Source organism: Cololabis saira, chromosome 8, assembly GCF_033807715.1.
Source record: "Cololabis saira isolate AMF1-May2022 chromosome 8, fColSai1.1, whole genome shotgun sequence".
Lineage (NCBI taxonomy): Eukaryota > Metazoa > Chordata > Actinopteri > Beloniformes > Belonidae > Cololabis > Cololabis saira.
The window spans coordinates 19,348,937-19,420,220 of NC_084594.1; the positions used below are offsets into that span (position 1 = coordinate 19,348,937).

Sequence of the window (71,284 nt, forward strand, 5' to 3'; positions counted from 1 at the left end):
AAATCAGGGGGAAATTTTGCCATGACAAAACCTTTATATGAGTGGCATGTATACGTTTTTATGTAAGCTGCTTCCATCAGTTCTATAATTTGCAACACAGTCCATTAATTGACTTAAAATATAATGCTAGCATCATAAATAGTCCTGAATTACTGCCGTTTTTGCTTTGGACTACATTAGTTTTAGCCAAGAAAACTCACTAAAACAACATCTGACTGAAGCAGTGTATTACAGATTGAAAAATATTTAATTCAGTTGGCAAAAAAAATAATATTAAGCTACTTAAATCACTTCATGTTACATACAAGAAGAAAGAAAAGATAATCAATCCATGTAGATCCATATATAGCATAGAATAAAATAAGCTTAATTTGCCAAGTATGACCATGCCAGACAGGGAATTTGTTTTAATTTTTTTTTACTCACTGAACCCAGATTTAAATAGTTACAAACAGTAATAGACAAATGGCTCTTATTAACATATATACCATTTAAAAGTGAAAGGTGCAGCAGTATGAGGCAGTCATGGTGCATGACATGGTGCATTGTTACAGCATATGATTGATTGTGGTTATTATTATTATTATTATTATTGCACAGTGGTTGATTACTCTGAGACTCTATGAGTGATGAGAGTTTATCAGAGCAACCGCTTGGAAGAAACTGTCTCTGAGTCTGGAGGTTTTGGTGTACAGTGCTAAAACCTCTAGGTTTGCGGTTGTGGAGATCTATATTTACTAAGGTATTTTTAAAAATACGTTTTTTAAAGAATAAATCCAAGTAAAATCCGTTTTGAAATGGGATTAGGTTATGTCTATGGTTACAACCATGGATGTATTATTTATAACATTATTATTTATATTATTATATATTATTATTATTTATATTATTATAGTATTATTTATAACATATTTGTAACCTATGGTTACAACCAGAGGTTACAACGTTCGCGCATACAAATCTCGCGGTCTTCTCGTTCTCTGCCGTTTACAGTCTAAACTGTCTTCGCTTTTTTCGTGCCTCCGTCTCTTTTGTCCCTCCGCGGCTCCAGTACAGAATCCTCCCACGAAGCAGACGTGTGTTAGCAGCTGTTAGCATTTTTGTGAAGGTCGTGAGTCAAACTCGTGAGTATCTTCAAAACTGAAAGTGTTTAATCTCGTGCAATGAATTATTTGAAGTATTATTGATTTCTTGAACTCGTAACAATGTTTTAATTTTCAGAACTTAACATCGTTTTTGTAATTTTATTCGATTCCGGCTAGTTAACAGTTAGCTTTTAGCAACTTAGCACGTCTTGGCTCAACCCGAAATCCGCTATTAATTAATTAAAAGCTTAAACATTTAGACACTGGACATTTCTTCCTAAAACCTGGCTAACATTTTCCATTCGTGAAATAACAAGAGCAGTTTTGTGTGTAGTGTTGCTTGTCCTGGTGCCACTGTGACCCTGCACTTTGTGGCGTTAAAAACTATATTTATATTAAAAATAACATGTTATATATTAAATTGGTTATATATTAAAATGCATATACATGGTTTAGATTTTTACCAAACTTGTTATTAACCATTAATATATATGCAGACCAAAAACAAAAACCTTAACTATATATTGTTAGTTTTGACTATAAACGTGTCTTAGGTTTTCTTGTCAGTGCATTTCTGTTCTGCACGTCTCTCAGTTAACAAAGGCGTGTTTATGATAAAGCTATGTATATGCCAGAGTCACAGAAAGGTCACACTTGACTGGTGCTGGCCTGACTTGGCAAACGTTCGTCATGGCGATGTCCTGTAATGATTTAGTTTTTAGCCTTTAATGAATACTCTAGTCATGATTGGCTGCTGTAAACATGCCAAATAAATGTATAAAATACTTTTGTATGTGGAGGCTCATGTCGATGATACTGGAGTTAACATACCTGAAGGTGTCACGTTAAACTCTGTGACCCATCAGACTGCCCGCACTTGACTTTGACTGCTTTTTTGTATCAATTGTTTATCAGTTTTCTTTCTTTTTCAATTTGTAAATCAAGTTTGTTTTTTTTCCCCCTCATCTTTAATATAGCATTTTGGGTCTTGATGTAGCATTACATTATTGGTGCTGCACATGTTTTATTTTTACTTCAGTCTTAATGTTAGTTATCAGCAGATTCACTTTAACAAAACTTGGAGGTGATTGTTAAGTGTTTAATTGCAGAGTTCCCTTTTTATAATTTTTGCACCTCGTGGACACCTTTTGCTGAGCTACCATGGAGCAATGACAAAATATAATTTCCTATAATTTTCCAGATAGATAGATGATGACTTTATTCATCCCCAAGGGGAACTGTTGTTGTCATAGCAGTCCGGTATAAATACAATAGAAACATTTTTGTTTTTCATGCCAGCAAATGTGGAATTGAACATTATAAATCCCGAATAAGACATGTTGTCATTGAACATTGCTGTGAAAGGCTTACTGTTGTGTTTAACTGCACTATAGTTGATGTGGCAAATACTTAACCTGCACTACTAAACCTGTTTTTTTTTTTTTTAAGAAAGTAAAATGGTTGTATTGAGGCTAAAACCTATGCGAGTGCATTTTCTTCTTCATTGTACCTCAGTCTGGAATTGATAAAGAACTTGATCAATAACCATCATTGATAATGGCATCAGTAGCAATAAAATCAATTCCCAACCATTCTCCTCTGAAGCATTCTAGTGTAGTTTTTACACCTAGTACAACACTACTGAACACAGCTTTGCCTCAAACCAATATAGCCTTCTCTATTACATCCGTCATTACCCACTGAATCGTTTTACCTGAATATAAAGTGACTTTGCTTCACTTGAATTGCAGTGGTAAACAAAGCAAATATGTAATGATAACCAGATATCCTCACCCCCTAGATTTAACTAAGCAAATAGGTTAGTCTCCCATTGGATAATTACTTCATGGGTGATTATGTTTCAGCTGGCAAGTTATTTAACCCTAACTGATGAACCACCATCCTCCAGGAGGAAATGTGGTCAGAAAAAATTGACTGAGTATGATTGTTGATCACTAAAATGTTTAAAATCAAACTGTAAATTAAAAAACAGTAGAACTTACAGCTATGTTTAATAGTGTTAATAAGAGCTTTTTCAAACACTCAATAAAGGTAACTCAAGGTATTGGGATTAAAAACAGTTATGTAGCCTTAAGAAAACCACTTATCTCCCAGTAATGGAAGAAAGGCAGATAAAGTGATGCTCCCGTCATGCCTAGTGCCTACCCTACAGGCCTTTGGGGGTACTGCTATGCTCTGGGGTTGCTGCGTGTCCAGGTTCGGCCACGTTATGAGGTCAGTTGGCAACCTGAAGCCACCGAATGACCAGATTATTCGATCAGTGGATTTATTTTTCTTCCCTGATGGCACGGCCATATTCCAAGATGACAGTGCCAGGATTCATCAGGCTCAAATTGTGAGAGTGGTTCAGGAAGCAAGATACATCATTTTCACACATGGATTGGCCACCACAGAGTCCAGACCTTAACCATATTGAGAATCTTTGAAACGTGCTGGAGAAAGCTTAACACGTCGCTCTGACTCTCCCATCATTAGTACAAGATCTTAGTTAAAAAAATGAAAAAAACTCTGGGCTGAAATAAATGTTGTGACATTGCAGAACCTTATCGGAACGATGTCACAGCAAATGCATGATGTAATCGAAGCTAAAGGCAGTCTAACGGAACATCATACTGCAACTTTTTCTTTTTTGTTTGACATTTTGTCAATGTCAGATTAGAAGTGTCCAAAATTGAATGTAATTTTTGCTTCCATGGCAACGTGCAGTCCAACTGGGACATTAGGGCCATAAACGTGCTGTCTTTATTGGGCCGTGGTGTGTCGTAATGGGTTACTGTGAGTTACGTACTATCAGGAAACGAAGTTACAATTTCTTGTTTCTTTTTTTTTTTTCTTCATTAAAATAGTGTTTGCGTCAGTGAGAAAACACTTGTTCTACTCTCCTTACAGGTGGTCCACCATGTCTCTGCCCAAGCCAGTGATGAGGGGATTGTTGGCAAAGCGCCTGAGGTTTCACCTGCCCATTGCTTTCGCCCTGTCTCTAGTATCTGCAGTCGCATTCAAGGTGAAGTCCAGAATCCCAGCTTTAATGCATAGTCATCACATATTTGGCATAATGGTTCCTCAAATTTTTGCTGAGCTGCTGTTTAATTTTATTCTTTATTCTTAGAGCACTTTACAAGCTGAAATGCAGCCTGAAGTGACAAATAAAAAGGTGTAAATAAAACTAAATGCAAAACAGAAATGGCAGTAAAAGCACTAGTGCAAATGAAAACAAAAGCTTTGAAAATAAAGATGAGCCATATTAGTATAAGCTTCTTCTAAAAGACATGATTGATACTATCTTAACAGCAGGAAGGCTGTTAGTACTTTTTGTACCTGAGCTGAGAACTGATTCCTCAGGAAAAATGAGCAGCTCTGCCTCCAAATCTACGCCTGCGAAATTTTGGAAGCAATAGAGTTTCTCATAAGGTTCATGGGAACTTTTTCTATTATACAGGCTGCACAGAGCCAAGCCACTAAATGCTTTTCAAATTACTTAGGTGGGCTTGAATGAAACTCTTGTGAATCTTCTGGTCTTACTTGCAGCAGCTCAGGTTGGAGAAAAAGGGAGGATTTCTGATGGAGAGCTCAGGATGAGAGAGAAAACACACTTTACACCATGGATATATAAAAACTTAAAAAGGGAAAGCTTTTCCGTGCATTTCATATATCAGACATGAAATGGTTAAAAGTGGTGTTTTCATGTTTGCTATTTGAAGTAGAAGCCTTTTTTTTGAAGAAGAAGAAGAATTTACATTTTAAATTGACTACCGTTCTTGTTCTTCCAGCTGGTTTTAAATCCTGAAGTCAAAAACAAGTTTTTCACCCTACAATCAAATCCCTCTGTTCTCTCTCTGCTCTTAGTCTTATTTTTATTTTTAGCACACAGTGAAAAACAGTGAAAAACAACTAAAAAAGGAATACGCAGTTTTTTATTATCTGGCAGCAAATTAGAAGAAAAAGACAATATTTAAAAGTAAGTAAAGAAGGACAGCAGTAATAAATATCGAAGGAGCAAAGATCAGCATTTTCAAGCTTAGATCTAAAGTTTTGTCTTACAGCTGTCAGGCTCTTCTTTTAAAGTTTCCGTTGAAAACGTGACCCCAAAAAAGAAAAAAACCTGACATGCTCTTTTTCTTTCAGTACGGGGTGACGGAGCCCAGGAAACAGGCCTATGCTGATTTCTACAAACATTACGACTCGGTCAAAGAGTTCAACGCCATGAAAGAAGCAGGCATCTTTGAGAGTGTGCGTCCCTCCGGAGAGTAAAGTGAGTCTTTGAATGTACCACAGTAAAATAAACCTTCATACAACCTGAAAAATTTGGAGCAAAACTATATGTTACTAGAACAACAGAGCCCGATTGAAAACTGATGGATGCTTGTTTTATTTCCTCCAGCTCGGCCCACCTGCTGTTCATTCCAGGTCTCAAGATGGTTCCTTCTCGCCCCGTTGATGTTTACTGATCAGATGTGAACATCACCCTGCTGTTTGTTCTTCTAAATAAAATATTCTATTAAAGCGACACTACGTAACTTTTCCACCTTAATATCATATTTCCAGAGTCATTGTGATGGTACATCAACTTCCAACAGGTTTAATGACACCTCCGTCATGGTCTGAGGGGTCTGTATCACCTTCACTGGCACTATGTAACTTTGAGGAGCATGGTAGGAACCCTGCCACACTAAAAAACTACAAATCGTTACGACTTTGACTGCTTTACGGCATACGTCACTTCCCCCTCCTTCCCGATTCGCAGTCGAGACGAAAATGGGCGGGTCTTGGAGCTCAGAGCTCCGCAGAAGCTGTTGCTGCGTTGCTGCTGCAGCAGCTCCACATAACAGACGTGGGGAAAAGACCCTAATGGTTTAACTTTTCAACGGTTTCCTGCTCGGAGGCAGAACCACGCAGGCCAAGTATCTGATATAACAAAGTAAAAGAGTGAAAGAGCCGTCGGCCCGCTTTGGATCGCGGCTGTAACGACCAAACACACAGTAAAGCATGATTTATGGTTCTGCGTTAAATCGACGCAGGCCCACGGCGTAGGGTACGTGGCGATGCGCAACGTACGGTGCGTGTCGCCGCGTACCCTACGCCGTAGGCTCTGCGTCGATTTAACGCAGAACCATAAACAGCCTTAAACCACAAACACTCACACAGACGGGCGTCGGATCAAAACTCGGGTTTTATTCCCCACTTCGCCAGCTAAACGCAGTTGCTGGCCAGCTCTCTGCGGTGCAATTTACCCCAATCTTCAGATAAAACTAGTTTGTTGAGGAAAAAATATTAACTCTATTTGTAGCTGCAGAGGAAAAAAATAATCTCACGAGGAAAACAAAAATATTGCTCACGCCTCTTCAACATAATATAGCAGTCAAAAAAAAAGAAAAGAGAAGTAAGAGGGATACAAAACATGTACTGTATGTTGTACTATTATACAAATTTATTGAAACACATGGCTCTTCAGGGATTCAGGGATCTCTTAGGGATTTCATATGGATCCAGACCGTTAATAATCATTATTTTCTCCATATACTGCTCCCTGGCTTCCTTGTTTAAGGTATCCCGGTAAATTCCAGTTCCTTTCCAGCAGTTTAACATCTTTTTTTGCGTTCCTTCTGTTCACTTGGTGAAACAGAAAAGCGTCCTGTCTTCCGGGTTTTCCGGCAGTACGCGCTGGTGCTCATGGGAAACGTAGTGTTCTTTCTGGTAAAACACTACCGATTTTGTCCACAAGATGCCGCCAAACTCAGAAAAGCTGAAAGTTACGTTGTGCTGCTTTAATGTGAGCCATATGTTTGGTGTCTGATGTGTTCGTAAAGAGAACGGTGATGAAAATCTAGTCTGGGCCTGAATCTGCATAAGCAGAGGAACGATCTGATGGTGGATTGGAAGTCTAATTAATAACGTTTTTATTTCAATTAGGAACGAAGTGTTAGTGGGTGATTTTAGAAATAAAATTTGCTCAGTAGCACCCGCTTATGCAACAGTCTCCCTGACCTAAATGAGGCCTTTGGTCTGAGTGGGTTAAGAAGACTATTTTGTATCACTTAACACTAAAACAAACTTTCATTTTAGATCCAGCAGTTAACCTTCTGTAATATAAAAATATCTTGAATGTGAATTTTAGAAACATATTTGCCATCTTTACGTGTGAAGGAAGTAATGAGTTGTTGACGGCTTTAATGCTGCCTGCATGTTTTAGATGTTGCCCTGCATCATCACACCTGATTCTAATTAATGGTCATTAGCTTCTCATCCAGGTCTGCACAGGTGTGTTAATGACACAGTCCTTTGTATCAGGGTGTGCTGAAGCAGCGAAGCATCTAAAACATGCAGGACAGGGGGTCCTGAGGACCAGGTTGAAGACCACTGATCTGAAACACAAACTTCAGATTCAGACGACTTTATTAATCTCTTTGGGAGGTTCCCTCAGGGAAATTGACATCAACATCTCTCACACAAATAAAAACACCCATATAAATATAAAAATAAAAAGTGCAGTGGCTATTAGTAAGGGACTGATAGCCACTGCACTTTTTATTTGCTCTTCTTCCTGGTAGGAAGAAGAGCATAAATATGAACGTTTTCCATGGCAGATGCGGATAAAAGAAGTTGGGACCTTCTGCAACTACGCTACAGAGTCATCGGGTCCAAAACCAACAGACTGAAAAACAGCTTTTTCCCCAAAGCCATAATCACCCTGAGCAATATGTGAATGTCTTCATTAATGTTTTTTACCGTGCAATACTTTTTCCCGGCCTATCTGTGCAATATTCCACCACGTGTAGTTATATGTTATCTGTACATAGGATCTAAGATCTGTTTGCACTGTCTTGCACTGGAGAGGCGATGCTGCTTTTAATCTCACTGTAGTGTACCCATGTATAATGACAATAAAAGTATTCTATTCTCATGGGTGCAGATCCCGGGGGGGGACACGGGGGACATGTCCCCCCCAATATCTGAAAAACATGAATTGTCCCCCACAATAAAAATACCCTAAATTATTCAAAATTTAACAAATGTATTTTCAGACTTAAAGGTTGAATATGTAGAATATTTATTAAAAATATATTTCTAAAAAAATAATACATCCACGGTGTGTTTTGAGGTGTACAGAATGAAAGCAATGGGTCCTTTTTTTTTTTTTTTTTTTTTAGAACTGTTTACCACCATAACTATGTTAAAACATGATCAGTTAGTTTAAACAAGTTGTTTAGGACTCCATATTTCATTCATATATCAATTGATTGTGCATGAAGTAGTACCATAGGATAAAAGGAAGATGGCGAGAAGAATTTGAGATGAGTACATGCCCAAAACCATTAAAATTATGATTTACGAATATTAAGTAAGCAGCGACACACACTGTTGGCTGTTTAGGACAAATAAACAAGAAAGGTAAGCACAATAAATGATTCCCTGTGCAGTATTTTTTGGCGAGCCTTTACCAATTTATGGCATGGTATGAGTTGCATATTGCATAACAAAAAATTAAAAATTAAAATCACGTTGGTGTCCCCCCCAATCCTGACATCGGATCTGCACCCCTGTCCCCCTACATGCATGTGCGGTATGTGGCGCCCCCTGCCGTCTGTGTGCGGTACTGCAGCCTTTGTTTGCGCCGCCTTCCTGCCTCCCCGCACTTCCTGGTTCTCTCAGGTGGATGTCAGACCAGCAGTCAGACAGACCCGCTACCAGACCCGCTACTAGACCCGATACCCGCCTCTACAGTCCCCTGGACGCGGCAGGAGGATCCGACCCGACGGACGGAGCTTGATCTCGGCGTAAACGTGACCAGGCACGATGTTGGACGTGGAGGGTGTTATTAACAGCGGCGTGGATGGTTAGCCGCTGGTTAGCCGCTGGTTAGCCGCTGGTTAGCCCACTAGTTAGCCGCTGGTTAGCCCACTAGTTAGCCCACTTCGTGCACACCTGACCTGCTCCAAGTTGACCTCCCAGCCCGACTCAGGACAGACATGGACAACAAGGAGAAAGTCCAGCTGAGGCATCACCCTCGCAGGTAAAACCAAGAACCAAAACAAGGTTCACATAAAATCAGGGATTTTTGTTTTTTAATCTTTCTAAGATTAGGTGCCAAATAGTAGCATTAAAGTAGTAAAATACATGACATTACTCCTAATTAATGCATTAATTTCACATTTCTGTTGCAGTTTAACCACTTGTTTAAGGCATGGCAAGTTTATTTGTATAGCACAATTCAACGCAAGGTAATTCAAAGTGCTTTACATCAACATTAAAAGCAGCAAGACACAATTAAACAGTAAATAACAAAAAAATGAAAAGGTAAAGTAATAAAAAGCACAAGTTGTTAGTAAGGGCAGTAGAGTAGAGCAGGTAAGTATTTAATTTAGGAGTACGCTTCAGTAAACAGTAATGTTTTTATCCTGATTTAAAGGATCTACAGTTGGAGCAGACCTCAGGTCTACAGGAAGTTTGTTCCACCGGTGAGGAGCAGAATAACTGAACGCTGCCTCACCTTGCTTGGTTCTGGTTCTTGGGAACCACAACAAACCAGATCCAGATGAACCTCAGGGGTCTGGGAGCTTCATAGGAACTAACAGATCAAGCATGTATTTTGGTCCAAGACCATTCAGGTCTTTGTAGACCAGCAGTAAGATTTTAAACTCTATCCTTTGACTCACTAGAAGCCGGTGTAGCGATTTCATGACCGGTGTAATGTGGTCCAGTTTTCTTGTAAGGACTCTGGCGGCAGCGTTCTGGATCAGCTGCAGCTGCCTGATAGATTTCTTGTTAAGGCCTGTAAAGATGCCATTGCAATAATCCAACCTACTGAAAATGAATGCATGAATACGTTTTTCCATGTCTTGTTTAGACAGAAACCCCTTAATTCTAGCAATGTTTTTCAGGTGGTAATAGGCGGATTTAGTGATAAACTTTAGATGGCTGTTGAAGTTCAGGTCTGAGTCAATAATTACATCAAGATTTCTGCCTTGATTTGTAGCTGTCAATGTCATGGAGCCAAGGTGAACGCTGATCTTTTCCCTTCCCACCGCTGTCTTTTCTGCATTTAGCTGGAGAAAATTCTGGAACACCCACTCATTGATTTGATGAATAAAGTTACTCAATGAGATTAGGGGACTGTAGTCATGTGATGACACTGAAATATAGAGTTGTTTGTCATCGGCATAAGTATGGTAGGAAATGTTGTGAGAGACCTTTCTGATGACCTTTCTGTACGGAACTAGTCCCGACCCATCATTGCAGTTGCTGCAGGTGGAAACAACTTTACTGATTATTATATTTATTCATTTTTCTGTCAGAACAAGCATTTGTCTAAAAATTTAAATATTAGATCTTAAATGCTTTACTTGTTTCCACAAATCATCCATTCAAAATGTATCACTGTCAAATATACACAAAGTAAAGTTGCATTTTTCATTTTACTGTTTTATGACTCAGTCATTGTATATCTTAGTGTAATGGCTGAGGGCTTTGCTTGTTTTGTTGTGTCGATTACCAGGGATTGTCGCTATCAAAGGCCCAGTGATCCGGTTTAATCCCTTGATCCTGCACGCAGATCTGGGTTTAGCTGCTTTAATCTAAACTGCTTTAACTAAACTGACTCTGAGCAGATGGGGACACATTCATTAATTGATTCATTCAGTCATTCTGACACAAGCGCAGGGTTTCTTCAGCATGACTGTCCACTGGAGAGTAAAGGAGCATGTTTTCAACAGTCAGCCTGCTTTCTCAACATTAGTCAATATTGGTTCATCAAAAACAATTTAACACTTCAAACTAAATCATCTTGTTATGACAGCTGACAGAGTGTCTGTACAAGGCTTATTCATATAGATACGTGTGATACATTTTTATTCACAGAAGACAGAAAAAAGTATGTGAAACACTTTTTGGCATGAATTTGTCATAAAATGTCTTTTTTTCTTTAAGTCTCAGTAATGAACGAACACCATGTACTTTAACTGATGACACGAATAATCAGAGTGTCTTGTGCCTTTTATTGAACACGCTCGATAAGTTTTCACACTGTTTGAGTAAAAAAGTGTTCAATAAAGACATCAACATCTATGTAGTTCAAATACAAAATGTCTTTACTAATCAAAACTTGCAGGAACGTGCTCATTGGACCTAATATAAGTTGTCCTCAAGTCGAGTTAACATTGTTTCCTGCTGCACGCTGCCATTGCATTGGAGCAGAGAAACTAATATAAATGACCTCAAAATGCAGCCGAGACTCTGATCTTAAATGAAATGAGAGCAAACTAGAAAACCAAAGGTGGTTTTATTTTTTTTAATAAATGGCATACCACCAACACTCACGCACACAGCTGATGAGCCAATAACTTTTCATTTAAGCTTGTGAGGTTTGCTCAAAATTTACTGCCATAGTAATATTTTTGCAAGTCCATTTGTGATATTTCTATGTGATATTTCTAGGATTTATTTTATGCAAGAAAACAATCGGTTGTATTGAAACTCTTCAGTATGAGAAATAAAGTAGGAGTGTAGAAAGTTTCTTAGTGGTTGTTCCTGGTTGAGAGTAGGAACTAGTTTTAGAGCCCATGTCTGTTTGTTTGACATCAGGAACTGACGAGTTCCTTTTCTTTCCAGCTATCAGGATGATTTCTCCAAAATGGGTTATCATTTAAACGCAGTCACAAACTGTTTCCTCACTGAGTGGATGTAAGAGTGGAGTTAATTTTATCTAACGTTGCGTTTTGTGCATCGTCTTAAAGTTGAAAAACCCGTCAGATGTAAATAAGTTGATGTGATGGAGTTACTCGGGTTTCGTTTGATTTGGGATTCAAATAATTTATTTGTGATTATGGTTCATTTATCTTTAGTTGGCTTTGGTTCTCCACTGAAGCAGACCACCAACTCATTTTTATTAATTTAACTAAGTAAGTTAAGTTTCTCGAGTGCGCTGCTCTTCTGAAGTCCAGAAAAGATGTTCGTTCAAGACTTTTAATCCCAAATTCATACTCGTGTATAATGAGCTTATGAAAAATACGTTTCTGGTTCAAATCGTACTATTGCTGTACTTCTATTTGATCAGAAAGTCTCTTTCAATGGCAGATTGACAGCGAATAGATGATTTTATAGATTTTTGATCAATTTGGGGCATCTTCAAACTGGTTTAAAAGCATATTTTTTTAGTTTACAGTTGGTCTGGGGAAATCAGTTTTTTTTTTTGATGATTTTAGTCGGTAAAATAGAAAAACTAAGTGGTTTTCTTTTCCTTTTTTTGGAAAAGAAAGCCCAGGGAAAACCATTTAACCTTCAGTAACATAAACAACTGATGTGCCCAGCAACTATTTCACCAGAAGCATTTCACCAGAAGTTCACTGGGTGGACGTGGAAGGCAGATTATAGTTGGTGGATCATTATTTCAGGACTCTGCTCTCTCCTCTGTTGCTTTTGGCTTCAGTTGAAACGCAGCTTCAAGTACGAGCTGTGGGTTCAGAAAGCAGGAGACCTACTGAGAAATTGTCTGTTTTGTTTGTTTTGTTTAAACACACTTTGATAACAGAGTTTTAAAGTTTTAATTATTTTATTGGGATATAATCATTAACTTTTATAAAAGGGTAAAAATATTTTAAAACATCACTAATCACATGGATGGATTCATGTCAGATTTCATTTAGTTGGTGTTCACTTTCATCCATCATTTAATGTGTCTGCACTAATGTGCTCGTTCTTTCACACAATTATAAACAAACGATAAAAAAAGATACACTTTTCCCTCCGTATTTGGTTGTAATGCTGTTTCAGGTTGGTCGTAATGGCCATGGCACCAAAACAGGCTCCCGTTCGTTTTCCTCGTATTTCACATAAAAAGAGATATCATAAGTTAGGATTTGTCCATCCCACACTTGTGCTAATGCTACTCCACTTCTCTTTTAAAATTAATTCCCTGAATTTTCCCTGCATTGGTTAAATAACACTAGGAGACGCCTCACTATCATGTGCACGGTTGGTCGTATTGACTGTACTTGTGTGCACATCTGACGGTTTGCCAGGGGAGCTCCTCTTTGGTCACGATGCCCCACGTCTGAGTTTCGCCACCAAAAATAGTTTGTAATTTTATGTGGTGATGCAATTTGCTTCAAACTTAATTTGATATTTCTGCCAGCCTTCCTGCAGCACGCCAGGAGTGACTTAGTCTGCATCCGAGGCTTGTTTAGATCTATTTTTATCTGTTTGCTGGAGATATTTCTGTGTCTCGACTTCAAATATCGAGAGCTTTTCTTTATTTCTGTTTTGTTTTATTTTGTCATGAGGAAGATAAAGTTCTGATTCCTGAAGTCAGTACGTCCTGATAACACTGACGAGGATGAAAATGTTCTTCCTCTGAACTTAAGAACCCTTTTTTAAAAATATATATTATCTTGTATACTTTATCTAAAGTCCAGAAGAAAAGAAACCCAGACAAATATCGTTTGAGCTTTGAGATGCTGTTTTCAGTCCTCTTTTTTCATACTTTCCAGCCACTTTATTATTCACAGATCTCACCAGGAACTCTGTTTTTTAGGTAAAAGTTTGGGAAGAAACTAAGTAATGAAGTAGTTGTTGCTGAAATAGTCTGAAACAATAAATGTATTATTTGTTTCTGTTTCCAGCTCAGTGTCTGTAGGTGTGATTTGTTGAGGTAGATTCTGTTCATTAATTAATTATTTTATTACCTTTTCATATAACCTAAGGCTTATTAAGGATGTTTGCAGTGTAATTAGCGAAGTAGCCGCTCGTTGCAGGTTTTCAGTGATGCTTGTTGTTGAACTCTATCCTCCATCTCTGTCCGCAGACCGATGAAGAAGCTGAGCGAGGACAGCCTCACCAAGCAGCCGGAGGAAGTCCTCGATGTCCTGGAGAAACTGGGGGAAGGGTGAGTCATTTAGTAAGACAGTGGAGGGACACAGTCCTGGCAGGTGGCTCCATCCGGGTTTCCATGTCATGTTTTGGCTCAAAATAACGTTTCTCTCGGTGAACCTTTCGCTGTCCTTTTCCACGTCTGTCTGTATTTCCGCCTCATTTGGTTCTCCCTCCTTGTTGGCCCTCCCCTCGGCGGTGCCTGTCAACGTAAACATCGCCTCTTTATATCCTGTTTCTCAACGCTCTTCCTGTTCTGAGCGGCTGACTGACGCGGTGCATCTGCGTGTGTCACGACTGATGCCAGTAATTTCTTCAGCGGCTCGTACCGCCTCAGCGAGTCTGTTGTCGCCAGCGTTGTTTGATATTAAATGCATCTCTTATTCAGAAAGCATTTCCTGTCACTTCTAAGGTGGCAACAAATTCTGAGGATGTTTAAAAGGTTTTTACCCACATGTTTGGCACAACGACACGAATAACTGGCTCCAACCACATTTATAAAGTGACAGATGTGCTCAGCTGATAGCTGCTAGTTCCTCATGCTTAAAGGCAAAAAAACTGTGTAGCAGAACAGAAAGAGCTGAATACAAAGACAACGGATGCTGACAGGTGGCTCTGGTTTTACTTTTTCTTTGTACTCCTCCCTTAATATGACATTGGTGCGTTTCAGCACCAATTTATGAGGAACCAAGTATGGAGAACCAGTTCAGAATAGTTTTTCTAGGAAAGTTTGGAGCGATCATCACATAAAGCCGTTCAGCACATTAAGTAGTCTTATTATAGAATAACACAAATACTTTAACTTGTGTAGCTCAAAACACAATCCTGTTTTTTTTTTTTTTTTTTTTTTTTTAATATTTATAATTTTTTATTTTTCAAAGTGAAGACAAAGACAATAAATAAAAAAAGAGACATTACAATAACAATAAAAAAAATAAATAAATAAATAAAAAAAAGAGGGTAGGGGGAAGGGTTGGTACAGATGAACTTTAAAAATGATGGTGCCTCTAGCGTCAGATCAGGTCCAGCTCTAAAAGAAGAGTAAGTCAAATAAAATAAGAAGCATGTGACTAACACATCAGGTCATATCATTATCACATTATTGTCAAGTGTTGTCTAATAACAGCCCATGGGGCAAATTGGTCATTTTCGTTATCTTTGAGGATTGCGGTTGCCTTTTCCATTGATAATAAGTCCAGAAAGTCATTCAGCCAGTTGTGTTTGTCAAAGCAGTTTGGTTTGCGAATCTTCCAGTTCATGAGTATTGACCTCTTTACAGACAGGAAGGCGAGAGCAATGATACGTTGTATAATCTTCCCATGCACGTTCTCCACTGCACTCCCCAATAAACATACAACAGGACATTGAGGAACACGAATATTCAAAATAGCTTCCAAAATGTCAATAACTTCAGACCAGAATTGTTGGACTACTGGGCAGAACCATAGCAGATGTATTAATGTACCAAGCTCACCACAGCCATGCCAGCACAGTTCGGAGACATTTGGGTCCATTTTTTTTAACTTGTATGGTGTGATATAAGCTCGATGTATAATTTTAAATTGTATAATTTTATATCTCACACAACTACAAATAGATATTGAATTCTTTAATATTAAGTTCCACTGATCTGAAGTGAGAGATGAACCAATGTCCCGTTCCCATTGTGATTTGGTGGAGGTAGTGCTGTCAGGCAGAGATGAGCATAGTAATTTATAAATAACTGAAACTGTTCCTCGTCCAGTGGAAGCAGCTCTTAATTTACTATCAAAACACAATCCTGTTAAAAAATAGACTTGGCTTTACTTAAACTCACAGTGTTGACATGACGTAGTTATTGTGAGTTTGGCAGATTTACTTTCAGTCACCTAAAGTTCATCAAAACAAATGAAAAATATCAAGAAGCAAGAAAATTGACTTATTCGTGTCAAGCATAATCCACAAAAAGTTTAAAGAGGACAAATAAAACTTTTCGAGGAGATTAAGGTTGAAAGCAACACTGTACTCGCCCGTACTTTATATTGATTTTTATCAGACTTCACATGATTATTTATCAACTTAAAGTTAAACTTAATTTCGGAATGAAAAGCTAAATCGACGTATTTACCATGTACTTAACAGACTGACATTGTGCGCTTTTTGCATAACTTATGTCAACCCCCCATTTTTATGTCTCGGTAGGTCTTACGGGTGTGTGTTCAAGGCCATTTATAAAGAAACCGGGGAGATTGTAGCCATCAAACAAGTTCCTGTGGAGTCTGATCTTCAAGAGATCATCAAGGAAATCTCCATCATGCAGCAGTGTAACAGGTAACAGGCCTTTCCCTGCATTTTTATTCATTCGTTTTGTTTTATTTTTCACTTCTTCAATGAGATGATTGCGGATGTGACACAGAGCTCAGTTTGCCCTAAACTCATGTACACACATTTGTACCCGAGTACATTTCAGACTCATCAGATTTTTTTCTTGAATGAAATTGTCGGGAGAAAGTTGTTTTTATAGTAATAATAGTAAAAATAGTAAAAAAAAAAAAAACACATATTAAGACCCTTCTGCAGTCTAACGGTTATGTTTCTGCATTCAGTCCGCAGGTAGTACGGTACTATGGCAGCTACTTCAAAAACAGTGACCTGTGGATTGTCATGGAGTATTGTGGTGCCGGATCAGTGTCCGATATCATCCGACTACGTAACAAGACGGTAATGTAACACTCGTACACACACACACACGCGCTCACCTTGATGTAGTTTGTGCAGACAACAGAGGACATGTGGAGGCAGGGACACTCAACTGAAAACACATGTGTGCGTTTCATTTATTTAATATATGAACGGTAATTGTGAATATTTCCAGTCGTGGAATTTGACAACATTAATAATAAGACTCTGCAGCTTTAACAGGGGTGGCGCATCAGAAGACATCATACTGTCCATGGTGGTTATGATGGTTACCATACGTTTTGCCTCATTTATTACCGGGTTTCCAGCAACCGGACACAGTTTTGCAACTTTCAGTCAGTTTTTAACCACATTCATGTCCTTTGCTAATGTAATACTAATACAATAATGTCAGGTTCACGTTATAAGGATGTACAAAGCAGATTTCACCCATAAACACGTTTTAGAGTCTTTAATCAGATATATTTGTCTAATTTTATATTTTTTTCTTCTATGTTGTTTTGAAACAATTTATTGTGTTTTATATTTATATAAAGCACCTTGGGCAACATTTGTTGTTTTAGAAATGTGCTATTTAGATACATTTGACTTTGACTTGTCCCTCTGCAAACTATACAGGTATTTTGCAAATGTTTAAAGCCAGTTTTTGCCAACAGCATGATTAGTGTCATCTGAACTCACAATGACGCCTGGGACGTGCATTTACGTAAAAATAATGTTAATAAAAGGTTTGGACTCGTTGGCAGAGCCTGGTAACCCAGATCAGATTCTTGTAACTATCCTAACTGCTTGTTTATGCGTAACCTGTAGCTCACAGAGGAGGAGATCGCAACTGTCCTGCACTCGACTCTGAAGGGTCTGGAGTATCTGCACTTCATGAGGAAGATCCACCGAGACATCAAGGCGGGAAACATCCTGCTGAACACCGAAGGGCAGGCCAAACTGGCCGACTTCGGAGTAGCTGGACAGCTCACGGTAAGGGAACATCCTGCATCCGTATTTTATTCGGGTTAAGGCCTCGGGTTTGTCTTTGTTTTTTTTTTTCTTTCAAAGATTTTTTGTGGCTCTAGAGCTACAGGCTGGGATTTGAACCTGCAGCGCCTGCATGAGGGCCACAACAAAATGTTCTGAAACCATCTGTAATGGTTCTCTTTGATTTTTGAGCATCTCTTTCTCTCTCTCTGTTACTGTATCTCTTCTTTCTTCATCAGGACACCATGGCGAAGCGAAACACCGTCATCGGTACACCATTCTGGATGGCTCCCGAGATTATTCAGGAGATCGGCTACAACTGTGTGGCCGACATCTGGTCGCTGGGAATCACGGCCATCGAGATGGCGGAGGGCAAGCCGCCGTACGCCGACATACACCCCATGAGGGTGAGGAGTTGGGTTGTGTTAAAGAAGCGGGAGAAATGGCATAACCGCTGTATTTTTAGTACTTTTATGCAGATCTTTGTTCAAGATCTACTGGCTTTTATTTAAACATTTATTTTTCCCCCCTGTAGGCCATCTTCATGATTCCCACTAATCCGCCTCCAACATTTCGGAACCCAGATCTGTGGTCGTCTAACTTTAAAGACTTTGTCAGCAAGTGTTTGGTGAAAAACCCGGAAGACAGAGCGACGGCGACACAGTTGTTACAGGTGACGTCATGAATGACGAAATGTAGAGATGAGTAACTATATTGTTTATTTACTGTATGTAGATCATCTGAAGCAGGATAATAGTTTTAAAGCCAGGTCGTGGCTGGAAGCTGTTAAAACAGGGCGTCAGCTCTGGCAGCAATCTTTTCAGGTTCTTCTGTGTCATTTTATTGTATTCTCTATTCTTCACAGCATCCCTTCATCAAGTCTGCCAAGCCCAACAGCATCCTGAGAGCCTTGATCACTGATGCCATGGAGATCAAGCTGAAGAGACAAGAGGAGGCAGAACAAAGGGAACAGGAAGCTGAAGACAATGACAACTCGGTAAACAGATTTACATAAAATCAGATGGGAAAAGTGTTTGGAGACTTGTTCCCTGGTTTGAGATGAGGGTATTTCTGGAAATCTGCTCTCACCCTACAAGAACAGCAGAATAACACTTAGGGTCGTAACTGGTCAATGACGAGATCTAGCGAACTGATTAGAGTTTAGTTGTTTAGAGTTATTGACTGATTTGCAAGTGCATTAACTACACGGTTGAACTTCCCCATGCGCCTGTGCGTCAGGACGAGGACGAGGTCGACCTGGGGACGATGGTGCGGGCCGGAACCTGTGACTCCGGGACCGTCCGGGCCGCCGGCTCGTTAGCAAGTTCGCTCGGCGGGACGTTTGGGACGATGATAGAGCACGAGGACACGGGAACCATGCAGTCGCAGCTTGGCACCATGGTCATCAACTCTGACGATGAGGACGAGGAAGAAGCTGGCACTATGAAAAGTAAGTTCTTTTTGAAAAACAGTCCCATCGTGCAGTGCTGCCGATCAGAGCTGCAGTCAAAGTCCCAGCAGGCCGTTTTCATAACGCACGAGTCGACTGATGCACCGGGTCAGGGCGGGTCCCTGGCTTTGGTCTGGAGTTAATGGGCTGGGATAAACTCCAGACTAAAGTTGCTTTCGTCGACGAAAAATGATGACTAAATATCGTCGTCAATGAACCTTTATCACCTGAGGAAAACGAGACGCAACGAAAATGCTGGTCATGTGACGATAAAGATAATTAAATATATAAGGCAATAAAAACGAGACTAAAATGTGGATTACAAAATAAAACTCTGCTAAAATGTGTCTTCATTTTTGTTGACCAAAATGAGACAAAATGTTCTAACAAAGATCCTTAATGTCCATGTTTTAAGTAGTTTCCTCTGATTTAGGAATCAGATCCAGAAGATGCAGCTGCAGAGTTAGAGGCTGATGCCGTTAACGCAGAGCTCTAGGTTCACGTACATTAAAAACAAAGTTACATAGAGAAAGGGACCGATGGCCGGCCACGTGGGGAACTTCTCTGGGGCTGGGAGAAGAATAAGAGACCTTTGGATACACTTTCCTACATAGACGTGGAAAAGAAAACCCAATGTGTCGTCGAAAAAGAAAAAGATGGGGAGAAATGCAGAAAAATAAATCTGTTGTAAACTCAAATGAGAGCGACTTCTGTATCTGGAATGAATCTATTCTTGAGTCTATAAGGTAACAATAATATAATAATAAGATAACCTTGTTTGAATTGTAAAATGGGTTTTGCTAAATACAATCTTTGACTAAAATGAGACTAAAATGCTCAGACTTTTAGTCGATTGAAACTTGACACGACTAAAAGGAGTATAAATGTGACTAAAACTGGTAAAAACTAGAATAATAATTGACCCAAAGACTAGACTAGACTAAAATTGAAACAAGCTGACAAAAACAACACTACTCCGACGTCCGTGACCTCACAGGGTTAAGCGGGCTTAGAAGATGGATGGATAGATGGAAGTTCACTGGTGGATGTGTAGAAATAGCAGTTGGTCTTTAATTACTGTTTTATGTTTGTTTGGAAGAATCCCATCCTTGCTGTGATGTTTGACTTGTATTCACTCTTGGTCATTTTCAGTGGGCTGTTCTGTTTTAAGCTTCGCTGAACGAGCACTTCAGTTAATGACTGTTTGACCTCCAGGCACCAGTGGGAAACAGATTTGATTAACTAATTTTCAGATGTTTCAGAAGCAGAGCAGTCTGTAGAAGTTGAAGCATCCTTCAAAGTGAAAAATATGGAAAATCTTCGTTATCCCTTTTTTTCCCCCACGTAATAGTGCAACCGTGGAGTTTTTAATCCACCAGGGGGCGCAGCGTGACCAGCATCTGACTGATGGGTGAACTGAAAGAGTATTTACATAGTCAGCACCAAGGGTTAACTGTCCATGGTGGGAGAGTTTGTAGATCTGAATACTGATATGTTGTTTTGACACAGAAACGGCGTTAATGTCTAAGTGGATTTATGCTTTTTTTATTTTTTTTTTGGAAAAAAAAAAGTTTGAGGCGGGGCAAATGTATTTAGTATTGATCTGCTGAATGGAAACAACCTGTCTAGGATACGGTCGTGTGATATTTTCTGCCTTTTTAACTTCAGCATCAGCCTGTTTGAGTCTAGAGTGTCAGACATGGAGCAAATGGATGTTTGAGCCTCTTCTGGAAGTCTCAATGAAAGTTGGGCTCTGTTCTTCACTGCTGGCAGTCTGAGGCCTTTTCTAATGATTGATTGGTTTGATTGATTTATTTCAAATCGTTTATTAAAATGAGACACAACATTGACATGTATGTGAGAGGGGGTGAGGATTGATTTTGTTTTGTGTGACTAATAACTTTATGAGCTAGAGGTTTCCCCTTTTCTTAAATGGGACCAGCCGATCTGGCACTGATAAATAATCTTATGTATTTGAGCTAAATCATGTATAGAGCAGTGACTTGGGTGTTTTGCAGTGTCCACCACACCATACTGCTGCATACTGCTGCATACTGCTGCATACTGCTGCATACTGCTGCATACTGCTGCATACTGCTGCATACTGCTGCATACTGCTGCATACTGCTGCATACTGCTACTTACAGGCTAAACCAGTGAAGAAAGCTGCAGTCAGCTGATCTCTGGCCTGGCGGCTGCCTCAGAGCCCCCCGGTGGAAACAAAGCTGCCGTGGAAGTTTATGGTTTAATATCACGGCTCCTACGCTGCATCTAATGAAGTTTGTGTTTGAGCCGGGGGAGCTTCGTAACAGTTACTGTCACCGTCTTAAATTAGCTGCGCTTGGGTGAGCAGACAAGTCTGAAGTAATTTCCAACCGCAGCATGTGTAGAGAGGCGGGATATGTCAACCGAAGCAATCAAACGCTACCACACATCACGAGGGACGGACACCAGAAACTCGTGTGCGGCGAGACGCTTGATATGAGACAAATGCTGCAAAAAAAAAAAACAACCTCTGGACACCGAAACGTCAGCTCAGTAGATGCGAGCACATGGATGGGTTAAATTTATCTCGTTACAATTTCAGTGACGGCTTATAAATATTCATAATAAACACTCTTAAATACACAAAGAGACACTCAGATCATGTCTTCTGTCGTCGTAGCATCGAGTTGGTATGGATCTGCTCTGCTGGCAGTTTAAACTGCATTAATGCAGGAACATTTAACGTTGGTAATTTCATCGGAGCCTGGGTGTCCTGCAGTTGTGTGAGTGTGTGTCCCTGCGCTGAGTGTGTGTCCCTGCGCTGTCTTTCGATGCCTGTGATGAGGAATGTCTGTGTGTTTGTGTGTCAAAGTGTCTGAAACTAATAAAACGGTGCTGTGACGCTGCAGGGACCCTGAGGTGAGATATTAGATCAGACATTGATCCTCTTTAATGGTACCGAGAAATAAAAAGCCTTTTAATTTACACTGATCAGCCATTAACCCCCACTCTCTCTAATCCGCATTAAAAGCTCTCGTTTCTTGTTTTTTTTCCTCTGCACCGATGCTGCAGCTCTTTGGACCAGAATATGAATCTCAAAGTTAACACTTAAAAACATGATCATTATTTCAAAGCAAAGATGACCCGACTGAGGCTCTTTGTTTTGCTATATTCCCCTGTTTTCTATCGCAGCACTTTATAAAAGACAGGATGCGCCTATGTTTTGTTAAACACGGCAAATCAGAGACCTACTTTTATCCTCAAGGGTGGCGCAGGGGGGAGAGTTAACGACACGCTCCCGTAAAGAATACAGCAACAACACTGCGGTGCAAGTCACATTTTTGTTAAAGTCTATTTTAATATCATTAGTGTCAGCATTGTTGACAGCTGTAGAATAGCAAACGTGTATTTTAGGGTGTATAGGTTTTCAAAATGTTTGTTTATGATTAAGACAAGTTAGTTGAAATGATCTTATCAAAGGTAGAGATGTGCCAATAAATGTTGTCCGAGTTCAGATCCAATTCCAACGTGTACTTTCCACCAAAGTGGGTTTGTGTGAAGTAAAAACAATAAACGTGTCATCCAACTGTCCAGACAAGTTAAAACTACACTAAATTGCTTTGGGATGGCTCGAAGAACAGCACAAAGGGTCTGAGGGGTTCGTTCAGCAGCCAGACTCCACAGATACGATTTCCCAGGGATCTAAGGGTATTTGTGGGAAGCAAACCCAACCCACGTGCTTGACTCCACAACCCCCAGGGCTCCACGGCTTCACCGCTGACCTGCCGCTGTCACCCGGGGGCAGGAGACGTTCGTATCGTGACCGGTGCAAAAGTGCAGCTTAAAATCCTTTTAAAAAAAAAAATTTAATATAGGGTTGTTTTTTCTTGGAAGATTCAAGGTTTTTGTGGATATTTATGAGCTTTCTAGAAAACCTTTTAGGTCTGAATGGGTTAACATGAAAAATCTTCCTTGCCCTAAACGGTGTTTACTGCTTAAATAAGATTTAAAAGGGCTTTTTTGCAATAATGATCCTTCACAGGTTGTCATGAAGCAGCTCTCCAAGCAAGAAGCGCACAGATGTTTCTGCGCTCGCATCAAATAAATCCACGCCCGTCTCTGCAAGGGTGCTCATTAAAAAAGCATTTCAGGGGGCGCGCATCTCTCACAGCCCTTTATTTTATTAAAGTTTCATTTTGTTTCTGGGAAGATGCATGAGTTTCACGGCAGTCTTACAGTCAATGATCGTTTGATTCATGAAAGCTGCATTTGCCTAAACTTGGGGTTTAGCTGCCTGACTGCCAGCGAGCTTCATCGTCGTCATCACGCCTTAAATCATCTCAACAAAGCAGCTGACATCAGCCAGGTAGGTTGAAATGAAGGGGAATCCTTTGGTGTTCCTGTAAAGTTCTGCTAGGTTGAACGCGACCCACAACGGTTGTGATGATGTAATTGGTCAGGACAAGCTCAACAGCCAAACCATCGCATCAGTATCAGAGCAGCGAGAACAAAATAACGGGCCCCCCCCCAGACAGGCAGCTTCTTCCAGCATCTTTGCGTCTGTGCATATCTGTAGATGTACGATTCAGAGCGACTAACAGTCAGATTTCAGTAAATTGTAGCGCCTGTTGCTCCCAGTTAATCAGATCTAAATTCCCTCATCAAAGGAGCTGGAAGAGTTGGTTTACGGCTTTGCTAATCACTCAGTTTTATCTTTAGTTTTAATTTCCCATCACTGCTATTTATGATCAAGCACTTGCTGTGGGCGTACCAAGAATATTTACTTGTTAGCTGTGAAGTAAAAGTATCCATGCAATGTTTCTTTTCTCTCTCCAGCCTCAGTTTCTCATTACACCCACTGGTTTGTTTACTCTGTGTTTGAAAAGGTTCCTCTTACACAGTGCATAGGTGTGTTTTCTTAAAACAAGTGAAGTTATAAAAGATTTAAAAAAGGGGAGATCGCCTGATTTTACTTCTGTGACGTCTCAAGTTGAGGTTTGAAGTAAGGAATCGTGTTTCTAATCCTCGTGAGGCGTGGTAGACCGCAGGCATGTGACTGCATTTATGTAACAAATAAGTATAAAGAGGAAAGGAAATGAAATCTTTCCTTTCTCATGAAATTAGATTCTCCTGAGTGGAAATGCTCATAATGTCAGTATTTTTCAATATGGATGAATCCCTTTTAAAACCTCATGGACACCATTACCCAGTCCAGCGGTCCAGGTTTGTAGATTAAAAGAGAAAATATGTTGTGAACAGTGTGTACATGCAGAATATGTGTTCAAGGCTGTTATCTCTTCTACTTGCCTCCATGTTTGGTTGACATGGCAACAAATTCAGCATGTCACAGTTTATAGGAGTGCGACAGCTGGAACGAGTCTTTGACATGTCAGATAAGTGTGTCACAATCTTTGTAGGATACTTTAATTAAAGTGACATCAGATTGTGGATGTTTATGGGTCTGTCCTTTTGTCATCTGATTATGTTGTTGATAAAAGAATCCACTTTATGTTGGTGATAAAATAATCCACCATATTTGGACATCTGTGGCCACTTCCCTTCTAGATAAATGCAGTTGTCTGGATGTGAGAATGAGCCGTTATTCTCCTCAGTGGAGCAGCAGCCTTGACATTAATACCACGTGTGAATGAAACGCAGCTTCAGAGAGTGGGATCAATAATGATGGGCGATCAGCAGCCGTTTGAAGTGAGGGATGAAAGCGGGGCGTAGCCAAGAGGGCGTTCTATTTAGGACTTTACATCAGCTGCACTATTTGTCATGTCACAACAATAACGTTGTGGTGAGTGATGAGTGACTTAGCAGAGTTTCAGTGACGACGTCTAAGCAGAATTTAACTGCATCGACTCCATCATTAAACTGCTGAGGGCTCAGATTGAACAGCAGTCAGCAGTGTTTCCAAAAGCCTCCGTCATAAAAAGTTTAGGGTCCCGTGGATTTGAACGGAGAGGCTTTAAAAGTTGTATTAAAAGTGTTGGTTTAGATGCAGTGAAGATAAAAGGGTGTAATCTCTATTGTAAGACATTCAGACCAAAGACCTTGTTTAAAACGGCTTCTGAAACCTCAGGGTTTTCTGGAAAGTTGAAGCTGTTCAGTAAAACCTTTTAGTGCTACATTTCTGGAGAAACCAGAAATATGAAATGAGCAGAGTTTAAGAATGTTTAGCTTTTATTATAAATTACTGTCTTTAAGGACCGTTGATGGCTGCCGTCCTGCATGTTTACAGTGTTTGCCGTTCAGTTTTTTTTTTTTTTTTTTTTTTTAAATACAAAATAATACAAAACAGGTAATAATACAAGTGCGCAAAACAAAAACGCATACAGGTCCAGGACAAGAGGGAAAACAAACAGACAAACAAAACAGTGCAAAACAACAAAATCAATGTTCTTGCTCAGATTTGTTCTATGTGGCCGTGTTTATGGCTGGGTGGGACCGGTCCGGACGGCAGAGCCAGAGCGAAGTTAAATACATGAATTTGTTTGTGTGTTTTGTCTTTTGTTTCCTTTTTTAATTTGCTTTTTAATTTGGTACATTTCCTGCCGTCAAGAGCCTGGACACACTCCCCCTTTTGACTTGAATGAGCAGTTCACATATTTTGACATTTTCCTCTTTTCCTTTTTATAATAAGTTCTCAATTTTAAACTTCTTCCCCTTCCTTTTAGTGTTTGCTCGTTCTAACGCACCTGATTGAGATTAATGACCTCCGGCCCGCCATGACTGAACACACAAGTCCGTCAGTGACCCAGTAATGTGTGTTGCAGCAGAGAAACATGTAAAACATGCAGCTGCTGAACCGCTGGACACATTCAGACACATTCCTGCCGGTCATGTGCCGCGATGACGAGCTCAGTCACGCCCACGTCCAGGACTGACCCCCACATGGAGGGGGTCCAAGAGGACCAGAATGCATGTGCACGTTACGTTCACTTGGGCGCTTTCATCTAAGTGAAGCACAAATCACAAGAAAAACGTCAGGGTTCAAAGATGAACGTTTCACCCGTCAGGTGGTGATTTAATTAATGTGAACACTGTATTTATCAGAAATGACCTAAAGAGCCGTGTTTTTCTCCTAACCTATGAACCGGTTACATGTTGAACACACTGTATTAACTCTGACGTCAGGCTTTAGTAGGAGAAAATGCAGGATTTAACAACCTGAGACTAAATCAACACATTGCCTCGTAACATTAGCGACTCCTTCGACCTGTGAAATGTTAAAACTCAGACTCCTGACCCGCGGCGTGTCTGGGATGAAGACCCGTCTCGGGTCGTTATTATTTGAAACGCCTACGTCATGTTAGTACCTTCTTTTCCATTTCTATATCCTCATTATTGGCCATAAAGCAAACGGCTGTAATTTTGTTTTTGGCGTGAAATCAGATTTTCTTTTTCCAGGGAAACGATGGGGACTAAAAGCCTCAGCGGGGCGAAGCGCGCTGTAAATCCCAGAATGACTTCTGACATTAGACGAATGGGCCGTGTGGCGGGTTGCCTGATGGAATTTGAGAGTGTGAATTATTAGAAGAAATATTAGCGGCTATCACGCCTGTCTAGAGCATCTATTCTTGTTGGGTGCTGAGATGTGAAGCTCTGACTGCGTATACGTTTATTAAAGCCATGAATCCAAGCTGGTGGACCCGATTAAATAACCTTTATTTTCACAGATTTGACCTGATCGCTGAATTTAAGGCGAAACTCAAAAGTTATGCAATAACAGTTACATGCTGCAAAAGTGGATTTTTGACTTCTGTTGTGTATTTCAGCCTCTGGTTGATGCACCGATGCATCTGTTGGCTTTTAACAGCTGTTAATGTCTCATTTCCTTCCTTCCTGTAAGATGACCTTTACTTTCTGCAGCTGAGAGAGTCTGTCTGTTACTGCACATTAACGGAGACATGTTTTGGTTCTCGACTGCAGTGTTCATAGATCCTTGAAGGTAAATGGTATTTTAGACGTGCGCGTTGATGCTGTGGTTGGAGCGCGATAACCTGCAGCTGCGGGGGACCGAGGGTTTCCCGGATCGGGTCTAAAACTCAATGATGTGCAGCAGTTGGTTTTGGTTTTGTTGTTTAGCAGCTTGTAGATCCACCTGCATCCTAAACCAACTTGAAGGTGTCATCTCTGGGATTGCTCTGCCCACGGTTGTGGAGCAGTTGTGGGAAATCCTTCAGGAGAACCTTATTTAATGAGGTTTTTAAGTATTTTTAGCTTGTTTAAGTTCCTGCCTCAGTTTTTTAGCTGGGTTGAAGTCTGAACTTTAACTAAGCAAAAAAACAAAAAGTTCAAGTGGAAATATTGTATTAGAAGTGAAACTCAGCCATTTTTTCTCTTTTTTTTCTTCACTGCATTACCTTAATTAATAACATTAATAAAACACATTTAGTAAATTGCCTGTTTATAACGAAGAAATCTATTTATTATTGTTGCAGTCTATTTGGAAAAAAGCCCTGAAAGTGTTGTTAAGTCAAAATTTGTGCTGTTGTGCCTAAAATGTTTTATTTGGGAGCACGAGCGGTGCTACTGGAGGCTGTTGGTCTGGAGACTTGAATTATGTGCTTTTAAAAGTGTTTTTATTTTAGCAGCAGCGGGAGAACAAAACAAGACTTGTGGAGGAAAGCATCCACCCAGTAAAGCTGAGCGAGTTTCATTAAAAACATCAACACCCTCTGACTGTTCAGTGTTCTGTAATTGCAGGAAATTAAATATTCAATAATGGGAAAAAAGAACAACAAACTTTTAGATGTAAAGTTAAATAAATCCACACTGAATAATTTAACTTGTAATAACAGAAGCTCGCCTGCTGCAGAAAATGTTAACACAGGAGCGGAGACTGAGATACTCGTGGCCTTAGATTGGATTATTCTTGAATAACAAGGGAAAGTTGTCTTTAATCACAATGGAATAAGAAATGCGATGTTATAACTTTTAAAACCAACGTGTTTCCATGTTTTAACAAAGAAACTGCTGAAGACTAAACCAATAACCAGCCGGCGTTCAGTGGCGCCTGTTAATCTCTTATCTGGTTCTGCTGAAACTCTTCCACACCTGACACATTTTTAAAGACATTTTGAAAACAGTTTCTAAAGGACGTTTCCAGAAAATTGTCTCTTAAAATTGCCTCTCAAGTTCTGAAGAAGAAGAAAAAAGGTAAACAATTTAGAGGTTAAACTCTCATCCTGTAAAGCACTTTAGTGACTCGTCTTCATGTTTACGGATGTATTAAAATGTCACCGTTTATGTATCTTGTAAATGAAGCTGCGGCGCCGGCGTGGCTCTGTGTCTGATCCGTTCAGGTTGGAGTGAACTTCACCTGCATCCTCCTGGTTCCACCTAATGTCGGGTTGGTTCTGTGTTGAACAGGGAGAGACGAGACGATGCAGCCGGCCAAGCCAGCCTTCCTGGAATACTTTGAGCAGAAAGATAAGGAGGCAAACAATCACAACGACCAAGGAGGCAAAGGACAGAACAACGCAGACAACCGCAAACTGCCCTCTGAGGGAGATCTGGAAGTGGTAAGTTGAAGCGCTGTGTGATTTTTGACAGGTTTATGAAAGTGATTGTTGTGAAGCCCTGCAGAGGTCGGCTCGCGCACCGGTTGATGGTAACTATAGCTTCAGTTTCCATTGTTTTTTATCAGCAGGCTTCATGCTTTGTCTAAACAACGTCCTGTGTGATGATCCATCTGCAGTGTCAGCTGCAATCAGGCTACGTTTGTTTTACCCGAGAGAGGTGCAAGCCGCTGGACTCTTGTCTTTATTCACGTGTTGCATGACTGTTCGGCTTCTCTTAATGCCGGCGGTCACCTGAAACGCCGCTCTATATCTACCTGCACATGTGCCGACCTTCCTGCAACGAACAATATTTTCACTTTCTACTCAGCCTTTCTGTCCTGCCGTCTCGAGCCACCGCAGTCGTTTTGTGTTAACTTAAAGAGGACATGCATTAGTTTGGGTATCTTTCTTGATACTTCTACTTGAAGCTATATATTTGCACTGTTGCACATTTTTTTTGTATATATACCGTTTTTTACAGAGTCTATTTTATCTTTTACTATTTTAATTTATACTTATTCTACTTTCTACTTTAAATTTTTATTGAAGGAAAACACCACCTTGTATAATGACAATAAAACATCTGAGTCTTTCTCAATAATATTGCGATGAAACTTGTTGCAATAACAATATGACTTGAATTTGAAGGTTTGCAGAATTTAAAAAATCTTCTAATTAACACGTTTTTATGGATTTTATTTTATTGCTGGACCTTCATTGTTGGACTTTGCGTGGTTCATCATTTCAGGACTGCAGACGTCTCTAGGTATCATGTTAGATTGAGAAGAACAAGCAGATGGTGTTTGTCTTGCTGAGAGACATTTACATGGAAATGACTGCTGCTGGAATTAAATATTGAATATTTGACCTTTTTAATTATGAGAAGCTTTAAGGATGGCACATCTGCCTTCAGCGACTCAGAGGACGTTTCCTCCCTCTCATCCTCTGCTGGGCTTGTTTAAACATTATAAGTATGTTTCTTTAAAACTGCTTGCTTCAAACTTTTTTTGAAGCTGTGATTTGAAAAATCCTGAAATGAGCGTGAGAACCATGCTGAAAGGATGTGAAAAAAGAAATAATGTATGCTTTGAATGCGTTCCTATGAATGAACAGGGTGACTGCATGTGGAAGCTTTTGTAGCTTCATCATTTTAATGAACTGATTCTCAGACACTGATTTCTGTCAGTGCAAATATAACGTGGTTCCACTAATAGACGATGACAGATAACCGCTCTGTGACCCTCATTTTCACTCCTTTTTTTTTTTTCTTCTATATCTTCAAGACATGCTGTCTCAGACGCGCGGAGAGTCGTCTTCAGTAGTTGCGCCACATCTCCAGCTGCTTGTCACACAGATTTTATCTCGTTTCGTACCCTGAGTACGGGATCAAAGCACTTTAAACTTGCTCTCAGGCCAAATGATTAAAGACTGGAGTTTTGATAAGCTCGGATGGTTCTGGTTGTGCTATAAAAACCAGATTAAAATCCTGTTGAAATGCAGGATCGTTGAGGAGCGGGGATCCAGTTAGAGTCCCAACAATCCTCAGTTATAATTTCACCAAAACTGTGGATAAAAATAGTTCATTTGTAAAGACTTTGATGCGATAGCCTCAGCTTAAAAAGGTTTGTTTTTGTTGAAGCAGTGCTACAGGAAACGCTGCACGTGCTTTTAGTGCACGTCGACAGTATCAGTCAGAGGGAGGAACATCAAACAGGCTCTTTTTTTTTCTTTGTGGGATTTATTGTTAGTTTAGACTTGCAGATGTGATTTTTAGAATAAAAACATTGAAGGTGTTTGACAGCTTCATGTTGACCATGTTTAATTTTAGATACGTGTGCTCTGCTACTCCTGTATTTAGCTGTCAGAGGTGGGCTTTTATTTTTTTTATGTACTTTGTCTTGTTTTTAACATGTCAGTTCATGTGCATATACTGTACACACTTTGGACTTTTTAAGGTTTAAATTAGCTGTGAAAGGCGCCTACGGTTACTGATCTCTGAGGCGTGTTGTTTCCTCTGCGGCGCCTACAGCCGAGTTGAGGGGAGGGAAGACAAATCGGGAGGCGTTATTCAGTGGTACTGCGTAATATGACGGCCTCCCTGGCTTCACCAACATGCAGGAGTTGGAGTGGGTGGCGGATCCTTGCTGAATAACAGCTAGATTCGCATAGCAACTTCCTCCGGATCGTCCACAAATGTGACCAGCAGTCTCCCTTTGCCACTCCCGGCTTTAGATGTTTATTTCTGCCTCAAAGTTGTACATTTGAACTAGGGCTGTTCGATTTTGCCCAAAAATAAAATCTCGATTTTTTTTTCTCTGAAAATCCGATTTTCGATTACGATTATTTTGTGAATTGACAAAAGGCAAAGAAATGGTTTCAAATATGCTGTTTTTTTATTGAACATTTGCCCCATTGGGCTTTAAGTGCAAACTTTGCTCTTATTAAACCAAAAATGAATGAATAAAGTGCAAAACTCTGTAAAATAAGTTGAAAAAAAGTTTAAAAAAATATAATAAAATATAAAGTTTTATCTCTGAAAAAAAAAATCAGCAAATCAGCACTTGCAAACATACAGTAAGTTATATTTCCAATTAAATAAAACAAGACATTTTCTAATTAAACTAAACTGGGTCTTTGCATGCTAAATAATAATGCAACCCATGAAGGAGGTAGAGGTGTGTAATGTCAGTCATTACATTACATCAGTTGAAGCCAGCCCCCAGTGGCGAGTCGATGAACTGCAGCTTCTCTTATTTCTGTGTTGGCTTCAGTGTAGAAGATGTTGGCGCTCGAGTGGACCGTCAGCTTGCTTTCACTCACTGGCTCTAAGTTAAGTCACCTTTAGCTTGATCTATTTGAGCAGAGCAGGAAATTCAGTCAACCGTATTCAGTGGAAAAACGCATGGGAATAACGTGAAGCGGAGACGAGTAGCTGTGGTTTTACTCACAGCAAACTGCAACTTGACGGTCCGTAAGCATTAAACTATAAAATCATCGTAGGTACCCAGAATCTACAACTGGAATTAAACGAGACACATGTTCAATATTCAGTGCCACTAACAGAAAAGGTTTGTTTATCATCTTTTTATCAGGTACTTTTGAAGCAGTAGTGGTTTATTATGTTAATGACACGTTCTCCTGAAATATTTCTGAAAGCAGAAAATACGTCCAGGTCACCTGCTAACCAATCGGTGCATCCCCAGTTTGAAGCCATCGTGTAAGTCTTTATAGCATTTTTATCCGCTCTGTGTCCTTTCCTCATCATTTTGAATAGTTTTGGTTTCTGCGTGTTCATCGGTGTGAAAGTGCAGCATAGAACATGTGCTGGGAAAGCTCTTACCTCCATAATTCATGAGAGGAGGGTGTAGAGCAACCGGTCTCCTGCTCCTCTCTGCCCTCTCCACTTTTCTTAATTTCTTTCCCCCCGTATTTATTTTTATGCTTGGCTATTTGTTTTATTTTTCACCCCACCTCGTCCCCCCACCCTGTCAGACTTCTCTTCAGAATAAAGGTCAGGGAGATCAGCCTTGAACAGACTCCATCAGAAGAACACATTTCTGGATCAAGGTTCAAACTGGTGAACAGTTAATGGTCCATCATGAGCTGCAGGTTGGAACAGGACTACGACCCGAGAGTTCCTACTAAACTTGCAGCTACACTAATAACAGTGTTTACATTACATGGACGTTTTATGATTTTGTGTATTTCAATTAATCTGGTGTGAAGACGGATGTTTTCAAGAGCAAAAGTTGCATAAAGGGGATGCAAAATGACATATTTGAGATAATTATAGTTTTCGTCTGAATGAAACTGGTAAAGTGACTCTTCCAATGGCAGTTCTTGCCCGGCGGTTTCCAGCCAGGAGCAGGACTTGTAGTTTCCAATTAAAGCAGACTGATTCATTTAGTCGCGGGCCCCTACCGAGAGAAGACACTTTGATGATGAAAACAAAAACAGGCTGTGATCAGGGGTTTGAAAGGTGCACGTTAGACCATCTCTGTATTATTTATTTTATTTATTTATTTATTTTGATTTAACTGTTGAACAGAATACACTTTTAACTTTGAGTTTGAAGTTCCAAGTATCGATAATGCTGGTTTACCTCACAAAGATGCCAGCATCAGAGCAGAAGAGTCTTGAATTTGGTTCATTACTGTCATGACTCTTCCAACCAAGTTATTTATTAGGTTTTAAGCAAACGGCCCCTCTTGAAGCCTGAATCCGCATACGTCCTCTCAAAGATGATTATCCTTTAACTGATTTAACTGTTTAACGTCTTTAATCCAGGAGGACGACGGTCAGATTGACCCCCTGCCACGGTTCACACCTTTCAAAGGTTGAAAGTGTGAAAGACTAAACTTCAGTTTTGAAGGATGCGGCAGTTATCTGCTGAACATGATTACATATGTATTTCTCCACAATCTAGGTTCAAATTTAAGTCGCAAACTTGAACTGTTAAAAGTTGTCATTGATTCCATCAAAGCTGATGGACATCAAACTGTTAAACGTAAATGTCCGTCTCTGCTCATAATTCAATCATCTTTAATAAAAGTCCTTTTTTCCTAGAGAAACATTCAATATTTGAACAGGTGAACAAATATTTGCGTCTTTGCAGGATAAATTTTCCATGAATGAAAGCCTAAGGCTATGAAAGCCTCATTAGACTGTTTTTATCAGCTTTTTCATCATTACTTGCAGCATTTTGTGTGAACTGTATTTACAGGCGAGCATTGCAGTCGCCGGAGATCACAGCCGCCTTCACCTCGGTTCTGATGTCCGGTCTGCAGGACCTTCGCCCGCACTGTTCCGTCTAGCGGACGAGGACGCCAGTGTTATTTTAGCCGCATTGATCGTGGGTAATAAATAGCCTGAAAGCCTTGTGCTGCTGGTAAAAGCTTGGGGGGGGGGGAGAGTCCCTCGAGGAAGAGCCGGAGACGACCGCAGGTCCCTCTCAGAGGCCTGCGATTGAGAAAGAGCGAGGGATTGAATAGATGTCAACAGATGTGGCCTTTTCAAAGCCTCTGAAATAGATATTCATCAGATACCATGGTAACTCTTGTCACACGTGAGGTATTTTTAGGCTGCTGAAAAGATTTTCTGAAGTGTCCGTTAATGGACTTGAACCAGTCGAAGCCTGAGCTGGATGTTGACGGTTCCTTCAGCTGCAGAATATTTTAACACTTGGATTATTCTCAACTGATTCTGTGGAAAGAGAAAATACACTCTCCTTCAACTATCAGACGCTCTCATGCTGGATACGGGCGAGTCTGACGGCTGTTTTAGGTTCTGCTCCATCCCATCCCAAAATCTTCTCTGCCCGGTTAAAGTCCGGACTCCTGAACGAGGAGCTGATCTCTCCTACGTCCTGAACAACTTTCATTAATTGAGCCCAGTTAATAGTCATCTTGGAACATTCCTGTGTCGTGGGAAGGGAGGAGGTGGCTGGGGTGAGGGGTCAATTTAAAAAAAGAGAAGATGATTGTAATATGGGTGTGCAAAGATATCAATATGGCAATATATCGCGATGCTTTGTCGACAGATTTGATATTAATATTCCAAAAAAATGTTTTCCCAAATAATAAATCATGTTTCAGACGGGTTGTAAATCCAGTACAACATTATTGTATACATGGGCTTAAATCATATTTTTAATTTAACATTTTGTAAATAATGTGAAAAACATGTGAAATTTGTTTATAATTTTAGCTGGCATAGTTACAATAAAACTATTTGAATCACATTATTTTGCTTAGTTTGTCCCATGAATTATCACTATTAATGATGTACGTGCAACATGGATTTTAAGATGTATAATGCCTTTTACAGTTTTTAGCAAACTATGTATAACATAGTTTGGATGTTTGGATATCGCAATATCGTATTGTTACTCAAGTATCGTGATGTGTATCGTATCGTGAGGTCCTTGGCAAAACCCAGCCCTAGTCAGTAACGTTGCTGAACCTTGGTCTGATCCGCTGAATTAAAGGAGCTTGAGGCAGGATTTATGAAAAAAATTCGTATACGTTTTAAGTTTTCTAGTAATAATGTCAGATGAAGCGTTCCAAACCAAAAAGAATGAGCCCTCTAGTGTATCTCTCCGTTGCCTTGAACAGGCTGTGTGCTGCAAAATGTGCTGCAATTCCGGGGCCGAATTTCCCGCGCTGTCCTGCGGATGTGACGTCACATGACGCTGCATGCGCGTTCTCCCCGTTCTCCTGTGCCGGCTTCACTGTTGGCTGCAGTACTCCCGACGGCCGTCGTGGTGAAGGGTGGCGCTAGAGAGTCTCATTTCTTAAAAGGAGCCTCATACTCCTTTAAGCCCAGACCATAATACTCCCCCCTCAGGCCTCCACAGCAGGTGGTTCATGGGTGAATCCCTTCACACTCTGACATTTCTCTCTTTAGTACAGTTTCCTACCTTTTTTTTCTTTCTTTCTTTCTTTTAATCAACCACATGTGGGTTTTTAACGTGTTGCTCAGTTCTTAACGTGATTCTAGTAGTTCCAGCAACCTCCTAGAGGTTGTTCCGGTTGTTTGCAGAGCAGCATTTTAACCCTTCTGAACGTGGTGACGTCTTTTCCGTGACTTCAATACCGTCATCTGACTTAGTTGTTGGAGGACCAGGAAGCAGCTCTGTTGCCATCTGAATCCTACCAACCGTCTCCTCTCGTCCTCACGCAGGTGAACTCGTGGTCGGTGGAGGAGCTGCGGGTGAAGCTCGCCTCTCTGGACCCTCAGATGGAGCAGGAGATCGAAGAGATCCGTCAGCGCTACCAGGCGAAGCGGCAGCCCATCATCGACGCCATCGACGCCAAGAAGCGGCTGCAGCAGAACTTCTGAGGGCGGTCAACGGAGGTTCCTGCAGCACGGCAGCGACGGGATGTTTGAGCTCATGCGGTTTGGAGGAGCGCCTCACAGAATGTCCTGGAGTTTCCTGACCAGCAGACGATGCAGTTGAAATGTTTGGAAAGCTGTCGCGAGCGTGAGACCGTTCTCATTTTGGATTTGAACTGCTTAGTTTGTGGAGCTTTGAGACGAGAAGAAAACCCAAAGAGCCAGAGACAGATTTATTCTTTTACTTGATGTCCATGGTGAGATGATCGGCGCTCGATAGATGCTCATTTACGTTTCTGGTTCTAATAATTTAAGACTTGACAGTTGAGAGAGTTTAGTTTTTAATATCTGATCTGCACGTTCCTCACCGCTTGTTTTAAGCTCGTCGCAGTCGCATCTCTGTCGGAGCAAAAAGAAACGTGACCGTCTTTGTTTGTTCGTTCGTTTTTCAGTCGTCTGGTACAATATGGTCCTACCTGCTGATGCTTTGGTACTTGTCTTTTCTGGCTGCTGCTAAATGTTTCAGCGTTTCCCCCCCAGACTGTGAAATTCAACGAAAGGCTAAAAACTGTAAAAAAAAAAAAACAAAACAGGATGCAGATTACAGATCTGTAACGTGATGTGATGGTTGAGTCCCAGCGCTGAAGGCGCAGCTGTTTATCACTCATAAAGGTGTTAGCGTAGATGGGGAAGCCCTTTTTAAAAACATCTCTAGACTAACTAGACCAGACTTGGTCAAATGTTTCCAGTGAAGAAGCAACCGCGGGCAACACTGACAGCAGAAATACGTCAGGTCAGTTTATTTTAGAGTTTACCTCAACACTCAGACAAGGGGATGTTTGATTTTCCAGGGCAGCTTGTAGGGGTTACCACTCAATACTGAGTTTAAGTGAGTCTGAACTCCCGTCAGAACTAATTACATTATTAAAACAGCCCCAATCCGATCAATAGATTGTTGTTTAAGTAGATGTTTTTTTTCTCTGAATTGCATTTGTTTCAGCCGCTGGCTGAACGGAGGTTCCCACCCGGTGGGTGTTCAGAGAAATCTGGGGCGGTGATGACATGATCTGTAATTAAGAAACACACAAACTGCTTTGATTACCCCCCAACATTTAATTTAGAAGAGTCAGTATTTAGAAAGTTTATAGCAGAAGCTAAAGGGCATTTTTAGTCTATTTTTCAACAGTTTTTTTCCTTTGTGTTCTTTTGAATTTTCTGATTAACATTTGCATCATTGTTGTTGTTTGTTGTTGTTATGAAAGCCTTTTGAACATCTTATCGTACTACTTACACATGCTGGGGAGAGGTGGAGGTAAAGTAAACGTTGGTGGGGTCTTCCCACCTCCTCGGATGTCCTTAGTTACTTTTGGAGATCTTGATCTCTGACCTGAAGGTCGCAGGGGAACAAGTTTTGGAGCTGATGGCCTTAAAACGCAGATGTGGATTTGGATGCCTCATATTCATGGAGTTTGTTTGGAATGACGACCTCCTGATTGTTGAATTCACCAAAATGTTTGTAATTGATTTAAATAACTTTTGCCTTTTGTTCAACCACTAGTGCCCTTCAATGTGTTTTAATTTGAATGTAAGGGTTGCAGTTTATTGCTTGGATGTATTTTTATTACCCAGCACAGCAAACTCCACTAGTACATTCAGACTGAACAGTCTGAGGGTTACGGGGGGGGCTGCAGACGGGGATGCAGAGGGGATGTAAACCGGCTGGTAAACCGGCCAGCGTTGCGTCGTAATTCCTCCACCGCATGTGTTGTCCACAGGCGGCTTCGTCATCTTTCTGCTCCAGGTCGTCGATTAGAACGGTACTTTTTACCGATGTTTACAAGATCTTTCCAGCGATGCCCGGCATCATCTGGACCAACCCCAGAAATGTTACATCCACCTGGACCGAGAACAGGAAGATGCCCTCAAGTTAGAAAAGCACCTCGTATAAGCAAAACAAAAAATAAAAAAAGCTTTTATTAAAGCAGCTAAAGGAACTACAATCAGCTGCAGTTCCTGCACAAAGAAGGAGGGGGTCTAACGGGAACCATGAAAAGGTCCAAAGGCACCTTGTGAGCTCTGTCTCTTGAAACGGGAGAAAAATTAGCTCGGCTCCAATCCAACTTTACTTCTAACGTCCCCCCCGAGCAGCTTGTACACTTTTCCTTCATCCAGCACAAAACAAATAAGATGATAGGAGTTTAAAAAGAAACCAGCTTCTCAGGACACGAAACTCCTCAGGGGTGTAAAATAGTTACAGCAGTGAAGAGAAACTACTAGAGATAGTCGCGTCTGTATATATGAGCAACACCCGGCTGCTGGTGTGTGTTCGTGCACGAGCGTCCAGTTGATTACTGACTGAAACTATTGAGCTGTTTATTAATAAGTCAGAATGGAGGAAGAAGATAGCTTCTACCTGTTTTTATGTAACGTAATGAGCACAAATCTTTGTTACAGCAGAGCTAAAGGGATTATCTTCCTCTAACATGCGTAGTCTTCATGCACTGCCTTTCTGTGTGCAGGTTTTTTTTTTTTTGTGATCAAACCGTAAAAACTGATTACTTTGCTTAAGTGATGCTGCACAAAAAAAAGGGACCAATATTAAAAGTAATGTAGCCTTATTGTTATTTAAAAAAAAGATGCATGATTGGTGCTGCCAGTCGTTACTCTGCTGTTTTTGGATTAAACGTGCATCAAATGAAGTCGAGACCACTGGAGATCGGAGCCGGAACTTTCTGACGTCAAACCACGTAAAGCACGATGAGCCACTCTTTCGTAAACGTTTGGTTATTAAATGTCTTCCATGGTTTTAGATCCACTCATGACTGTTTTATACATAACTCAAACCACTCTGTGCTGCAGTACCAGCTCTGGCCACACGGGGGCAGTTGGATCTGCTGTGCTGACGAGTCACTGTTATTATTGTTAATGAGTGAAGACTCAACTCTGCCCCCTAATGGTCAGACGTGGAAATGCTACAGATTTACTTAAAATAGCAGGCTACTTAGATTTTGTACTAAAATATTCTTAAGTAAAAATGTAATGACAGTTTAATTCTTCTGTGATTATTCACGGTGCGTGAAGCAGATGTTGAATTGGGATTAATCACTATTTAAATAATTACCTCAGTGGTAAATTCGACCGCTGTTCTTCATTGGGTGTTTGTTTTTGTTTTTTCAGTCTTTCATCTTTGTTTTCTGGGTTGTTTTTTTTTAAACTTCACCGCTGTATCTGAGCTTGTCTTAGAAGTTGGTAAGCACGGTAAACGGACAGTTATCGGTGTTCGTATAGGAAACTGTGATACTTGCAAAGGTGAACAAATAAACTATGATAATGGAGGAGGAAAGTAATTCACAGGAAGCGTCGGGTGAACAAGGAACCGCAGCACGTTTTCACTCAACTCAGCTGTTGCTTCATGTGTCGGCCTCTTCTATGTGCGAAATCTTCCTGTGAGCATGTGCAGATCTGCCTTACACACGAGTCAAGCGTGCCTGCATTTGTTTACGTGTTTGCTTTGTGTATTTCATTTGTTTTGTTTCCTCAATAAAGAATATAGGAATCCTGCAGCTCCTGTCAGTGGTCTTCAGTTCCTGTTCTTACATCGGTTTCGGTCCAACACTTCGGTTGTTCTACCGGAAATATTTTCCTCTTTTTGAAAATAAAAAGTGAGAGTGGTGGTACGAAGAAAAGCTCCATGGTAAAGGTCAAGTTTCTGTTTTGATCATTTTTATTCTGGTAAAAGCACAGAACATCCACTGTGAGGGTTATTGGGTTTGTTCTCTTACTGCATTATTGACAGTATTTTAAAAGTATCAGTGTTGAATGAAGCTTCGACCAACAGCAGCGGCTGCAATCAAACAGACGCAGAGGCAGAGAAATGTTCAAATGGAGATGAAGCGTAGAAAACAGCAAAGATGGAAACACAAGACTTTAAATACTTCAAAACAAAGGTAAATGCCTTTCATTAAGCAGAGTGGTGTATCAACTTTTCATTTCCTAAAAGGGTTTAATTATATGATGTAAAACTTAGAGGTTTTAGGGAATTTTCTTAAAAATAATCCAGACGATAGATGCTAAACTGTATTTGTGTGAATGTTCCCAAGACAGAATAACAACATCATAGTTTGGGCGGAGGCGGGTGGTGTGAAAAGGATATTTAAAACGTCCAGTTCTAAAACACCATTTGAAAACATGTTATTTCCTTCAGCAGTTAATGAAATGTTGAATTAAAGTGCAATTTTTAAAGCAATTTGTTTAATCATCAGTACATTTAGAAGATAGTATTTGTGTACTTATGACTGGCGTCTAACCGTGTTGAAACCTCTTGGTTGGGAGGTCCAGGGAGTTTCTTAGCCAGCATGTGTGTGTAGATGGATGGATGGATGAGCCTCTAAGAGAAAATCTTTTAAGTGATAAATAAAGTGCAACATGAATAAAATCAATGTCTGATTTCTGCCACAGGAGAGGTTTGGGACATAATCGTTTAAGAGGATGGTGACTTTTATTTTTATGTTATAAACATTGAATATCACATTTAGTTTGTGGTATAGTTTGTTTATCATTAGCATTGCTTATTCTTGATCTGTTGGACCGGTTTCAGGTTTATGGAAAAATAAAAGTGATATTTCTGTTTTAGAGTCAAAAGTAATTTATCCATTAATCCTGTTACTTTTTACAAGCCTGTTATCTGATTTCAACCCTACTACTATATTCTTTTTTTATTGAAAATAATCCCAAAATTATTTTCTCCACATAAAATATTTAATCATGAGCATTTTAAAAGTTTAATTATGATTAATTTGATGAAAAGTTGTGGAAGGTTGATATAAAAACTCGCTTTAACTGAAATGAAATGGTTAGGAAATTTGAATATAATCTGAGTTTATAATACACCATTTCAAAATAAATTTTGTGTTAGCTCATTTAACAGTTACACAAAACATTTCATAAAAATGATACCTTTTGATGAATTTAAATGATCCCTGTCCCATATTTGACATATTTTTGTATAAAAATAGAAAATGTAGAATAAATACTTTTTAAATTGTCCAGCAGTCCCGGATGGGCCCTCTCTTGTTTTGAAAAACTTGACCTGACCAACAATTACACTTTCAGATGACATCTTGTCAGTATGTTTCTATATGTTTCTACATGTCTCAGTTATTTTTCCTCTGTTTCATGGTCCATTCATCATCAGCTTCAAGCAGAGGAGAGCACGACTGAGCTCATGGATGTGCGGACTTTTTAAAAGGCTTTTCTTGTACCATCTGATCCATTACAAACACTGAAATCTTTGATGCGTGGATTACTCCCACTTCCTGTTTCTGTCTGCCAAAATAGCCTGAATGAATTTTTAATCGGCCGTCAACGAAGCTGATGTGTGTCTCCCTCGCTGTGTCTGCGACTGATGTACTTCTCTCAACTGTGTGTGTGTGTGTGTGTGTGTGTGTCAGTGGCGTCAATTCAGTGGAAGTTAAGGTATGGCAAGGTTACGAGTCACAGAACTTAACTAGAGTATCAACCAACACGTCCAGCAAATACTCATCACAGAAGTCTATGTAGCTAATCTGTGTGGTCAAGAAAATTGGAACTTTTTCAAATGCAGTCTCGCTCACTGCAAAAACTCAAAATCTTACCAGGAATATTTGTCTTATTTCTAGTTAAAATGTCTCATTTTTAGTCAAAAAATCTCATTACACTTAAAACAAGAGTCATTACCAGAAAAATAACTTGTTATTTGACCATTTTCACCTGTTTCAAGTACATTTTCACTTGAAATAAGTAGAAAAATCTGCCAGTGGAACAAGATTTATCTTCTTATTACAAGAAAAACAATCTTGTTCCATTGGCAGATTTTTCTACTTATTTTAAGTGAAAATCTACTTGAAACAGGTGAAAATGGTTGTTTTTGAGTCTTGTCTTAAATGTAATGAAATTTTTTAAAAAAGAGACTAAAAATTAGACATTTTAACTAGAAATAAGACAAATATTCTTGTTAAGATTTTGAATTTTTGCAGTGTATAATAACTAGTGAAATCGATCATGTTGTTCTTATTTGCATTTGTAGTTATTCCATAAATGTATTTAAAAAAACAAACATTTACATTTAACCCTTGAAGCAAAGGTGTGGCGGCTGCCATACCTTGCCATACCCAATTGACGCCCCTGGTGTGTGTGTGTGTGTCTCTCTCTCTCTCTCATCACAGAGTGTGTTCTAGTGTGTTCAAGGATATGCTGTTTGCAAGAACAATTTTCTAAAGTGTATCTTCATACTGTACATCATTCAGGCGCGTAAGCTGTCTGATCGAAGCACCTGGCACAATCTTTAAATTAATTTTACTAAATATAATATAAATCACATTGAAACATTAAAGGCTCAATGCTAAAACTGAAATCCTTCTCTGACTGAAAGGTGCTGTAACCGCCGGGCTAAGAGGAAACCACACTACACGTCTGCACACATGTCATTTCAGGTCAAGTTTGATTTTGAAGTTTGAGTTTAATTTAAGAAAACGTTTAAATCTACATACACAACTGGCATTGTTGCGTACCTCCTCTCAATCAAGTAAGCGACGCTTTAGACAACCTTTGATGGTATGGAATGATCAAAAGTATCTTTACGCCTTGATCTATGTAGTAATTACACACAGGCTACAAAACGGACCTATGTAGTTGTAGTTTGGGTCGTCCTGTAATGACACCACCAAACAGTAGGTGACATAACTGCAGCTTTCAGTCCTGAACTTCCTTTTGTTTACTTCCTGTCTGCAGGACTGACTTGCAGCAGAGCAGATAAAACACAGTTTAAGTGAGTTGGAGCTGATAAATGTTTCTGCATTGTGTTGTGGCAAATTGTTTGCATTTCTCCTCACAGCTTGGCAGTTTCACTCTTCAGGATTTCCTTTCTCCCAGTGACCCCGTCTACTGCTTTGCTCTCTGCAGGTGGAATAGGGATTTCCCTGCAGCTCCACATATTTGCCCTGTTACATACTGTATCTGAAAGCCATCGGAAAAAAGGCTCAGCAACACATCAGTGAGCATCTTTAAAGGGTCTTTGAGTTGTTCACACATAATGATCAAGTGCCAACTCTGCACTGCTTGCCAGTTTACCACAGAGCAGTTAGTCAGATCTGCAACTGGCAAATCAGGCCTAAAATCATGTAGTCTGAGGGCGGCTATATGAGATCCGCTCTCTGACTCGCACATGTGCCAGACAAGTCCGGTGGGAAACCAAGATCCCTGCAGCAGCTCTGGGTCGGTCAGGAAGAGTCCACTCCAGACCAATTCGTGTTCATAAAAGCCAGTTACACGTGAGTGGTCATGAAGGACTGCAGAGCCTGTTTCGGTGCAGCAACTGAAGAACGAACGCTCAACAGCGTGGTAAGTCCAACAAACTCAAAGACTGTTCAAACTGTCACACTGTTCAAAAAAAGATGAACTTTACCGTTAACTGACAAGCTTCTCAAAGGCGTCACTCATCCAGAGTCCCTCCAGCTTTACAGTAATTTACTGCTGACCTCAAACATCCTTCTCAAGGAGAGACGGGACGAAGGTGGAGTTGGCCGCAATAACTGTCGGCTTATATGGAGGATAAAAGGTTAGACCTTTAATGTCAACAGCTCTGAACAAATGTTATTTATGGGGGTGGGAACATGGTGTTTGTCAGGGGATCAGGTAGCCTCGTTCAAAGACGGTGACTCGTCGTCCTGGGAGGATAGCGCTGATTTGACTCAAATATGCAGAAGCGTGTAGCATTCCTCCAGCTTTTAAAGATGAATGTTGTACATTCATTGTTTCCCAGACAAAGAAGAGCCCAAAAAGAAATGTGTCTCAATGAGTGCATGTAAATTTAAGCCTATTTCATAACAGGAAGGACTCTTAAAGGCCAATTAATGCTGGACTTGCAGTGAAAAGAGCAAGAACGCAACAAATGTAATCACAATCCTTTCAACAGACGAGGAACTAATCAATACAGACAGAGCCATGCCAATGTCAAGAGTTAGTGAATAACAACTCATTCAAAGATTGAATTACTGCAAGTTGACTCTAAAAGAAGAGGACGCCCCTTCTGCCACGCATACATTAATTTTAGACATCGACTTAAACATACGGCTGTTGCTTTCCAGAGTTGTAATCATGATTCATCTGAGCTTCAGCCATCAAGACAGAGTTTGGAGCTGCGTTGGCATCATCCTCTTTCTTCTTTAATGCTCTTTAGATAGGATGGAAACCTGCGGTGAGAGTCGTCCTACTCAGTCATCCATTATGTGAAACGCAAGCAGAGCTGCAGAGCAATCTTAATCTAATTCCTGCTGAGACTTTCAAAGTTCCTAATCGTCTCTCAGAACAAAGGTTTGGCGTTTGCAGGGGCAGTTCAGTCAGATTTCACCATGCAGACACTTTGGAAGTTTTTGGCCTCCTGAACTCAGCATCTTTTCAAGTTATTTAAAAAAAAAAGTCCATCTAGTTATTTGTTTGTGTTTGTTTTTTGCCATAAAAGCAAAGGTGACGTCGTTTGAACTGTTGTATAAAGGTCCACATCAACTGGAGAATACAAAGCATTAGATTATGCTTTAATAAAATCACATTTTGGGTACAATGGTAAAGTATTTTATAGGACACGATTAAACGTATATATGTAATTACTTTAAAGCAGGATTTCATTTATGTGTCCAGTTTTATTTGAAGGGATATTTGAGAAGAAGTGTTGTCTAGCTCTTACGTCTGCCCCGCCCACCGCTGTTGTCTCCAGAAACTTTGGACTCCCGTCCTCGTCCTCTTGTGACAACTGCGTATTGATTTTCGGCACCGTCACACATCAACAACAATTAACAACAGCTGTCACTGCAGAGGCGACTGATGGACTCAGGAAAGTATCAGCGGAGGAACAACTGAGCGGTCGACCGAGCAAAACACCAATCAAGAGTTGGGCACTGGGCCTAAAAGGAAATCTCAAAAGTTCTTTTGTGTTACTTTAATGACAGTTTACTTCATGGGGGTTAAATGGAGCCCGAGATTGAAAGGTGGATAGGGGCATCGCTGCAGACACTGCTGGTGGTGAAAAGAGATCTAAGCAAGACATAAAGCTCTCCACCTTTCAGGTGATAACGCTCCAACACTCAGCGACATCACAGAAAGTCACAAAATCCTGATGAAGAGGCTGAAAAATATACCTTTGACATTTACGGGTAGATATGCATGATGAGGGGAGCAACAAATGCTTTTGAACCCAAAAACAAACATCTGTTGATTGCAATTAAGAATTTATGCCACTAGATGTCACTGTACTCTATGCACCTTTGTGAAACTAAGGGCCAAATCCACAAAAGGATTGCGCGGCTTTTGCAGCCGCTAAACCGGTGCAAATGAGACAAAAAGAGAGCGTCTACTTCACAAAGCACCCGCAAAGGGCGAATTGCTCCACAAACTGCGCTGCCAAGCAAATAGTGGCAGTCTGCGCCGGTGCCATTTGCATGCATGCAAATCAGGTAATATTCATACATTCGGCACAAAATTGCCCCCTTTCTATGCAAATAAGCCTCATTGCAAAAAGCGCCTAATTCACAAAGGCCAGTGCTATTTGCCACACGCAAAAATAGTGGAGCAAATACTGTGTTTCAGAAGCGTGTATTAAACTGCGCGCAAACTCCTCACTCCCACTCTGTCTCTGTTTCTCTCTCTCTCTTCAATATCATTCAAGCCTGTGTGATACTGAATGATATTAAAGGTGAAATCTACAGTCAGACATGACTGTAAACAGTCAGATCAAGTGGGGTTGTGGACTTATCTCGGATTTAAAAATAAAAATAACAGGACGGAGCTCAGGATTCATCCATACAGTAGGGGCTGCTTTATTACAAACAATTCCACCATATAAACATATAAATCTAGAATGTGTGTGTTTAACAGCTGACCTGTAGGTGTGTGTAGCAAAACACAGAACATGAATTACCGTCAGATCCTTATCTGGGACCTCATCTATAAAGCTTGCTTGTGCACAAAAAGGGCCTGAAAGATGCGGCGACGCGCACTGTACGGTGCTTTATTTTTTATTTCTGCAGTTTTCATTATGGACCAATCTGTGTGCTGAAATACGGAGAACACTGGAAACAGCTCCGCTCGACTCAGACAAGTGCAAATTGCACTCAGCTCCAAAACTTTATGGGCGTGTTTGCGCTGGTATATCATTAGAGCAAAATCTTTTGTGAATAGGACCTTAAAGCGGGGCAAATTGCGGGCGCAGATGCGGCGCAATTCACAGCGCTATTTGCGGGCGCAATCTATTCTTTGTGGATTTAGCCCTAAGTGTTAAAAAAAATGACTGGGTTTTTACTGTGCTATTTATGCATCCCTTTTTCCAAAATCTTCCTACTGAGTTGTGCATTATGTTGAACACAGGCAGAGCTGCAGAGCAATCTTAATTCATTGAATTCCTCCTGAGACTTTCAGAGTTTTCTTCCGGTTCGTCTCTCAGAACAAGGGTTTGGTGGAGAGAGTCAACGGAGGGTGAAAGGTACCTGATATGTCTGCATGTGCAGGATCAGTTTACTTCAATCAGATTACACCATGCAGGCAGTTTTTAAGAGTTTTTAATCCTTCACGATAAAATCTACTGAGTTCAAGCTTTCAACAAATCTCCATAAAGCCAGAGTACGATGTCACCTGAGGGTTATATTTTATTAACTTTTGGAAGTATGGCACACACGTCTGCGTTGGTGGATACCACACCTCTTTTTGTGGGGTGAGAGAGACATAAACAGAATTATACTGTACCTTCTACCAAGCTTCACGCCTTCCAGCTGCTACGTGTCATTAACCAGGTGAATGAGATAATTCAGTTGCTCACATGCAGCTACCTTCAATTTGGAGACTTCATTACTTTACTTTGCTCTCTTGTGCCCGTGTTTACATGTAAGTGTTTTTGTTTCTTTTCGGTTAATTTGTTGTGTCGAACCACTGAAACTTCACTTGCAGTGATTGTAAAAGTTAAGCTTTGCCTGGTCTTATCTTCGTATGGCATTTGCCCCTTGTACCGGGGGATCCGGGGTATAACAAGTTAAGAGTGAAGGAAGGAGAGCCTGGGAAGGATTAAAAGCGTAGACTAGGTTGTGGATAGAATCAATCTAAATCAGCGAAGCTCTGAGACGGATCCCGAGTCGTTGGCGTTCAGAGCAACAGTCAGCCTCTCACCGGTGATGTTCAATGACAGGTTGAAAGGCTCTGAGCATTTTCCAGTAAACGGAGCAGTTGGACCCTTCTCAAACTCATCTTGTAAATGAACTCGGTGGCAGATCGCCACGGCTGCAGTATTTATAGGAACGCTTCGGAGCACAGAGAAGCCGTCCTATGAATACTGGATCATTTCTTTTCCCGTTCCAATTCATCACTTTAGTTCACATTTCTAGTTTTCACTCTTCACAGACACATTATCCAGTTAAACTGCATGTTTATGTCTTCGTTTTTCCTAATGCTGATTTTAAATATTAATGTAATATAATGTATAATGTACTCTTGAACACTTTTCGTTAATAAAATAGAGTTTAAGATTCCCCTACTGCCTTTCTGTTGATTTTGATTCAGAAAGGTCAGAAAATGATTCAGACAGTTGCAGGACGTCATCCCCTTGTAGATGAACCTTGACTGACCTGACTGAAGATGTGTGAGGAGCCCGCCGTAACTTAGCATGCATTTAAACCAAGCACATCATCAGTAGAGTATTAAAACAACTGCTCCTTTCATCGTGGTTCTGTTAGTTGAAAAAATGAAGTTGAAAAATGCCCTCTCATTGCTTTTGTACAGCATGTTTTTAAGTCTTTATCTGACATTAAGATTGTTAGAAAGCTTTTGTGCAGAGTTTGATTGCATCTTATCATCTTTCTTTGCTGGATATTTGGAAGTTTCAAAGCAGTGAGGTTGAATTTGTTCTTTCACTTCTTCAGGATAGAAAATATTCTTACCTGGGGTCAATATGAAAGCGACAGAAGCTACAGAAATATGTTCATCATTTTGAGGAGAAGCCCTGGAGACTCGGGGCAGACCGCTGATGGATGGATGGATGGATGGATGGATGGATGGATGGATGGATGGATGGATGGATGGATGGATGGATGGATGGATTTCCAGACGTATGTCAGCAGCACAGATTAATTCCCTCCTGGTTTCCACAAGTGTGTTAACTTTATTCTTTATGCTGTTTGACATTAACTTTCTTTGCTCTGGGAAACAAGGCGTATCTGTTTGAGAGGAGACATTTTAAAGACCAACATTCATGTTCACATTGAGCCCAAGGGGTCAAACAACACAAGATGTCCGTAGATGGAAAGAAAAAAAATGTGTTCAATTAAACCTCTTCCAAAAACATTAATGATGGATGAAAGTCCTACTTTCAAATTTGCTTGGATATCAGATAACTTGGACTTTTGCAAACTAAGATCTGAAATATTGGAGGAATTTCCATAAAAAGAAGCGTAGCTCATAAATAACTGGAGCGTATCCTGATACCGGTCCCTCAGACCCACGATCGTGCTTGTGTGAGATGTTTCCCTGCTGCAAGAGACCTGATTTATCGACTTGTCATCGCTGTCTGGGCTGTAAATCACCCCCCACTCACTTTATACTGTCTTTGATGTTGAGATTTTACAAACTCATTCTGCTACTGAGATCATTTCATAGTTCCCTGCATAGTTCCCTACACAGAACTGACCTCTGGTGTCCAAAGAGCAGTGTGCTACGTAGTGAGTATGAGGAGACTGTAGGCAGAATTATTAGGGGCAGTTCGAGAATGAATGAAGGGGCAGCACCGCTGGGATTTACAGACCCCGGTATTTTTGTCTGACCTCAAGAACTGAATAGAAGAGTCTACCAATCAATGAGAGCATTTTACTTTGGGAGGAATTATCTGCTTGTGGGAAGAACAAAACAAGTGTCGGTGGGGTTTTGTTACGTTTGCAGAGTGACGTATGAAAACCTGGAAAACTGCAATCAAACTGAATCTTCTCCAAAAACCGTCTAAATACGAATATTAGTCCAGAGACATCGATGAGATGTTTCCTCTAAATGTGACATCCTTCTTTTCATCCACAAATACAGTATTCACAGTTTTCCATTGTATTTTTATTCACTTTATTACATAAGTGTGCATGCTATTTGAGTTCAGCTCAGTTCTTCTGCTCTAATTGCTTTTATCAGGTTGTTACGGTTCAATACGAGAACAAAACTCCAACTAAAGTACAGCTCGTGAATCTGGCCTGAAGCACCAACCCTACGTCTGGTCAGAGCTTTGGTGGCGGCCATCAATCACGGATGTTTGAAGACGCTCACGCTCAGAAGCCGCAGTTTCAGTTTCTCTGTTTTGGGCGGTTTTGATTTAGATGTTGGTCAAATATGAACCAGACCAAGATCGGATCTTTAGTCTTTAGCCTCCATGTAGAGGTCGTGAACGCCCACCAGCCCACCAGCCATCTTCACAGCTGATACGGACCCTTCTTTCTCATTATCGATGCGTAGGACGGATGCTCCACGTAACTGTAGTTTATCACGCCTCCTTCATTCTCATAGTTTATATCATCCTCCTCTATGTCATCGATGTCGTCGTCCTCCTCGTACTGGCTGTCCCCGCCCGACTCCTCGTCCTCCTCCTCGTCCTCCTCCGGCTCGTTCTCGCAGCTCATCCTCATCCTCTTGAGGTTGTTGTTCCTCACCGACGCCTCCAGAGCCTTCTGCCGCCGGTAGAAGTGGGAGAACTTATTGAAGATGATGGTAATGGGCAGCGCCACCACCAGGGTGCCGCCCAGGATGCAGCCGCTCGCCGCCAGCTTCCCGGCCACCGTGACGGGCACCACGTCGCCGTAACCCACCGTGGTCATGCTGACCGTCCCCCACCACCAGCAGGCAGGGATGGTGTCCAGACCCACGTCCTGCAAACAGAGAGACGCTCTCAGCGTTATACGTTACCCTCGGTCTCACGCCGCTGCAGGTCGTTCACAAGGAAAGGATCGTCGTTTTGAAAAGGAGAATTTGGGTCGTATGCGTTTTTTTTTTTTTTTTTTTTTTTAGTTTTTTCAAAGCTCAACGAAAGAGCTTTTGAAATTTTCACCTCACTGGGAACCAGAACAGTCGAGGAGGTTAAGTCACGTTTACAGGACTGTTTTAAAACTTGTTAGGTCCCTTTCTGGTGCCTTTCTCATCTTCTCTCTCATCTTCTCTCTCATCTTCTCTCTCATCTTCTCTCTCATCTTTTCTTTCATCTTCTCTTTCATCTTCTCTACCCTAATGAACTATGTTGAGTCTATTGGTTCTCGTCATGTCCGCTGAAGCTCTGTGAACTAGCTTCATCACTGGGGATTGTGTGAAATAAGTGAGTCGTCTCCTTTTATTTTTGGCCTAAACCGGTAAAAAAAATAACCCGACATGCCTTCAAATGAAATAAAAAAAAGAAATATTTTTAAAGTCCAGCCATTCCCAGGACAAAACTAAGTTGCAAACTTCAGTGAGATGAGAATCGAAGCTTTTGCGCAACAGTCTTTGGATCAACATCACCGCCTCACTCCCGCTCCTACCTCCTCCGAAGAGTTTAAAAAAACTGAGAAATGCCATGCAGTCGGCCACTTCAGTCCTCCTCTATCCTGCTATTCTGCCCTTCTGTGCTGTGTGAAGAGCATGAAGGCGGAACGTCTCTGCTCCACCTCTGTACCGCCTCGGGAGGTCGTACCAGAGCCGTAACAGGGACGAAACGGCTGCTGTGTTAACTGGCAATGAAGACACAAGGATGGCTGCTAAACATCAATAGAGGATGAAATCAGGCCCCGTTACAAGCTCCGTCACTCGACTTGGGGCGTTATCTACGGGTCAAGCCCCGTTGCCGTGCTTGGCAGCCTGCAGGAGCCTCCACCAGCGTTTTTAGTGAAACCAAACCAGTAAAACCAACGGTGACCAGAGGCGTTGGGTACTTCATGTCACTGTGGATTGTCAAGTAGAAGAAAGAGACCGTTTTCAGCTGTAATAGTGTATGAAAGCACACACTGGGGAGGGAATATGGGAATATTGTGCCTTCGTTGGATCACTTGGGATGCACAGCCGGAGCATGGATGCAGAATTTAGCAACAATCGCTGTGTGAAATAACTCACAGTGACTTTCTTCACACTGTCCTACAAAAGACTCTAAAATCAGAGGTTGATGGATAGTACGCATCTAGAAATGGATGAGTGACTTTAAACAGTTTGTGGACACATCATGAATTTAGTGTTTACCTCCTCACATTCAGCGGTGTAAGCGATTCCAGAGAAGACGGAGACTCCTACGCCCAGGTAGAGCAGCAGTATGCCGACCTCGCGGTAGCTGTGCTGCAGACACAACATCAGGAGCATCACCAATCCCCTCCAGCAGAAGAGCCGTTCCTCTAAAATATCTCAATGTTTATAGCATAACATCCAATTTTATGATCTGTCACCAAAACGTAAATCAATACTTTAATAAGCTACTCTTTATGGTATTTTTGAGTTTTCTGGAACGGTTTAAGAATGAAAATGCCTTTTCCTCCCCTGGACAGGGGGGCGGTACTTCTGCACCGAGTGAGAAGCTTTCTTGAAGTTTCAGCAGAAGTGATATAAAAGTAATGAAGAGGTAAAATGAGATCTGGACCAAACTGTAATTCAGTCTCCCTCCTGGGACTCCAGGAACAACAGATAAGAAGAAAATAAATCGTCTTCAGTCGATTCAGTCGGCTAAAAATAGCACCTGGACTCTTAACAATCCCTCCCTGCATTAACGCTGCCCTCACCATTAAATATTACAGATGAATTAGTGTCATGCTTTTGCTTTCCTCTGTGGGAGGAAGGTAAAAATAATTTAGAGCTTACAGGCTGAGAGTTTAGCTGCATCATCATACTCATTAGTTCTGCAGCAAAGGGATGAGAACTGAGACGATGAGTTCGACTCATTTCTTCCGTCTGGTTAGTTCCCAAACGTCTAAAATCAGGCAGGTTTACAACAACGCAGATGTTTTACACAATAAATACAACCAATAAAAACAACTTATGATGTTAGAAAATAGATCAGACTTATCTTCGGTTTAGATTTGAAAACATCCACAAAACTACAATTACTGTAATTGATTGGCATATCAAGAGATTACAGATTACAGACTTTTTTCATGATCCCAATGTATTTTAACCAAAGTTTGTCACAAACATTTCATTAAGAACCTTAAAGAAATAATTAATAAATACTTAAGAAACTTAATTCTATTTTAATTTGTCTTAAAGAAACACAGCTGGAATTTTAACATTTGACTTTTCTACGACTTATGTTTCTTTAGATTTGAACCACAATGTTTGACTCTGTTACCTAATTTAAACACAACATACTGCATAATGTTCCTGAGACCCTCAAAGTTACGTCAATGGTTCATTAAATGAACTAATATAAACAGGCCGACAGGACCCGATGGAAAGAAGTGACATCTAGGATCTCGACGACAGATGAAGGATGATGATGATGATAAACAGATCAGTGGTACTCGTAACGCTACAGTTATAGTTTCTTTCTCTAATCTCTGCTACTTCAGGATCTATTTTAGAGCCAAATTAACATACAAAAACTAATTTCTAACAAAGTAAAAAAAAAAAACACTTGTAGAAGACTATTTTGCTGGTTAAAATTGGTATGAAATAAAATGGTAAAAATTATATTTAAGAACATTTTTCTTGCAACGATATTCTTGCTTAAAATAAAACAATTTTGACTCGATTTATTAGGCTTATTTCTGGGGGGTTGTTTTTGAAGGGTGTGTTTGAAATGTGTTTTTTTTATTTTATTTTACCTTTATCTGTGCAGTTTCTACAGTATTTTGATCAACTCTTGTTTGAAATGTGCTACACAAATAAAACTGGACTTGACTAGAATTTCTTCAATTTCAAAAAAGATTTCATGTTATTCTGGCCAGATCCTCCCCACCCCATCTGGTGCCCCGCCCAGGACTGTGTGCATGTTTTTGTGAGGGTAGCTCACATTAGCTACCAAGGGAGAACATGCAAAGTCCACACACCCTGTCATGGGGGAACTAACACGCACTTCAGCGCCCACAGCGTCCCCGGCAGGAATCGAACCCAGGACCTTCTTGCTGTGAGACGGCTGCACTACCAGCTGCGCCAACGTGCCCTGTCAAAGCAATCTTTCTTGCTTGAATTATTCCTGGACTTTATTTACTTACCCAGGATATTCATTCAGGACATTTAACCAGCACTAACAGACGTGTGCGCATCGTCCTGTCCTTAAGTCCCTTCATCAGCTTCTCGTCCTTTATAGAATTGATTTTGAGCTTTTGATATTTTTAAAGCTATTAATGGCCTTACACCCTTGTATTTATCTGAGCTTTTAACTGTCCATAATCCCGGTAGAGTTCTGAGGTCAACCAGTGAGCTTTTGCTGGAAGTCCTGAGGTCCAAATATAAACATTGAGGTGACCAAGCCTCCTCCGTTGCCCCCCGAGGCTCTGGAAGAAGCTCCCGCCGAGATGCAGTTTATTTCTGACCTCGTCATCTTTAAATCTAGTCTAAAAACCACCTATTTATTACAGCTTGTAATACCTAGTGACACTGGGATGACACTTTTATCTTATTACATTTTGCTCTATTTTATTGTTTTGTTGATTTATTGCTTGTGATTGTTCTTATTTATTTTCCTTTTTATATATTACTTGCTGTAAAGCACTTTGGCACACGGAAAGGCTGTTAAAGCTGTAAAGTGCTGTATAAATAAAGTACATTACATTACTTTACATACAAAATGTTTGGTGCATATAAAATATAAAATATTTTCTCTACCTTGCTGGTGGCTGTAAATGTTCGGTGAACTGCACTGTTGCCTCACAGCTACAAGGTTCTTGGGATGGATTGATGGATGGATGTATGGAAGGATGAATTTACTACACCAAACTGAGATATTCTAGCATCAAGCAGTATTTTAGATGGGATATAATCTGAAGCTTTTTCATTTTGTCATGTTTTGACTTCAGTGTTTTCACATCAGTTGATAATCAGTCTAATCAAAATTCGACTCTTATGCCTGCTGACACATCAGAGCGTTTATTAATATGTTTCTGCATCGTAGATGGAGACATACAGCGACAAATCCAGTAAATTTACAACATTCACGAAGCATAACATCTTATTTAAGCCAATGACGTGTCTGTTTTCATTACAGCTGATGTCTGCAGATAATTCTCTCTTCATCATGCAGGTGGAAAAACAAACCTTCAACATTACAGACCGCAACGTGAGCTGCTGCAGAATATGCAGACCTGCAGATCTAATAAAACCCAGAAGCAACGGTACAGCAGACTAATTCAGCACCTATACTGTAGCTACAATATCTCTGCTGCTGATACACCTCCTACGACGATGCTCAGAGCAAAGGCTCAAGACATAAGCACGTGCTTTAAACAAACAGAGAAACCCTTCAGAGATCAACAAGACGTGATGTGTAAATGTTGGCTTCTCATAATCAAACAAGATAAAACGTCTTATTTACAAAACAGCACTATAAATGCATAGTTTCACGTTATAATCCGTCATTGTATTGGCAATTAAGTGGGCGGAGAAAAGGCCCCTAAAACTCAAGAGAAGAAAAAAACAACACATGGCGTAAATGTGTTGTAGAGTTGCACATTTATAGACTATATCATCGATATTATAGGTTTATGATGGGTTTAAAGCCCAAGAACACGCGCAAGAATAAAAGAGGAATTTCTTTTAAAACTTTAGTCCATCAGAGTTGAACTTTTTCCAAATTATTTACAGTTTTTCTATGATAATGAACCCACACGAGGTGTTTCACAGGCAAGAAGTCGAGCGAGAGCTGAAATAAAAAGTTTAACACAGAAGGAAGCTTAAGAACAGGCAGAAACACCCATAATTGGATCTCACGTAGCTTCACAATAATTGCAGAACTGTGCAGAAATGCTCGAACAAGAGTCTCCCTGTTCCATTTATTCAGATGCAGCTAATGAGGGTGCAAGCACATTCCTGCCACGTCTCTCTGCTGCTCCACTGATGGATGCGGCTCTCCTGCAGGATCATTACCACAGCGCATTTAGTGCAGGAACATCAAATGCACGTTTATTCTTTTTATTGTGTTCTCGGCACACGCGGCGCGTTTAAACAGATCACTTGTACTGCTGTTCAGTCTCTGAAGCAAAGCTGCAGCTCTGCAGCCCAACACTAAGCTCGCTGAGCTGCATCCACCGGCCCGGCATGTGGAAGGTCTGAAATGCCCACAATTATCTTGTGTCACTGAAACTCGAGTGAACAACCTGAACAGGAACAAAGTCACTGCTGCAACTTACAAAACTTAAAAATGTTTAAATCAATCAACAATGGGAACTTTACTATCAGTTTGAAAAAGACGTGGAGGTTCAGCCCCCTCCTATGATGCTCTTGTTTGGTCTCTTACTCCGTCACTCTCTCATTTCCTCTTCCATCATTATTTTCTTTAGCCTTCTACTGGCTTTTATGGCGGCGCCATAAATCGATACACACTTGCTGCAAAAGACCTTCGGGAGTCGAGCCAAAAGTTACTTTCTCTGGTTTTAGCTGGCGGCAGGGATGTGAGACAGTAAGATCAAGACGACGCTTCTCTAAGAGTGAGCAAATGTTCCTTCAGATGAAACTGAAACTAAGTGCTGCTTCACCGTAGCCATAGTAGTAAATTGGTCCCTCGAATACCTGCAGATGTCCTGACTTTTGCTGATCACTTACGATCCTCGTTTCTGGGTGAAAACCAGGGAGACTGACTGTAATGAGTCAAAATAAAGTCTGAGAATACTCGAAGCCCTCAGGAACGAGCTCTGACTTAAAACAGAACTCACATGACCCACAATTTTATGGTTTCTTTTCTGGTTTAATTTGCTCTTCTAATGTTGATCTTAGTATTTGTTACTGTTTTTAATTCATAAACAGCTAATCCTAGGTGTATTTTTGGTAAAAGTCATGAGAAACACTGCGTTGACGGCCATTTTTTTTTTTTTGTTCAACAGACATGGAACTAGAAAGGCCTGAAAAAAGTATCTTGAGATTTTAACAAACTTTATAGTGACTGTTATCTGCATAACCTGTTGACGAGTTAACCTCTTAAATGCCAACGCAACTGAACGTATCCCTGGCAATGTGAGCCTTTATAAAAAATACCGACACTAATCGTGTCTGATGGTGTAAATTTTGTTTTGTTTTTGTTTTCTGGCTCTCAATCGTTTTGAGGTTTTTTTTTTTAAACTTCTCAAACCTTTCAGCTCTCAAGCAGAAGCTCAAAACCTTTTGAATATCACGAAAATCCAAGGATTTCCTGAAAAAACTGCGTAACGTTGCCTCTCCCATCCCTGAACGTGCGTCACATACCAGATAAGATATCTTAACAATCCATCAACTTCAACCTGATACGTCTACGGAAAGGTCAACAGACTGAAACATCTAAAAAGACAAATCAATGTTCTTGTTTCCTGTCGCTGGTTAATGTCGCCGTTTGTCAGAAAGTCAAGTGTTGCATAATTCAGTGCGCAGAAGCACCCGGGGTCCCGACTCACCCGAAGCGTTGCCCCCAGCGAGCGCAGGCCTGTAGAGTGTCGGGCCAGTTTCAGAACCCTGAAGATCCTCATTAACCGGAACACCTGGGAAGAAGAGGCGGGCTGTGACTCTGCACCACACCTACACATCAGCAGCTGTCGCCATGGAGACGCCTTACAGTTTCCAACATGCTCCTAGATTAACAAAATCAGTTCAGTCTCAATGAGCGTGTCTCCATCATCGGACCAGAGCTGTATCTGCCAACTTTTAGTGGATATACATAACATCAAAAATATTTTAAAAAGTATCAAAATAATAATAAAAAAAATGTTAAAATATTCTACAGTAAAAATCTTTTTTTTTTCATCCAGTTCATCCCGTCTGATGAACTCGGGGCTGACCCTGGACGGGTCGCCGACCGTTAAACAGATGTTTCGGGGGGGAGAACCTGGAGGAAAACCCGGCCAGGCACAGGGAGAACATGCAAACTGCACACAGACAGTCTGCAGGTGAGATTCAAACTAAAAACCTTCCTGCGGGACGATGCTGAGAACCACCTCGTGGCTCCGCTGACGTGTGTGATGTGTTAAAACCCCCGTGAACATTTCAGCCTGCAACGTTCCACCCTAACAAGACAGCCAGAGATGTTAACAGCCTGATTGTCTGATGCTTATCAGAATCTGTCAAGATAGTCAGAAAACAGCAACCTTGTGACCTTGTGATTTCAGGAAAATTGATTTTTAACAACAGAACTAACCCACGACAAATTACCAGACTGATTCATATACAATAATGGAGAATTCCCTGAGAATTTCATGAGGTCTTAATGAAAGATCTGTGACAGGTTTCGGTCATACGACCACAGAGACCCGGTGAAAAAGCCTCCCTCTCAAAGCACCAGGTTTCAGAGGGCAGAGTCAGACACCCCACTTTGAAACCATTCCTCTTGCAAAGTGCACCTATTTAAATCATAAGATAACATTACACCCTTTCTAAGTATGCCAAATGCAGCATGATATGAATTTAGGTGGAGATAAAGATGGGAAGCTGGTTCTAATGTAATCCGAGTGTGTGATGTTGGCACTCTGCAAATATGAACAGCTCACTGAAGGATGTCCTTGAGACGGGTGGTCCTAAAAATCTTTTTTATTCCTCATTTTTCCCCCTTAATTCAAGACCCATGTCATGTTAAATGGAAGGCAACTAAAACTAATGTTCCCTGCTGGTAATGTCCCCGCCTGGAACAACAGCTTGCTGCAGAATGCCATCTTTAATATGTTTAACAAACTAATTAAAATGCAAATGAACAGGCGTTAGTTATGGGACTGAAACTAAAATCTTCTGGCTGAAAGTTGTTTAACTTCTTCTCTCATCATCCCTTTAGCTAAAGATAGATTTTTGTTGGCTATTTAAAGTCCTCACTTGGCAAGACGTAACTGTAGGTCAACACAGAGATGAATGCAGCCAAGAGATCCTGAACAGGAGGGAAGCAGGTACAGATAACAAAACAATGTCATCTTTCTCCTCTAACCTGTACGAGTCGTCCCACGTTTCCCAGTTCAGACTCTGAACCCAGAGTCACGTCAAAGGCCAGGGTGATGTAGATGGGGACCACAGACACCATGTCGATAATGTTGAGCGGGTGGTGAAAGAACTTCTTCCTGTTTGGTGCAAGCAGCAGCCGCGTCACGACCTCAAAGAGATCAGAGATACTCAGGTCTTTGTTTTTCACGTGCAAACATCTTTTATGGTCACAGACATCGACTCGTCGGATCAGAGATCTGCTGAAACTGCTTCCTCACCTCAAAGGTGAACCAGCAGGTGCAGAACACCTCCAGAGCCTGCATGGTCGGGTCCTCCACCAACTTTCCATCAGAGTCAAAAGTCTATGAAACAAGGAGGAGAAACATCTGTGCTCACTGCTTTTAACCCATTTTCATCGTTTCATAAGCAGCAGATCTGGCATAAAAACATCTGGGATGACTGAACTGCAGTCTGTCATAAATGCTTTTCTTTTTAAAATTTAATCAATAAGCGTTTTCCTCTTTTGTTATTGGTCTGCAACCTCCCACAAACCCAGATCTGAAATTTCAATTTTTTCTGAAATTACCCCGTTGCTACGGGTCAGCAACGTTAAATTTGGACGCGGAGCAGTGTGGCACATGACGGAGTGTTGTTCCTGCGGCTCACTTAGAACATCCTACACTTGCGTTTCACAGGTTTTGGTCCATTATCCTCATTTTCTTCCTTTGCATATAGTTTTTTTAGTATTGTTTTCGTTTAGTTTTTGGGAGTGAGGTAATGAGATGCTTGCATCATTACATCTTATTTTGACTTTGAGTCACATGCTAAAACACCAACCGTATTCATATATTTGACACAAAACTTTACTGTGCAACAAAGAAGCCTTATTTCAACCTTGTCCGGAGGCAGCACCTACATCTCCAGGCTCGGAGGCTCCAGCGATGGACCACCAGGCCGCTGAACTGCGTATTGTGTTCAGAAAACTCTGTATTTTAGATTAATTTGGGAAAAGGGATTAAATAAGCTTCAGATCAAAGATGGAAAAGACTACCCAGAGTCACTCTCCCAACTTTTTCTGCGCTACAAAAGTAAAATGTGATGGATCTAAGGTGGATTTAATAATTTTTTTTAAATTAATTTGTGTTCCTGATGTCATGAAGTGATTTTCAGAAGCCAATATCAGACCCAGTTAAAGGCTCTCTCCTGAAAGCCCCCCTCAGTAACATCTCTGCAAACTGACCTGATACTCTGGGATGCTGTTAATGCACATGATGGAGATGGATGTGAGCACCACCCCGATGGACAGCAGGCTGAACAGCTTGCTGGGGATGGAGTAACCTGGGTTCTCCAGCGTCAGCCACAGGCACTTCCTGATGTTGCCGTAACGCACCTCCTGGAAATGCTGCATGTCCCTGCGAGGCGGGAGGAAGACGTTTTAACGGCGGTAAACCGAGATGGATCCGAAGTCCTTCACGCTCCGCCTGAGGGCGCCGGGTTCATTCACCTGTGTAAGTCAGATATCTCATCCACAGATGTGTCCACGCTGCTCACGTCGCTCTCGTCGTCCCAGTGGCGATGCCGGCTGCTCTCCAACTTGCGGTCGTGGTAGCGGTAACTACAGCACGTGTCGAGGAAGAACTCATTGATGCCCCAGTACTCGATCTCCTGACTGAAACAGCAGCCACATCATGTTGGGTTACTAAAAGTTTCAGAATCAGTTTCTGGCTCACTGAAGAGATACTGCAGCACCAGAGGTGGACAGAGTACTCGACCCCAGTACTTGAGTAAGAGTACAAATACTACTGGTCAAAATTGACTCTGTTACAAGTAAAAGTAGCTCAGTCAAAATATTACTCGAGTAAGAGTAGAAAAGTACTTGCTTTTAAAGGTACTTAAGTATCCAAAAGTAAATGCTTTTAAATTTACTTTAAGTAAAAGTAAGAGTAAGAGTAAGAGTACATTTCTTATTTTCCACATCAGTAAATTACTATATTTTTTCTAAATTAATTGTTAATTAATTGTTGTTGAAAGCAGAGAGGTGGTTCTGCTTCGGCAGACACAATAAACATTTGAAAATAAATGTCTGTGGTTTTTCTGTGCCCTCGTTTTTTACTCGGTCGAACTCAAACATTGAGTTAAGATACGGCCAAGGATTTTGTGAAAGTCCCTGCTCCGAGTCCGGTTCATTATCAGACTCAGACGACTCAGCGGATTGTCTTTCTTCTCCTGACGCAGGCGTAGCCGTTGTTGCGTCTATGTCTTGACTTGTTGCGGCTCTGTCTTGACAAACGCAGGTTACTTTGGCGGTATCGTTTTGAGGAGGCTTGACGTATTTCTGCTTTACGTACATCCCAGTGGAGAGCGTGCACTGTGATAGGTCTCCTCCTTTGACAAAAACAGCTTGTGTCCAATAGGATTTTAGGTAAGAAGAAAAAAGAGCAGACCTGAAAGTAACGAGTACTTTTTTAGCCTTCCTAGACATTTACTCGAGTAAAAGTAAAAATATTTGTCTTGGAAATGTATTCAAGTAAGAGTAATAAGTACCAAAGGAATCTAATACTCAAGTAAAGTACAAATCCTCTTGATATGTAATTAAGTACAGTACTCAAGTAAATTTACTCCATTACTGTCCACCACTGTGCAGCACAGAAACAACAGTTTAGCGACTCTCTTAGATCCACAAATGTACTGCAGGAGGTAGAATAGCTTAGTTAAGGCAGCCGGAAAAGCTTTCAAAGCAACAACTCCACCTTTGTTTTAAACATGAGGAATGAGTTAAGCTTTGCAGAACATGACAAACAGATGTAGTTGATGTAAAACCTCTCTGTGAGGGATAAAGATGCTTTTACACATGAGACGAAGTGAGAAACAGACCTGAATGAGAAGACACACAGCTCCTCCATCACGTGAAGTTTTCCGGTCTGATAAAAGTTGAGGACATAAGGGAACAAGCCAGGATTGCGGTCGAAATAAAACTCCTTCTGCTGCACGTCGTAGTCGTCGCACACCTGCAGGAACGGGCGGGCGGGACAGGAGGGTGAGGTTGAAAACACGATTTAGAGAAAGGTAAAACTCAAAAGGGAGGATGGAGAAAACAAAGCATCTCAGTACCAAATAAGGCCAAGCAAGTATCTGGGACCCACCTGCAGGATGTCCTCCTCTGAATCACACGCCAGCAGTTTCCCCAGTCGGGTGTCGGGGAACTTCCTCAGTGTGCTGGAGCAGAGGCTTCTCTTCAGACCGCCTACGTTCACGTGGACCAGACCCTCGTCAGGGTCCGGGTGGACCCAGCTGGGCAGACTCTCCTTCACCATGGTGACGTCTGTTGACTCGGTGGAGATGCAAAAGGGATGGCACGAGGTTCCAGTTAGATATCTTAGTTTGGTTGTACAGAAAAAACGCTGGAGCATCGACCAAAGTAGATCTTTCCATTATTTCTGATCATGTATGGTCTACCTCTGGAGGTGGTCTCCTTTTCACTTGTGATTTCATGTTGATCCTGAAAGGATGATATAAATGGTCTATGCTTATACACACTTATATAAAAACTTTATTCAAAGAGTCGTTGTAGAGGTTTATTTCTTTGGGCAGGAAGGATAGAGGTTAAATGGATCTCCTGTAGAGATCTGAAGGACCCCCTGTATCGGTAGAGGTCTGGAGGATCTCCTGTAGCGATCTCAAATATCTCCTGTAGCAGTGCAAAAGATTTCCTGTTGCAGTCCAAAGGATGTCCTGTCATGGTTTTGGTATTTAGTTCCTGTTTTATTTTGAAACCCGGGTCTTTGTGTGTTAGTTCTGTCTTGACTTCCCTTGTTCCCATCTGCCCTGATTGTCTGCACCTGTGTCTTGTCAAGACGTCTGTGTATATCTTGTCTTGTATTTCCCTTGCTCCCTGCTGGTCCGTTTCTTTTCCTTTTTCAAGTTTTATTCTCGTGATTAGCTCTTGTGTTTTTTTGCCGGTCCTGCTTTCCATCGCTTTTGTTTTTTGTTTATTTAATAATTCACCTTTTTTGCAACTTGGGTCCCTACAACCACCACTCCGTGACATGTCCTGTAGTGGTCTGAAGGATCTCCTGTAGCGGTCCGACGGATGTCCTCAACTCAACTCAATCTTTATTTATAGAGCACAGTTTAAAACAACCTAGGTTGACAAAAGTGCTGTACAGGTAAAAACAGCTTAATAAAATGCATATATAGCAAAGATAAAATAAATAGAATAAGATATGTACAGAATACAATGAAATAAGAAATAATATCTCCTATAGGGGTCTTTGTGGCAGCGAATCTGAATACACCTCTGACAAAAGACACTCTGTCTCTGAATCACTGTGCTGTGAAGAAGATGCTCAGGGTTGTCTTCTTCAGTTTCTGAAGTATCCTTCTTCACACGATCATCTCCAGAGGCCCCAGAACAGTTCCCAGAACTTCTGGGAGCTTCAGCTCCTTTAAGTCCCTAGCTCTGATGCTGCTCCACCAAAAGATGACTACAGATGTGACTGAACTCTCCACAACAGACTTATAGAAACGCTGAAGGATCTAAGCTTCCTCAAGAAGTAAAGTCTGAACTGTGCTTCCTTATAAACAGCATCAGCGTTGTATCTCCAGTCCATTCTGCTGTCCAGGTGAACACCGAGGTATTTCTACTCCTCCATCACCGCCACTTCTTCTACCATGATAGAAAACTATTCAACTCAATCCTGGCTGTCCTAAGACCCACAATCATCTCCTTTGTCTTGTTTGCATTCAAGATGAGATGCTTGTTCCCACACCATGCCACAAAACGCACCACCATTTCTTTGCACCCAGTCTCTTTTCCATCACTGATACATCCCACAATTGCAGAGTGATCGGAGTATTTCTACAGATGACAGGACTCTGACTTGTACTGGAGTTCTGAGGTGTACATCGTGAAGAGGAATGGTGAGAGTACAGATCCCTGTGGTGCTCCTGACCACCTGCTCAGACACACAACCATTCAGTCTCACCACGTGTGGTCTGTTTGTCAGGTAGCCAGTAATCCAGGTGATTGTGAAGGCGTCCACCTGTGTCTTCTGGAGATTCTTACGTAGTAATGCAGGTTGGATGGTGTTAAACCCACTGGAGAAATGGAAGAACGTGATCCTCACAGTGCTGCAGTTTTGTCCAGGTGACTGTTGGCTGGTTAAAGCAGGTCCATGATGTCATCCTCAACTCCAACCCCACGACCATGAGCAAACTGTAGTGGGTCCTGGGAGGTGTTTGTTGGATTATATTTAGGTGGGCCAATATGATGTGAGATGTTCGTGTTACAGGTCTACAGAAAAGATGACAGGATGTCTTCCACTGCACTGGAACCGTCTCCTGGCTCAGGCTGAGGTTGAAGAGGTGCTGCAGAATCCCACACAGATGGTCCAGATAGGCGTTCAGGACTCTGGGCCTGACACCATCCAGATCTCAGCCTTGTTCCTGTTCAGACTCTCCAGTTGTGTCTTCACCTGACTACTAGAGCCAGACCGGCAGGAAGTGGAGGGGGTTTCCTGATGTGGTCGGACACAACGACAGAGCAGCACCTTGTAGGAACTTGTAGGATATGAGGTTAAAATCAGGTCTTCTGTGTGTAAACCTTCTACTTCATAAATAATTTACACACATTTTGAATTCATTCGAAGTTGTTCCGGGTTTCCAGGTTCAACTTCAGGTTGAACAGGTTCCAGGTACTTTATGGGCTCCACATCTTCCCAGGAGTCCTGCCTCTTCCTCCCTATTTTTGTTTTATGTTTTAGATTGCTATTATTATTATTATTATTATTATTATTTTAAGAGCCTTGTTTAACTATTTCCCTCACATGGCATCAATTATTAGTTCCACAGTCTCAGAGCCAGATCACAACATATTAAAAAGTAATAAAGTTATTATTACCATCCAGTATCTTATTATTTTCTCTCCAGATTTTTCCACAAAACTGTGAAGCTTCTTCTATAAATCCAAATTAGTCAAACATAATAAAAACAGCCGTTTCAGATGAACAAATGAGCAGATTAAAGAAGATTCTCCATCATGATATATATTTGATATATATTTGTCACTTTTGCAGCCGTGTGTTTGAGTCAAAGAAATAAATAATGGACGGAAAAATGCATAAAAACACTTTTATCTGAAAAAGCAACGAAAAGGAGACGCAGAAGGAAGTTAAGTTTCATGAAGACAAATCTTATGTTTCTCTGTCGTTCCGAGCCTCAGATCTGCTTCTTCACATCACTTTTGTAAAGCCGTATTTATTCATTTATCTACGTATGTAGTGCAGATTCAGTTACACGAGAGCTGCTTTATATAAACCGGCCACAGTCGTCTGCCGAGGGTTCGAGTGTCAGTGGAGTGAAATAAAAAGAATCAGCTCACTTTGTACTACGACTCATACAGAGCTGCTGTCGTTCCATTCATCGGTTCTAATTCACAAACGCACGAATTCTAGTATTTTCTGACGTCTCACTGGATTTCTTTTGTTCTGTAATCTTCTGAAAATAGCTCCTGACAAACAGTTCTTTTGCTCAGTGCTCAGCTTTTTAATGGAATGGATTCATCTTGTAAGTGAGGAGTTTTTGCAACTACATGAGAGAAGGAGGACAAATAACAGCCTATGACTTTATTTTGTGCATCATCAATCTCACTGGACCCGCGGACGTTTTGACTTTCAGCGTACAGCGCTCCGGCATCCTCCTGAATCCCGGCCAGGATGTGACTCAGATTTCGTCCTCTCCTCTTCTCCTGCGTCTCCCTTTCCTCAAACTGACTCAGCAATCAACAGAAAAAGAAAAATGAAACCTTGTGAAGAGTTTCTGACTAGATTTATTTTGTCCTCAAAATGTTTGAGCTTCTTTTTTCCTGTGATGTTGGCAGTCGAGCTTCCATCTGCTCGGCTAAATGCACTTCTGAGACCGGACGTCCAGACGCTAACTGGATGCACCGGGCATCGTCATGTTGACAAGAAAACACAGCGTGGACTGGTCCACAGCCAGAAGGCTCCTACTGGACCTTAAATCTTCCCATGTCTAATAGTTTATGTATGAAACTTATGAAAACATTCATTATAATTGTGAAATTTAGTTGAGACTTTTGCTCCAAAGCTCTTTAACTTTTGCACAGACTCATATCCGGCACTTTACAAACCTCATTGTACATTTCTGTCTATACTTTTTACCTATCCTAAGTTCCTAAGTCACTTTTGTACAGACTCACCCGGCACTTTAAAACCTCATTTTGTACATTTCTGGTCTACATTTTATTTTACTGTTTATACTTTTTATTGTTTATACATTTCATTTTATTTTATCTCTTATATATTTGTTTTTATATTTGTATTGTGTTGCACCAATCCCCAAAACAAATTCCTCGTGTGAAAACTTGGCAATAAACCCTTTTCTGATTCTGATTCTGATTCTGATTCTGATTTACCTCTCTTGACACTAACTATGGTTGAGAAAAAGAAAAAGAAAACACTTATGGAAGCAGCCAAAACTCCCACACGGGCTCATTTACTGTAGTTTAAACACACACACACACACACACACAGAAACTACACTATGACATCACTCAGGAGGTGAATTAATGATAAAGTTCATGTCAAACTTTTAATCCAGGTGTCGCTCAGGTTTGTCTTTTCTTGACTAGCACATGTTTTTATATATGTTAACACCACTGGCAGGAGAAAGCGGTTCTCGTCAGCTCGTGAAAATGCTGGTTTCATATATCGCTTAGCAACAAGTGAAGTATCGGGGAATAAAGATGGTATGTGGAGCGTAATACCAGCAACTGCCTTCAACAGCAACACTTTTAGACTTCACAGCTCATTGTATGTTAGAGTTGTCTCCTTTCTCATCTGGCCAGCAGCTCCTGGTGTGAATTTCCAAACCTCACCCCGTCGAGACTGAGGGCATCCATTTAGAGGCGTCGGTAAGTGCCTCGCTGCAGGTGAAGTGGGTCTGTAATGTAATGCCCCGATGTTAGAGAGTCTCTGATTGCATAGAGTGGGAAACGGCCCCAGGATCCCCGGACCAGTACGGGCCTAATGAGGGCGTAATGGCGCTTTAACCGCAGCAGTCGGACTTCATCTGCTCCTCGGTCTTTCAGCGTCTCCCTGCTGGTATCTAATCAGGTTCTTCACCGATTTATGGTCACGTGGTTTGGCGATTGGTAACTAAGGCAGCTGAAATCCACCGTGTTAAGAGTTGTGTTTGCAGGTAACTTTGTTTGCATTTTAACAAAGTGAGTTGTTCTGTATTTGTTTTTAGTTTGGTGTTTTCCTTTGGTTCTGTGGGCTTCTAACTTCTTTCATCACGTTTATTCTCTGTGGGCATCTTGTATTTCCCTTTAATCATTTAGTTAACTTTCCATCAAGATTCCGTATTAACTGTGTGGATTATTAACAAGTAAACAATGCAAAACAAGGTCTTTCCTTCTCATCTTCAGTACTTAACCTGATTAAAAGATTCTGGAGGAATCTCTGCACAGGACAAGGCTAAAAATCAAACGTGGATGCTGTGATCGGCATTAAAAACACACAAGTGTGTGGCGGAAATCACTGCAAGAACTGGTCCACCTGCAGGAACTGGTCTGCCTGCAGGAACTGGTCTGTCTGCAGGAACTGGTTTGCCTGCAGGAACTGGTTTGCCTGCAGGAACTGGTTTGCCTGCAGGAACTGGTTTGCCTGCAGGAACTGGCTTCCCTGCAGGAACTGGTCCACCTGCAGGAACTGGTCTGCCTGCAGGAACTGGTCTGCCTGCAGGAACTGGTTTGTCTGCAGGAACTGGTTTCCCTGCACGAACTGGTTTGCCTGCAGCCCAGACCTTTCACCACGTAAAGAACAAGACATTTGCTGAATCTAAAATTACAACAAACAAGATGGGACTATTAAGCAGTTTGAGTCTTATATCAGACAGAACTGGGACAATAATCCCAACAACTGGTTTCCTCAGGTACCAGATGTTTCTGGACTGTTAAAAGAAGAAGGGATGCTGCAGAGTGGTTAACATCACTGCAGCGAACCTCAGATAAGTTGGGACTTATCTGAGGTTCGCTGCAGCCTTTTTTAAAAAATGGTACACTTCCTTTTAGCAATTTTAAGCATTTTATATGTTTTCTATGTTTAATTATATTAAAAAAAATATAATTTATCACATTTAAAAATCCTTGTATTTTGCTTTTATTCATACTTTACACTGTGGGCCAACTTAAAAAAAATAAAAATAGGGTTTTAGTTTCTGGAATTAAAACACTGATTCCTTTCTGGTTAACTTTGAGAACATATTGTTAAACCCGTTGTTGAAATGTACATAAACCTGAGCTTCTGGTCACATTTCCCTGCATTCGTACATCCCAGAAAGAAACGTAAAAGTTATTGAAACTGTTAAAATAAAGAGAAAAAAATATCTACTATGATTTTAAGGTCTTTTTAATCTATTCGGTTGTTTGATCATTTGGACATTCACACCGTCTAGCAGCGGTTTTGCCTAGTTTTGCCGCATAAAATCAATATAAAAATGACTGGTGTTCATTTTTTTTCTTCAGTATTTATCTCTTTTGTTAAAGTAAATAAATACAACTTTCCTCTTGTAAAATATAACCAACGTATGCCAGAAGTTTGATTTTTGGATAAAAGGACTTGTTTCATAGCAGCAGTGTATTAAAACGAGCATCGCTTTGCTTTAATATTCACCTCTGCAAAGGTCAAATGTCATTAATGAGTGAGAGTAATCACACAGGGTCCACGCTGGGCTCTCGGGGGGCTGCACATGGTGCACACACAGAAATAAAGTTGATCTATAATTCAACACACATTGGTAGAGAAATGCAGCTACAACAACAATTTGTAGCTGACTGAAACAAACTCATGAAATGAGGCGATCATTTTGGAAAACGTTCATTGAGTTCACTCATTTCCACGTAACCAACGATAATTACTACATTCTCACACCAGATTAAATTTAGATTGAATAAACTGCCTGGTGGCACTGCAGAGCTTTAAAGTGCGCGCAGGAAACAACATTATAATGAGTTTTATGGCGACGTACCTGTAAGTTCTGTCACGACCGTCCTTCATCACCAGATGAACATTCACCCCATGGTGCTTTGGCAAGTTTTACGCTTCCATGTGAAACAATGTGGATTCAACTTTCTGACGGAATGATGGGTTATTCTTGTTGAAAAGCGTAACCTTGTCTGTTCCTGCAATAATAAAGTGGTGAAGACGAACCAGTCAGCTGTAACATCGCGTAACATCTGAACTAATACGAGCCGAGCCTGAATTATGGTTCCGCGTTAACTCGACGCAGAACCCCTGCCGTAGGTTACGGCGTAAGGTACGCGGCGACGCGCGCCGTACGGTTCGCGTCGCTGCGTAGCCCATGGCGTAGGCTCTGCGTTGGTGCAACGCGGAACCATAAATCAGACTTCGGTCGTCGCTCTCAGAGACGATCTTCGGCTTTTTCCGTCAATTTCCCGAAATAGAACGAAACTCTCACGAAGAAACACCTTTAATGTTGCCTCGCCCTTCATGTCTTTCGTCTAATTTTAGGTTCGATGGCGGCACCCAGTGGCCAATTTGAAGCGATATTAAAAATTGAACATTTTTTAAATGTATTTTTAATTGTCTTTTGTTGGTGGTCTTAATTAAATCATTTTGCATTTGAATAACCAAGTAACGAACTCATGATTAGTCCAGCTTCTAAACAAGTTGTTAAAATCCCAATATAGAAATTGACCATGAAACTGGAGTTAAAATAATATACAAAAATAAACTTTAACGTCTAAATAAACTTTGAAATGAAATACAAGTCATTCCCATAGAAAGTTTTGATCAGGTATTTTAAATAACGGATTTCACAAAACTTGGACAAAAGTTCCAGTTTCCACATTTTGTATAAATTGACTTATATTGGATGATTAACCTTTGAAAGTCAATTCATTTTCGTTTCTGTGCTGAGTTGGGAAGCTGAGCCCCGTTGATACATCTGTCATGATGATGGCGCCCTCTTGTGGTCAGTATTAAGCTCTACACATCAACTCAGGCATATGGAAATGTCACAGGTTTAATACATCTGATATTGTTGATACTATTTAGGAAATGTTGCTCTTCAATTGAGAATTGACTATAAACATTTTTTTTCTGAAGTGCAGAAATTCTGGACTTAGTGAGAAACATCAACCATTTCTTCATTTGAAGTTTCTCTCTTTTAATCATCCAGCCTGAGCTGCCTTTTCATACACTGGCCATCAAGAGTTTTTCAGTAAGAGCATTTTCATCCATAGTGTTCACTTCCTTCTGAATACCATGACTTTTATGGTTTCTTTAAGACCCTGGTGCTTTAGTGTAACATCCATTTCTGAAATCAGAGCTCAGCTCAGCACTCAGAAAATGCCATGACAAGTATGTGCAGTGACAGCTTTTTATTTTGTAAAGACTGTGAGGATCAAAGAGTGGAAGATGAAAATAAAAAGGAGGACCTGAAGAAACAGAAAAATACAGACTATTTTTATCTGACACTTGCCTCTAAAGTATTTTTTTATTTTTTTACTTCTTTCTCTTTTTAAGTCTCATTTGGAGCAGGAATCCTCAGAGGAACATCTAGATGTTTGTCCTTCAGGGATGCAGCTCAGACAAAGCTGCCACTTAAACATATTTAATATGTAAATGTTAAATATTAAAGCTGGAAAACCAACGTGTTCTTAGACCTTATCATGAAAAGTGACCAAATATACATCTTATCATGGTGTATATCTTATTTAGATAACTCATATTAAGGGGTTACAAATATAGGAAGAAAAAAGGTTAAAAAAAGAGAAAAAAGAAAAAAGGAAGAGTTGATGTTGGACGAGACGAGAGGTGTTGGGCCTTATTGAAAATCTTTTTTTTTTTAAACAATACTTGTTGCTGAGATGTTTCAAAATTCACAAAAAATATTTCCCCAAAAGATTTACAAACTCTTTTTCCATTTGATCTGTTTTATTACATCCTTTATGAACAGTACCTCTGTGAAACATATCTGCAACATTTGGTAAAAGGAATGTCCAACAATGCGACTTTAGATTTTAATAAGTAAAGTCACATGTACGATTATGTGTCAGTCTACATCAGATCGTCACCTTTCAAAACAAAAAGCGCTCCAGAACAAGAACGCACTGCTGCGGGCCTGAGGTTTGCCAAAGAGAACATTATCGGTCCTCTTGGCCATCAGGACAATACTTTAAAACATAATCCCAGGGAAGTTTGGTGGAAGGACTGTGATGATGTGGGTGTGGCCTCAGATCTGGACTTGCCATAATCAAGGAGCATCATTTTGAATTTTAGTCAAATATCCGACAGCAGGGGGTTTAGTTTGGTCCTAGAGGTCATTGTCCTGCATGCTTCCCAGCTTGAGCATGCCTGATTCAAATGAATGCGTCACTACAACATTGGTGCAGATCCAGAGACAAGCTGATGGCGGTCACTTCGTTTGAGTCAGGAAAGCATCTGAGACAGACATGTCAAACTCGAGGCCTGCAAGCCAAATGCAGCCAACACCTCATTTTATCTGCCGCACGAGAACATGGAAAGATACGTCCAACTATTTTCTGTCGTGAAGTCACGCATTAACCATACGTCCCTGCAATATGTCTTGATTTCCTTGCCTGTGCTACGGCGCCATCTATCCACTGAATGTCTCAAATAGTAGTTCCTGCAACGGTTTTGTGGTTCAATCAATAAATTTGAAACAAAAATGTCCAAGAAAAAACATTTGAAGAAGAGGGAAGGCAGTTAAAGATAGAAGAGACGCAAAAACATGTTTCTAGAGTTTTGTACAGGTGAAGTGTCTGTCACATCTCTACAATAGTCATTTATTCATGTCTTTTATCGGTAGAAAGATGATCGTGTAATATAACTAAAAAGAAAATCCGATGGTGTACATTTATTTAGTCTTAAAGTTGTGGAGCAACCGGCACTTTGACACTAACTGTAATCCTGATGTGGTGCAGGATGAAACAGAGTCTTAACCCCCTGGTCTAAAACATGCAGACCTCGAGGGCCGGACCTGGAGACCCCTGTTCCACACGATAATGCCAGGGATGCTGGGTAATGCTTCAGGATCTAACTGAGCGTTTGGGATCACCTGATCAGGGCCTGCACTTTAAACACACAGGGATGCTGGAATGATCTGTGGAGCGCCGTTAGAGATCAGCGCTCAGAGGTCAGAGGTCAGAGGTCAGAGGTTTCCCCCGAAGGTTCTCCAGGTCCGGTCCAGACCTGTATGTTAACCTACTTTCCTTTTTTTCCCCTCTCTTTTTTTAAATCAGCAAATTTTACAATGTTTGACCCCTTTTCGAGGAGTTTTTCAATCATAAGAAACGATGGACTTTAAAAACCAGAAGATACGTGAAGTTTGATATGTTTAAATGTATTTATTACAAAAGTTTTATTCTTAAAAATGAATCATTATATAAGACGAAACATTCACCAGTTACATGTTTACCTTATATAAGACCAGGAATCCAGAAGAAAGTCATGCAACGGGACAATTCATACTGAATTCATACTGAGTGAAGATGGAGATCTCTGTGCACCAGAGTCCGGCAGGACTGCAGGTCATTTCACCGGCAGGTTCATCTTCAGTAGTGCCGGACCGACCCGGCGACCCCGACAAGACAGGTACCGGATCCAGTACTTCCTGAACAGCTCGTCCCGGAAACCGTAGATGACGGGGCTCAGGAAACGAGGGATGATGTAGACGAGCAGGAAGAA

At 40.8% G+C, this 71,284-nt stretch overlaps 4 protein-coding genes across 5 annotated transcripts in view; 2 read left to right on the forward strand and 2 right to left on the reverse strand.

The window, feature by feature from the left end:
- Positions 1 to 988: 988 nt before the first annotated feature.
- On the forward strand, positions 989 to 5,613 carry LOC133448476 (cytochrome c oxidase subunit 6C-1). The gene is made up of 4 exons (XM_061727038.1): positions 989 to 1,124; positions 3,996 to 4,110; positions 5,232 to 5,358; positions 5,488 to 5,613. Exons 2-3 carry the CDS (start codon positions 4,006 to 4,008, stop codon positions 5,355 to 5,357), a joined length of 231 nt encoding a protein of 76 aa, XP_061583022.1. The 5' UTR covers positions 989 to 1,124; positions 3,996 to 4,005; the 3' UTR covers position 5,358; positions 5,488 to 5,613.
- Positions 5,614 to 8,756: 3,143 nt separating this feature from the next.
- On the forward strand, positions 8,757 to 39,019 carry LOC133448477 (serine/threonine-protein kinase 4-like). Its single transcript, XM_061727039.1, has 11 exons — positions 8,757 to 9,117; positions 13,903 to 13,983; positions 16,149 to 16,277; positions 16,553 to 16,667; positions 17,457 to 17,621; positions 17,858 to 18,025; positions 18,154 to 18,291; positions 18,484 to 18,615; positions 18,858 to 19,068; positions 28,432 to 28,583; positions 35,304 to 39,019. Exons 1-11 carry the CDS (start codon positions 9,074 to 9,076, stop codon positions 35,460 to 35,462), a joined length of 1,494 nt encoding a protein of 497 aa, XP_061583023.1. The 5' UTR covers positions 8,757 to 9,073; the 3' UTR covers positions 35,463 to 39,019.
- Positions 39,020 to 48,560: 9,541 nt separating this feature from the next.
- On the reverse strand, positions 48,561 to 67,793 carry si:dkey-43k4.5 (potassium voltage-gated channel subfamily S member 2). 2 transcript variants are annotated; one of them, XM_061728481.1, is made up of 10 exons: positions 67,581 to 67,793; positions 60,677 to 60,855; positions 60,408 to 60,541; positions 59,038 to 59,202; positions 58,774 to 58,945; positions 57,812 to 57,895; positions 57,541 to 57,702; positions 56,030 to 56,113; positions 50,703 to 50,795; positions 48,561 to 49,369 (listed from the first exon to the last, which is right to left on the reverse strand). In XM_061728481.1, exons 2-10 carry the CDS (start codon positions 60,845 to 60,847, stop codon positions 48,917 to 48,919), a joined length of 1,518 nt encoding a protein of 505 aa, XP_061584465.1. In that variant the 5' UTR covers positions 60,848 to 60,855; positions 67,581 to 67,793; the 3' UTR covers positions 48,561 to 48,916. The 2 variants fall into 2 exon arrangements, with proteins under 2 accessions (XP_061584465.1, XP_061584466.1); XM_061728482.1 differs by lacking the exon at positions 50,703 to 50,795.
- Positions 66,089 to 71,284, reverse strand: part of LOC133449125 (odorant receptor 131-2-like) — an 8,571-nt gene continuing 3,375 nt past the window's right edge. Inside the window, exons 4-5 of the mRNA XM_061728255.1 lie at positions 71,138 to 71,284; positions 66,089 to 66,343 (exon numbers count right to left, since the gene is read on the reverse strand). The exon at positions 71,138 to 71,284 is cut by the window's right edge and continues 93 nt beyond it. Coding sequence (XP_061584239.1) covers positions 66,089 to 66,343; positions 71,138 to 71,284 — 402 coding nt within the window. The remainder of the gene's footprint in view (positions 66,344 to 71,137) is intronic.

What these genes read in the sequence shown, in the direction of transcription:
- LOC133448476 (XM_061727038.1), top strand. Translation starts at nt 4,006, where the DNA reads ATGTCTCTGCCCAAGCCAGTGATGAGGGGATTGTTGGCAAAGCGCCTG. An exon ending in TATCTGCAGTCGCATTCAAG is followed by an intron (nt 4,111 to 5,231) that starts GTGAAGTCCAGA and finishes TTTTTCTTTCAG; the next exon opens with TACGGGGTGACGGAGCCCAG.
- LOC133448477 (XM_061727039.1), top strand. Translation starts at nt 9,074, where the DNA reads ATGGACAACAAGGAGAAAGTCCAGCTGAGGCATCACCCTCGCAG. An exon ending in CTGGAGAAACTGGGGGAAGG is followed by an intron (nt 13,984 to 16,148) that starts GTGAGTCATTTA and finishes ATGTCTCGGTAG; the next exon opens with GTCTTACGGGTGTGTGTTCA. An exon ending in CTGAAGACAATGACAACTCG is followed by an intron (nt 18,616 to 18,857) that starts GTAAACAGATTT and finishes CCTGTGCGTCAG; the next exon opens with GACGAGGACGAGGTCGACCT.
- si:dkey-43k4.5 (XM_061728481.1), bottom strand. Translation starts at nt 60,847, where the DNA reads ATGGTGAAGGAGAGTCTGCCCAGCTGGGTCCACCCGGACCCTGACGAG. An exon ending in CGCTGGGGGCAACGCTTCGG is followed by an intron (nt 50,796 to 56,029) that starts GTGAGTCGGGAC and finishes TTGTGTCTGCAG; the next exon opens with CACAGCTACCGCGAGGTCGG. An exon ending in ACACCGCTGAATGTGAGGAG is followed by an intron (nt 49,370 to 50,702) that starts GTAAACACTAAA and finishes CTCTGTTTGCAG; the next exon opens with GACGTGGGTCTGGACACCAT.